The sequence below is a fragment of the Panthera onca genome, chromosome B3, assembly GCF_046562875.1.
Source record: "Panthera onca isolate mPanOnc1 chromosome B3, mPanOnc1 haplotype 2, whole genome shotgun sequence".
NCBI classification, from domain to species: Eukaryota; Metazoa; Chordata; class Mammalia; order Carnivora; family Felidae; genus Panthera; species Panthera onca.
Genome location: NC_138344.1, coordinates 74648030 through 74718716, shown reverse-complemented (window position 1 = coordinate 74718716; position 70687 = coordinate 74648030). Strand labels below are relative to the sequence as shown.

The window sequence follows — 70687 nt, the reverse complement described above, 5'->3', positions numbered from 1 at the left end:
CCATGTCATTACTCGTTAGGAAAATGCAAATCAAAACCACAACCTCACACCCACTAGGCTGGCTACAATTTTTTTAAAGTGTGGGGGTGGGGGTGGGCAAGGATATGAAGAAATTAGAACTTTGTATGTTGCCGTGGGAATGCAAAGAGTAAGACGTAAATGTCAAATGGTGTGGCCCATGCAGAAAAGAGTTTGCCGGTTGCTCAACAAGTCATACAGAACTACCCTATGACCCAGCAATTCCACTGCCAGGTATATATCAAGAAATTGAAAACTAGAACTCACATAAATGCTTGTACATGAATGTTCATAGCAGCACTATGCACAATAGCCACAAAGTGGAAACAACCCAAATGTCCAGCAGCTGATGAATGGATAAACAAAATGTGGTCCATCCATATAATGGAATATTATTTGGCCACGAAAAAGGACTAAAGCACTGATGCTACAACATGGGTGAAACTTGAAAACGTTCTGCTGACATAAAGAAGCCAGACACAAAACATCACATATTGCATGACTCCGTTTACATTAAACATATGGAATAGGCAAGTCCATAGAGATAAAATGTAGACTAGTGTTTTCCAGGGCCTGAGGGGAGGGGAAACGGAGAGTGACTGCTTAATGGGTGTATGTCTTTTGGGGGTGATGCAAACGTCTTGAAACTAGATAGAAGTGATGATCACACAACACTGTGAATGCACTAAATGTCATTAAATTGTACAATTTAAAATGGTTCATGGTTGGGGCACCTGGGTGGCTCAGTCGATTAAGCATCTGACTTTAGCTCAGGTTGTAATCTCACCGCTCATGAGTTCCAGCCCCACATCGGGCTGTGCTGACAGCTCGGAGCCTGCTTCAGATTCTGTGTCTCCAAGTCTCTCTGCCCCTCCCCTACTTGTTCTCTCTCTCTCTCTCTCTCTCTCTCTCTCTCCCCTCAAAATTAAATAAACATTTAAAAAAATTGATAAAAAATAAAATAAAATGGCTCATGGTTAATTTTATGTTAAGTGACTTTTGCCCCAATTAAAAAAATGGGGGGAGGGCAAGTTTCAGGGTCATTTAGGAATCATTTGTGAAAGTTAAATCTGAGAATGCTGGGGCTTTCAAAAAGATTCTGGAGAGGAAGTGGAAATAATTAGTCCAGTTTGGGACCCCTGAGTCTGATAGGTCCATGGGGCATTTAGGTGAAGGTACTAGAAATCAGTTTGGATTACCAGTCTCAGCTGGGGAGAGAAGACCGGGCTGGAGCTCTAGATTTGAGGGTCATCAGGCTGGAGGTAGAAATTGATATATGTGAATTCTCCTTGGAACCCCTAGTAGAAATGGAGTGGAAAATAGGCCCCAGTGGAAGAAATTCCTTCATTGTCTCTGATTGACTCCCCTTTGAAAGGTTTCCTCATCAGTGTGGGCTTTGTATTCATTCGTTGTTTTTAATGAAGGAAGAAGGTTGTATGCAAACTTTCTCCATGCAGAAAAGCCTTGGCACGGGGCACTTGGGTGGCGCAGTTGGTTAAGAGTGCGACTCTTGATCTCAGCTCAGGTCTTGATCTCAGCTTCATGAGTTCAGTCCCTGCATTGGGCTCCATGCAGGGTATGGAACCTACTTTAAAAAAAATAATAATAAAAGCCTTGGCTCTGATGGGAGTGGAAATCTCTAACATGGCAAAATGGTAAAAAATGTGACTTATGTTTGACACATTATCAGAACAAGTCACCACAGGCCCCTCCTCCTTATCTTCCTTCTCTCTGTACCAAGCAAAGTGTGAGAGGCCTCCCTTGCCCTTTCCAGCGTGTGGTCCCACGTGTTTGCGGTAGGCTTGTTGGAGACTTGCGGTAGGCTTGGTGTGTCACAAGAAGAGATATGGTGCTGTGACTGACAAAGCCAGGTCATACTTTCTTCCAAGTCTTTTCTGATTTGGAACAAATTTCAGGGCACAAATGACTTTTTAAATGGCATTTTAAAAAGCAAATATGGGGGCGCCTGGGTGGCTCCGTCGGTTGAGCCTCCGACTTCGGCTCAGGTCACGATCTCGTGGTCTGTGAGTTCGAGCCCCGCGTCGGGCTCTGGGCTGATGGCTCAGAGCCTGGAGCCGGCTTCCGATTCTGTGTCTCCCTCTCTCTCTGACCCTCCCCCGTTCATGCTCTGTCTCTCTCTGTCTCAAAAATAAATAAACTTTAAAAAAAAAATTAACAAAAAAGCAAATATGGTCAGGGGGAATGGAGGGATGGGTGAAAGAGGTAATAGGGATTAAGAAGTGTGCTTGCTGTGATGAGCACCAGGTGTTGTATGGAACTGTTGAATCACTATATTGTACACCTGAAACCAATATAACACTGTGTTGGCCAACTGGAATTGAAATAAAAACTTAAATAGGGGCACCTGGATGGCTCAGTCGGTTAAGCGTCTGACTTTGGCTCGGGTCATGATCTCACAGTCCATGAGTTCCAGCCCTGCGTCGGGCTCTGGGCCGACACCCCAGAGCCTAGAGCCCGCTTCAGATTCCATGTCCCTCTTTCGCTCTGCCCTTCCCCCGCTCATGCTCTGTCTCTCTCTCTCTCAAGAATAAATAAGCATTAAAAAAAATTTTAAATAAAAACTTAAATAAAAAGAACGGATAAAAATGCAAAAAAAAAAAATTTTTAAACCACAAAAAAGAAAATATGGCAAATTTGTTAACTGTTCAACCTAGATAAGGGATGTATAGACATTTATTGTACCATTTTCTCCATTATTATATGTTGAAAATATTTATAGCAATTTCAAACAGAATCTTTAACATTACAGTGATGTGGATTTCACACAAGTTTATTAAGCATAAGATGTGTTCCAGGCACTAAGCTAGGAAGTCTCACAAGTAACTAGTGCCTGCATCATGGACCATTTTGATGACATTTTCTATTCCAGATAAATGCCCTAAGCTGTAGGTTGCAATAAATAATGTTATGGTGCAGGAAGGTGGTTAACAATGATCCCTTGGGTCAATAAGAGGTCAAGATGAAATTTGACTTGTATAAGGTTTGAAATAGAAGGCATTCCCTAACCCCAAAGTTATAAACTTAACTTCTCTGTATCTCCCAGAATAATACTTTGGAAAATTCAATCACATAGCTTATTTTCTCATACAGAGGAACCGATTCCCCCACCTATAAGTAGAACTGTTCTGCTTGTCTAGGCTCTGCCATGTGTTCCCAGGGCAGCCCCATCTGTCAGATGCTGGTTCTTAGGCAGGTCCTACTGACAGCACAATGCACGTGGACTTCCTGACAGTGCCTTTGAAGTGGTGGGAAAAAGCCACATTACTGTGGGCTGTTGTAGCATGAGTCTGGGTAGACCACTCCTCCTCTTAAACGAAACACAAACTCTAGATTGAGAAGAAAATCCAAAAGAGATAGAAGGCTCACAGCTTTCCCTCATCTAGTCTTAGGTGTAAGACCAAACCTCTTGGACACAGATAATGAAATTATTATTCTGAAATTCCTATATCAGGTTGAAGCTCTGATCCCAAATAGTCATGAGGTATCATTGTCACTCCTACTTCCCCTATAAGAAAAAGGAGGCCAAGAAAAGCTAAACGTCAGGATTTAATGGTATGCCAAGTTAAGCCTCCAACTCTAATTTCTGCATAGAATTTGAATTTTGATCTTAATTTCAATCTTAGTATTATGGAAGGAAAACTTTGATGAGTTTCTTTTTCATTGAAATATAATTGATATATAATTAGTTTCACTTGTATCACATAATGATTCGCTGTATGTATATGCTGTGAAATGATCACCACAATAAGGCTAGTTAATATCCATCGCCACACATAGTTACAAATTTTTGTCTTGTAATGAGAACTTGTAAGATCTGCTCTCTTAGCAACTTTCAAATACGTAATACAACATTATTAACTATAGCTACCGTGCTATGTATTATATCCCAGGATGTACTTAGAACTGGAAATTTGTTTTTTGACCATCTTCACCCATTTCACCGCCCCCCCCCCCCACTCCCAACCCTGCCTCTGGCAAACATCAATCGGTTCTCTATGAGTTCAAGGTTTGGGTGAGGGTTTGGGGGGTGGGGGGTAGGGAGTGCAAATTCCACCTGTAAGTGAGATCATATGGTATTTGTCTTTCTGTGAAGTATTTCATTTAGAATAATGGTCTCAAAGTCCATCCATGATGTCACAAATGGCAAGTTTTCTTCTTATTTTTTCTGTCTGAATAACATTCCATTATATATATTTTTTATCCAATTATCCATCCATCCATATATGTATGTATGTATTTTCTTTATCCAATCATCCATCAATGGGCACTTAGGTTGCTTCCATGTCTTGGGTATTGTAAACAATTAACATGGATGTGCATTTATCTTTTCTAGTTAGTGCTTTTATTTCCTTCAGATAAATACCCAGAAGTGAAATTACCAAATTGTATGATAGTTCTATTTTTAATTTTTTGAGAGGACTCCATAGTGTTTTCTGCAGTGGCTGCACCAATTTACATTCCCACCAACAGTGCACAAAGGTTCCCTTTTCTCCACGTTCTTACCAACACTTGTTACTTCTTATGTTTAATAATAGCTATGCTAGCAGGTGTGAGGTGATATCTCATTGTGGTTTTGATTTGCATTTCCTTGATGACTAGTGATATTAAGCACCTTTTCATTGAAGATAAATAGCTGCCCCCCCAAAAGGATTAAGGGAGGAAATAAGAATTATCCAAAAATTTCTGAAGGGCTGGCATATAGATGGGGACGTCATAGGTTTGGCAGGTGTAAAATAGCGCAACACTACTTTTTGACTTACAGTGAAGTTATCAAGTTCACCAGCATCTTCCCAGGTAGGACTGCATCACTACATTTTTCCTGGTTGGTACCACAAAATTGTCTGGAAAAAGTACCCACCATGTGCCAAGCTCTGGGCATGGTGTTTTACATACCTTATCTCATTTAATCATTTTAGGAGTCCTGCGTACTGACATTTTTAACACATAAGAAACAGTTCAAAGAGTTTAAATAACGTGGCTTAAGTCACAAAATTAGTAAATGATCAAACCAATAATCAAACTTGGATCAAAACGTATCTCTTGTCAAAACAGCATGTTGTTTCGGGGGTTAGATTGCTATGGAATTCAGGAATTCATGTCTTTTAACTTTGTTTATGGTTTCTTTTGGTGTGCAGATTTTTTTTTCACTTAAACAGATATATTAGTATTTTTCTTTATGGTCTGTGCTTTTTGTGTCTTGTTAAGTCAATTTGTCTACTTTAAGGTTATAAATGTATTCTGTATTTTCTTTTAGACTTATAAAAATCTGTTTCTTACATTCATATCTCTATCTTTAATTTCCAGTTTAATTTCTATTTTTTTCTAATTTTCTCTAATTTGATGATGGTATGAATTAGTGATGTCATTTAACTTTTCCCCATGAGTAACCAATTGTCCAGCACCATTGATGAGAATCCATCTTTACTCCAGTAATTTATCATGCCTCTGTCACGTATTGAGTCTAAATGTGAGGAGGTCTCTTTCTTTTATTTTTCCATGTTTATTTATTTATTTTGAGAGAGAGAGAGCACATACACACACACACACATAAGCAGGTGAGAGGCAGAGAGGGATGGAGAGAGAGAATCCCAAGTAGGCTCCATGCTGTCAGCTCAGAGCCCAAGGCGAGGCTCAACACAAACCATGAGATCATGACCTAAGCCAAGATCAAGAGTCAGATGCTTAACCGACTGAGCCACCCAGGTGCCCCAACGTGGTCTCTTTCTGAACATTCCACTCTCTTCCATTGGTCTTCTCTTCTTTTAATCTCTGTGTAAACACTGCATTGTATTAATAATTATAGCCTTGTAATAAATATTAATATTTGCTTCATTAAGCCCCCATCTCATTCTTCTCCAATTTTTTTCTTGGTTATTTGAACTTTTAAAGACAACTTATTATGTTGCTTGAAAAACTCTACTGGGCTTTTGATGAAAACAATATTGCAACAGTGAATTTTTGGGAGAAGTGACACCTTTAGGAATAGTAAGTCTTCTTACCTAAGGACATAGTATGATTCACCATTTTTTTTAAAATAATCTTCTCCAAGGATGTGGAGAAACGGGAACCCTCTTGCACTGTTGGTGGGAATGCAAATTGGTGCAGCCACTCTGGAAAACAGTGTGGAGGTTCCTCAGAAAATTAAAAATAGACCTACCCTATGACCCAGAAATAGCACTGCTAGGAATTTACCCAAGGGATACAGGAGTACTGATGCATAGGGGCACTTGTACCCCAATGTTTATAGCAGCACTCTTAACAATAGGCAAATTATGGAAAGAGCCTAAATGTCCATCAACTGATGAATGGATAAAGAAATTGTAGTTTATATACACAATGGAGTACTACAGGGCAATGAGAAAGAACGAAATATGGCCCTTTGTAGCAACGTGGATGGAACTGGAGAGTGTGATGCTAAGTGAAATAAGCCATACAGAGAAAGACAGATACCATATGGTTTCACTCTTATGTGGATCCTGAGAAACTTAACAGAAACCCATGGGGGAGGGGAAGGAAAAAAAAAAAGAGGTTAGAGTGGGAGAGAGCCAAAGCATAAGAGACTGTTAAAAACTAAGAACAAACTGAGGGTTGATGGGGGGTGGGAGGGAGGGGAGGGTGGGTGATGGGTATTGAGGAGGGCACCTTTTGGGATGAGCACTGGGTGTTGTATGGAAACAAATTTGACAATAAATTTCATATATTGAAAAAATAAAGAAATAAAATAAAATAAAATAAAATAATCTTCTCCATAAAAGCCTCACCCCACCCCCCTATTATTACCTCTCTATACCTTAGTGACTTTTTTCCTATTGCAAATAAATTTCTTTTTAAAAAATTGTCTGGAACTCAATTGGTTTTTCTATATTTATCTTGCACCCAGAAACACTGCTGAACTCTCTTATTAGTTTGTAGATCCTATTAGATTGTTCAATGATTTTTTTCCCTAAGAAGTATTACATTGATTTAAGCATGTTTAATCACTCAAAATTATCAATGTACAGGTATAAAATTTAAAAACTCCATGGGGCACCTGGGTGGCTCCACTGGTTAAGCATCCAACTCTGGGCTTTGGCTCAGGTCATGATCTCGTGGTTCGTGACTTCGAGCCCTGCATCAGGCTCACTGCTGTCAGCACAGAACCCACTTCGAATCCTCTGTGCTCACTCTCTGCCCCTGCTCTGCTCTCTCAAAAATAAATAAACATTTTTTAAATTTTTTTAAAAAAATAAAACAAAAATAAAAACTCCAGAATTTGAAATATATCACCTCTTATCTTCTATAAACTGATGTAATTTTGGTTTGAGCTGGGGTCACACACAGGTCATGTCATAGTCCATGGTCTGAAACATGTCCATGGCCTGGGGGCTAGAGAGTACCCTCTCTCATCATGGGCCATTAGTGTAGTCAGTTTTCTGCTGCCGAATCTGTTTTCTCTGCACATCTCCCATCCTGTGGCTCTCTACCACATCTGTGCTTGTGAGGTGACTCCCTCTGAAAAGTGTAATGAGAAGGTAAATCCAACCGAGTGCTTCATGAAAGCATCAGCAGCTGTTGCACAGGTAGAAAATGCACACTGGAAACAAGCTACTGTCCTGGAGAGAAAAGGAGAGAGCAGACCAGTAAAAAGGAGGGAGTAGAGAGGGGAAAGAAGTTTTCACTCGCACCATCTCACAGCCGTATGCCATAAGTGATACTCCCTCTCCAAACATGAAAGGAAGGGACAAAGAATAAAGAGAAGATGCCCTTTTAAAACCTCTCCTAGAAACCCTGCTCAGTGACTTCCTTGGGCTAGAATTGTATCACACTTAAATTCCTATGTGCAAAGGAGTCTGGGATGGTGGGTATATTTAACCGGGTGCCATTGCCACTCTGAGTAAAATGGGAGTTGGTTAGTGAGGAAGAAGGGGAGATGGCTACTGGACAGGCAACCAGCAACATCAGCCTCCATTTTAAAAATGAGGACACAAAGCCTTAGAGCCTTCTTCACAAATGTTAGCCAGGAAATGTTGGGGCTGTCTGAAGAGATCTTTTTTTTTTTTTTAAGTTCATTTATTTATTTTGAGAGAGAGAAAGAGAGAGAGCACGAGCAGGGGAGGGGCAAACAGAGAGGGAGAGAGAGAGAATCCCAACCAGACTCCAAGCTGCACAGAGCCAGACATGAGGCTCAGACTCACAAACCATAAGATCATGACCAGAGTTGGATGTTTAACCAACTGAGCCACCCAGGGGCCCCCGAAGAGATCTTAAAATCCCTGAAGAGAATACAGACTTAATGAATAAAATTCATCTGCTAAGGGGGAGGCAGAAGCGGCTTTGGAGGCCAAGGTGGTGGCAGAGGAGGCTGAGATGGATGTGGTGGCAGAGGCCAGGGAGGCTTTGGAGGGCCAGGAGGCTTCCAAGAAGGAGGAGCAGGAGCCCACAAGCCACAAGGAAAGATGAAGTTTGAATAGTTTCTCCCATCCTTCTATCTTTTCCCCCTTCCGCTTGAAAGAAAAGGACTCTGTAAAAACAGAGTTTTTACTCTGTTAGCTGATCAATGATGGAACCTTCTGAGGACCTTCCAAAACAGTCCTGTGGTCTACTTGGAAATTCGTATAGATAACATTTCAAGGGAGATACCGTGTTGGTTTTGATTGGATATCTATATACACTTTTTAAAGAGGTCAGTGATACAGCTAATCCTTGTCTGTCACTTTTGAATTTATATTGTTTCTTCCCATGTACAAAACTATTTTTTTCCTACAAAAAAAAAAAAATTCGTCTGCTAAGGCAGACTCTGTAGTGGCCTCTGTAGTGATACTGCGTGCCTGAGATTTCCAACCTCTATATAATGGGACACTGCTAGAGCTTAGAGCCAAAAGGGACATTTTGATGGGGTTGCTTTGTCACTAGGACGAGACTCATGCAACTAGACCTGAGCTTTACGGAAGAAATCTACCCACCCCACCCCACCCAGTCCTCAGGTGGTGGCAGCTGAAGAGTTAGCACGAAAAGCCACAAACCTGTCATTTTACTGTTCTATAAACATCTATGGTCTTACAGGGTCTCCCCAGCCAATGACAGGGAGCCTGCTCTGGGGCCACCAAGAAGTTTTTGTCTTCAGTTAGAGGTGAGATCTTGGGACTGCTTGCCAAGTGTCCGTATGCACTTGGAACGCATGCAGCAGGGAGATTGTCTCTGAGAATCTTGAGATGTAGACCCGAGCAGTGGCAGGTTTCCATGACCCCATCACGTCAGCTCTTTTCTCCTTTATTCCTTCACTTGATGCTTCTCTGTCCTAGGCTAGCCTGGCCACCTGTGGGGGTCCAGGTGCAGTATACACCTTTCTTTCTGAGACTTTTCTCTCCCAATTTAACTCAGAAAGTTGTTAAGGATACTACTAATGCCACACAGTCACTTAAGACTACTCCCCCTCACCACCACCCATAGGAGGTACAAGATGTAAATTTTGAAACTTTCTATTACTTGAGCTGACATGGGGAAGCCAAATCTCAGAACACGTGAGAAACCGTCCCTCAGGGAAGGGCTTTTATACGATACAGAAGGAGGTGGAATGTCCAGGTCTGGGCAATTTTTTTTTTTTTTTTTTGGAAGTGAGAGAGCAAGCAAGAGCATGAGCAGGGGAGGGGCAGAGGAAGACGGGGAGAGAGAGAGAGAGAGAGAGAAAATCCCAAGCAGGCTCCACACCCTGCATGGAGCCCAATGAGGGGCGTGATCTCATAACTGTGAGATAGTGACCTGAGCTGAAATCAAGAGTCGGACACTTAACTGACCGAGTCACCCAAGCACTCCTGGACAATTCTTTCATTCAAAAAGAATGTATTAAGTACTTTCTCTGTGTGTGGCATTGTACAAAGCACTGGGAATCAGTGCAAAGAAGAGGGACTTAATGAGAGAAGAGGCTGGGCTAGTGATCCAAGACCTTGTCAACTAGGCATTAAACTTAGGCCTCATCCTCCAGTTGGAGGGGCCCAAGAGAAGGGTCAGTTCTCCCTCATAAGAGAGCTGAACTCGGATACACCAGGACTTAGAAATCTGAGTAGGGAGATATCAGTCTACACTGTAGATATCAATGTGTACAACAGATTTCAGCAAAGCGCCTTGTTGTAACCCAGCCTGCACATCATGATAAGTTTAAGAAGGAAGCAAACAATCTTAAGAAAGGAAGAAGAGCTGAAAAGATCATCCAGAGAAGCCAGGCTTTCCAGAAAGACTACCCAGGGCAGGGGCTGCTCTGCACACCAGGTGCCTGCCCTCAGAGGTAGGAGGAAAATGAGAACTCAGCCTCTCCCTTGTGTAGGTTCCAATGTTTCACTGGTCCCTGATATACTTTTCTTCCCCCTGGTGTCTCCATTGTCAGAAGCAAATAATGGAAGAAAATCAAGAGCTTTGGTTCCCAGCCAATGCCATGGGTGGTTCAGGTTTAGAAACAACGGGGCAAGTCTGGACTCATCTGAGTTAAATTGTGAGCAGTGTGAATTGCTGAAACAATATGGGGAGCAGAAGAGAGCTGGCTGTTCTTCCTTAAAACTTTTTAAAAATGGTTGATCCTATACCAGCCTCTGCAACCTTGCAATTATTCAACATTTTTTAAATTAATTGTATTTTTTTAAAGAAATATGTTTACCGGGTGCAAATTTTAAGTTCCAAAAGTATGAAAAAGTAAAAATCCTCCTCTCACCTCTGACTGCTAGGCATCCTGTTTCCTCTCTAAAAGAAACAGATCAGTGATGTATTTTTGAGATTTATCTGTGTTGGTACATGTAAGTATAGCCTATTCACAGTAATCGATGCACAATAACACACTCTATGTATCCATTCCTAGAAAATTTAGGTTGTTTCCGATCTTTGCTTTAAAAATAAGGTCACAGTGAACACTCTTTACTGTCCCTCTATGTTCATACGTGCAATAATTTCTCCAGAGTAGATCCTTAAAGTGGAATGGCTGGGTCATAGAGTATATGTACCTTCACTCGTCTTTGGTCTTGCCCAATTGCTTCACAAAGTTATTGTTCCAGTGTTTTAGTGTTGTAAAGCTTAATCCTTTTTGTCAGTCTATTCAAGGTGAAATGGAAAATCATGAGGGTTTTTATTACCACTTCCCTGACCACTGGTGAGGCTCATTATTTTTCAAATATTTACTGGCCATTTCAGTTTGCTCTTCTATGAGTTGTCTGTCACATCCTTTGCACATTTACATTTGAGTTGTTTTCTTTAAGAATCTTAAAGATTGCTTTATATATTCTAGATGGCTTTTTCTTTTTTTTTTAATGTTTTTGTTTGTTTGTTTGAGAGAGAGAGAGACAGAGAGACAGAATGCTAGTGAATTAGGGGCAGAGAGAAAGGGAGACACCGAATCCGAAGCAGGCCCCAGGCTCCGAGCTCTCAGCACAGAGCCCAACACGGAGCTCGAACTCACCAGCAGTGAGATCATGACCTGAGCCGAAGTCGGACACTTAACCAACTGAGCCACCCAGGTGCCCCTTCTAGATGCCTTTTTCAACAGATAACTGTAAATATTGTCTCCCAGCCCAGAGTTGTTTTCTATACTATGATCATGCCTTGGTTAAAACAGAAGATTTAAATTTTCAAAGACTCCAGTTAATTTCTGCCTATTGTCTTTGAATTCTACATATCTTCTGGAAAATAGAAGACATTAGTTTCTGGCAAAACTCTTCATTATATGTCATAATGTTCAGATACTCCAGAACCTCCAGGTATGTGATCACCTCAAGATAATTACTTAAATGTAATGGAGAACACTTTCCATCCTCAACTGTGTGTTTTCATGGCTGGCAAATATCACCTCCTCAGGAAGGTCTTTCCTGACCCCTATAAAGGTCAGGGTAACCTGTCCTATTCTCTTAATTTTTTTTTTCCTTCAGAGTAACTGCCACCATTCATGATCACACACATGTATGTTTATTTGGCTAATGTATGTCTCGCTCCTCAAAGTTAGAAACTAAATTGGTATTGCTGACCATCTGATTCCCAGTGCTTTGTATAATGCCACACAGAGAGAAAGTACTTAATACATTCTTTTTGAATTTAAGAATTGCCCAGACCTGAACCTTCCACCTCCATCGGTATTATATAAAAACCCTTCCCTTAGGGACTGTTTGTCAAATGTTCTGAGATTTGGCTTCCCCATGTCAGCTCAAGTAGTGGAAAGACTCAGAATCTGCAGGAAACACCATCTCTATCTTTGTTCTAAAGCCCACAGTGAACTATTCATGAGGTTCCCGCTGTGGCTACAATGACTGTAAAGAGTCAACGGCTCTTGCAACACAGTAAACCCTAGAAGAATGATCTGTGGTAACAGCAGTTAATTGCAAGTTTGTGGTTATTGACTAATCAAAATGAGTCCCCAGCCTTAGCTCAGGTCCCAGGCATTTTGCACTTTTTCTATGACATGTTTTCAAGGGATTATTTTATTTTCATTAAGCCTGGGGCAATGAAAGGGGTATCGAGGTTATATTATGACTGATTAGGCAATTGGAATGTCTACTTTCCATCTGGATGTCGTAGCACAGGGTTATCACATATAGACCCCATTATATAGCACAATATAATGCTCCCATTGTCTGCCTGTCACAGATTTCCTAAGTATAGCAAGGTGCCCTCCTCTCCTCAGCCTGGCTAGAGTTTGGGTTGGAGGCAAGATGTCAAATAAAAACACTGATGTTGAGTATCAGGTATGTGTTGTACAGTCATTTCATATAATGAAAGGAAAAAGAGCGTGGAAATCAAATAGGAAACAGAGAGTCCAGTGACATAGGAATGAAAATGAAAAGCTGAAAATCTATTCTTCAGTGACACAAATAGAAAGACATTCCATATTCATGGATTTCAAAAACAAATGTGGTTAAAATATCAATACTACCCAAAGCAACCTACACATGTAATGCAATCCCTATCAAAATACCACCAGCATTTTTTCACAGAGCTAGAACAAACAATCCTAAAATTGGTATGGAACCACAAAAGACCCCAAATAGCCAAAGCAATCTTAAAGAAGAAAAGTAAAGCTGGAGGCATCACAATTCCAGACTTCAGGTTATCTTATAAAGCTGTCGTAATCAAACCAGTATGGTACTGGCACAAAAAAATGGGACACATAGATCGACAGAACAGAATAGAAAATCCAGAAATGAACCCACAATTATGTGGTCACTTAAACTTTGACAAAGCAGGAAAGAACATCTGATAGGAAAAAGACTGTCTCTTCAACAAATTATGTCAGGAAAATTGAACAGCTATAGGCAAAAGAATGAAACTAGACCACTTTCTTACACCATACACAAAAATAAATTCAAAATGGATGAAAGACCTAAATGTGAGACATGAAACCACAAAAATCCTAGAAGAAAACACAGGCAATAATTACTTTGACATCAGCCATAGCAACTTCGTTCTAGACATGTCTCCCGAGGCAAGGGAAACGAAAGCAAAAATAAACTATTGGGACTACATCAAAATAAAAAGCTTCTGCACAACGAAGGAAACAATTAACAAAACTAAAAGGCAACCTGCAGAATGGGAGAAGATATTTGCAAATGACATATCTGATAACGGGTTAGTATCCAAAATCTATAAAGAACTTATAAAACTCAACACACAAAAAACAAATAATATAATTAAAAAATGGGTAGAAGATATGAATAGACATTTTTCCAAAGAAGACATCCATAGGGCCAACAGACACATGAAATGATGCTCAACATCACTGATCATCAGGGAAATGCAAATCGAAACTACCATGAGAGGTGCCTGACTGTCTCAGTTGGTTAAGCATCTGATCCTTGATTTCAGCTCAGGTCATGATATCATGGTTCATGAGTTCAAGCCTCAGGCTTCAGGATCTTCACTGACAGCACAGAGCCTGCTTGGACTTCCCTGTCTCCTTTTCCCTCTGCTCCTCCCCCAATCATGCTATCCCTCTCTCTCTCAAAATAAATACACTTTTTTTAAAAGAAAGAAACAAAACAAAAAAACAAAACAAGCACAGGGGGAAAAAAGAGAGAAACAAACCAAGAAAGAGACTCTTAACTATAAGGAACAAACTGATGGTTACCAGAGGGCAAGTTGTTGGGGCGATGGGTTAAATAGGTGATAGGGATTAAGGAGGGCATTGCTGTGATGAGCACCAGATGATTTATGGAAGTGTTGAATCTAATAACGTACTATATTGTACACCTGAAACTAATATTACACTGTACATTACCTGGAATTTAGATAAAAAATTTGAAACATTTTTATTTATTCTTCCTACAAAAAAGCAACACTGAAGTTACACAATTGGTCTCCACTTTTAGAATGTCACGTTCCTAGAAAGGACACTGCATAGTGGAAAGGTAATGACATGCAGGAAGAAGGCTACATGTCACGCCATGTGAAAGTAATCCACGAAAGGCAAAGAGGACCAGGTCAAATGCCAGAAATGAAAAAACCTATAGAGACACCGAGAAAGTAAGAGATGAAGTCTTTGTCGCATGGATTAAGAAAAACGCCAAAATGCAATTGAAGACAACTAATCCATTCTAAAAGATTCCTCCACGCCCGATTTCCTGGAAATCTCAACAAGCTCCTGGAAAGTCATTCTCTTTTCTATCACTGATTCTTCAGCAATCTTTTGAGTATCTACCAAGTAATTTATGAACTATCACTTTATTTCTCATTACCCTTTTCCTTATGACTCCACATTCATCCCATGCCTTAAAGCCCACATCTCTGTGTTTCGCATCATTTCTTATCATCCCCACCATTCCTGACTGCATTAAATAAAGCTCTACGGGTGCATTGTGTTCATAGTGCACATTCGGTTACTCTTTGGCTGTTTTTTTGTCATCCTGCCAATCACACAACTGTAAAACAGGAAGAATGAAGTACTAGAAGAGTAAGGGAAGACACAACCAATTTTGAGGCCAGCAGCGTTTTTTGGTGACTTTGTAGGACTGAGCCCCAACTCTTCCTCGATTACTAAAGTATTTACCAGTATAAACATCTCATTTTCCCTATGAGATGTTCTGCCTTCAGTAGGCACAGGATAAGCTTCCTTCCTTTGGTGGGGCTGAGAATCTCGGGCTGCTCTTTTTAAGGCTACAACGCTGGCTTTATGCTACCAATAGAAAGTATGTGGGTGACATTCCTGGTCCCCAGAAACTCATTGTGAAAGGGGATAAGAAAAGACCTTCCATCCCAAAACTTGGTTATAAAGAGGGGAGAAAGATCCAGAGACTGCCAGGAGGGGATGCCATAAGGAGGAAAGATTTTAATGGAAGGCTATCCCGGGAGATTATCTGGTTTGTAATTTATGAAAAGACTCCTTTTGAGTTTCAACTTCCAATCTGAGATACAAGGAAGAAATGCTAAAAATTGTGCTTTCCCACTTTGTCCTATTCTGACTCCTATAGGAAATAGAGCCTGAAGCAAGGATTATGGTAGGAACAACTTATTTGGGAGGTCCAAACCCAGGTCGATCACACTGAGAAAAACACAAGGAGTCAAGGAAAGATACAATGCCACGTGATACGTGGTGTTACCACAGCCAGCCATACATCACAAGTTGCTAAGGCAAGTTGCTCAGCAAGCTCCGTCACCCAGGGGCTTCTCCACAACAATCGCTTACTGGCCCTGGACAGTAAGAACTAAGGCACAAAATTTCCTGGAGACAGGCCCAAGAAGGAGTTATCCACAGGGAATAATATCCCAGAATAAGTGGGAATATCGGTTCTTCCTTCTCAGTTTTTCTTCAAAAATAAATAGATTCCTTGAGCCCAAACTACTACCCCCATGCTATCTCCATACATTTTTTATTCTGGTTGTCCAACACATGGAGAAGCCAAAACTTTTCCTCTGACCAGCCCCATAAGGGATTCTCATTCATTCACTGTCTCTGTGTGTGTGTGTGTGTGTGTGTGTGTGTGTGTGTGTGTGTCTCCGTCTCTCTCTCTCCCTCTCTCTCAAAATAAATAAAAATAAAGATAAATATATAAATAAATAAATAAATAAATAAATAATTAAATAATTAAACTAACTTACCACGCCTGGACCCACTACCTAGTAGTAATTTTCACTTGCAAATTACTTTTAGGCAGGCGTGGACCTTGGTCTCTGTGCCCTGATGATCTTCCCTGAACAAGTGAACCCCAGGGCCCCAAACACAGGAGCATACACCAGGTCCAGAGAACTTGGATGAGAGGTTAGAAACAGAATCTGTAGGGCTACAAACCTTGCCCTCCTCTGGTCCAATCCTGCTTTCTCTCTCAGATGTACTCGCACATTCTCCCCCTTCGGTCTCCATAGACTTCAATCTCTACAGACTTCCCGCTTGAGATCTTTTCCAAATTCAGGCCTCCCAAGGAAAATAGCCGGGAGGAGAATACCAGTATCACACAGTCTGTATGCTACGAAGCCTAGAGAGAAGGACTTTCCTGCATTCTTGTGGGAAAGGCGGAAGCAGCAATTTTCTTACTAGATGAGGAGCTGAGTAAAGGGTTTCTGAGGATTTATGAACACTGTTCATTAGATTAAGGAAATTTCTTTCCATTTTGGTCTGGTAAAAGGATATCTTTGTCATCATGAGTGGATGTTGAATTACATTAACTGCTCTTCTGTTTATTGAAATAACTCTATGACTTTTCTCTTAGATCTGTTTTGTGGCAAATTACATTCATTGATCTTTCTTAAGGTTCAATGAGATCTGTATTCTTTGTGTAAACCTAACCTGTTTGTGGTATATTGACCTTTTTATATATTGTTGGACGAATTTCAAGAGCTCATACTTGGGGCAGAGTTTTTGTGTCTATGAATCATGAATGAGATTGACCTGTAAATTTCCTTTCTTATTCTGTTATTTGTATCGAGGCTGTGCCAGCCTTATAAAGTGAGATGGGTAATGTTCCTTCTTTACCTCTTTTCTGGAAGAGTTTGTATATATTAAAAGTTTTCCTTCCTTGAATTTTAGTAAAAATTAATAATAAAGCCATCTAGATCAGTTCTCTATGTGGAAAATTGCTGCTTGCTAATGCAATTTCTTTACCAGTTCCAGGATTACCTAAATTTGCAATTTCTTCGTGAATAGGGGCTAGGCAGTGATATTTCTATTTTGTCTGAAATTTAAATTTGTTAGCACAAAGATTTTTTATAATATTCTTGGCTTATCTTTTAATGGCCTGCAGCATTGGTAAAAATATTCCCTTTTTAGTTCATAATATTAAATATTTGCTCCGTCTCTCTTTTATCCTTGATTAGTTTCTCCCAAGGTTTGTCAATTTTATTAACCTTTTCAAATAATTAATCTTTGCTTTATTAAACCTCTCTATTGTATGTTTGCCTGTGATTTCATTAACTTCTGCTTTCTTCCTCATGCTTCATTGATTTTTTTCACTTATTAATTTCTAACTTCTTCAGATATACAATTTCAGTTTTTTTGTAATACGTGAGTTTTAAGACTATAAACTTTTCCTCCACTTGCTGTAGCTGCATTCCACAACTTTTATTAGGAACTGCTATTGTTAAACTGAGGGTTGATGGGGGGTGGGAGGGAAGGGAGGGTGGGTGATGGGTATTGAGGAGGGCACCTTTTGGGATGAGCACTGGGTGTTGTATGGAAACCAATTTGACTATTAAATTTCATATATTGGGGAAAAAAAGAACTGCTATTGTTATTATTCAATTCAACACAATTTTTAATTTCTTTTTGAATTTTGATTTGTGGGTTATTTAAGAGTATGAGGTTTTTTTCTAATATTATAAGGATTTTTCTAGCTGCCATTTTATTGATTTCTAGCTTAATTATGTTGTGGCCAGAAAAAAAGTCCCAAGATTTATGTTTTTGGAATTTTTCAAGATTTGCTTTATGGTCAATATATGACCAATTTTGGAAAATGTTTTCTGCATACTTATAAAGACAATATATTCTGCACTGGGGTGGGTGCAATGTTCCAAATATGTATATTAGGTCCAATTTGTTCTTTGTTTTGTTTAAATCATTCTTACTGATTTTGGGGGGTGGGGGGGGGATGTCTACTTATGTTATCAATTCCCGAGACTATTTATCTCCCCTGAAGTTCTTTGTGTTTTTGTTTTATGTATTTTCTAGCCATAAAATTAGGCACATTAAAATTTTAAATCATTATGTCTTCCTGATGAACTTAACCTATTTATTGATGAACCTGTTGGTGAAACAGCCTTATTTATTTTTACAGATGCTTTTGATTTAAAGTCGATTTTGTCTGGTATGAATACACCTATAATGGTTTTCTATGGTTACTATCAATGGTGTATTCATTTCCTTTCTTTTCCTTTCAATTTTTTAAACCTGTTTATTGCACAGAAAACATATTTATGTTTTGTTTTCATAGTTGATCTGACATTCTTTGACTTTTGACTGGAGCATTCTGTATGTTTACCTTTAATATAGTCATTGGTGTACTCTTTTAATATGCTCTTTATTTGTCCCCAACTACTCTATGTTTTTTCCCCTCTTCTTTTTTACCTTTTCTAGGATAGATTACTGTTTACCTTTCCTTTTTTCTCTTCTACTAATTTGAAAGAGATACATATTTCAAAATATGTATACATATTTATTCAAAATATACATATTTATATTATTTTAGTGATTACATAAAAGTACATTATGTTTCCTTAACTTATCAAAGACTAAATTTAATCAGGCTTACCCTCCTCCCTGAAAATAAAAGAAATTAGGAACTTTAATCTCAATTACCCTCTCCCAACATTTTTGCATTTTAATTCCAGCCTATTTTTTAAGCACTATTAGAAATTGTGATCATTTTATATAGACAATGTTCATTTTCTTTTAATAGTTCCTGGTAACTAGATTAGTTTAGTTTTTTTTTTTTTCCGTATTGTACTCTAATAACTTCTTCTGATATTTCTTCCAGCTAGTAATGCTCTTTTCTATTGTCTTCTGTCTGTAAGCCAAACCATCCATTTAATTTTTAATTTTGTTATTGCATTTATTATTTTTGCAAGTCCTATTTATCAACCTGTTATGACACTTCATATTTTCCTATTCTCTACAATTATTTTTAAGTTTGCACATGATATGTGCCAGATAATTCCAACATCTCGAGTACTTGCTGACTTGTTCCTGCTAAGTGTTAATTCTGTTGACTCTTCTTCATGGTGTCATGTTTTTCTTGTGTTCTTTGGCATTTTGATTATGTGCAGCTCGCCACTTTTAAAAAGATATTGAGGGAGAGTAGAGGATGGAAGGATTTCCAAGGCCTAGAATAAAAATGTCTCCTTCAGCGCCTGGGTGGCTCAGTCAGTTAAGCATCTGACTTCAGCTCAGTTCATGATCTCACCCTTCATGGGTTCAAGCCCCTCATCGGGCTCTGTGCTGACAGCTCAGAGACTGGATCCTGCTTCGGATTGTGTGTCTCCTTCTCTCTCTTCCTCTCCCCAGCTCACATTCTGTCTCTCTCTCTCTCTCAAAACTAAACATTAAAAAAAAAAAAAAAAGTCTCCTTCAGAGAGGATTCGCGATTGCTTCTGCATGGTACCTGGGGGCATTTCCCTTCAAAACCACCAGAAAATCAAGACCACTGCTTTAGACACTGTCTGTCCAGTCAATGAGAACCTAGGCTGTAAATCTTCAGGAAGGTTGGCCCTTGGTCACAACTTCTTCTCAGGGTTTGGTTGTTTTTCCCTTTTAGCTGTTTCTCTACTTTATTCAGTACCAAGGCTGTCTTCTCTGGTGGGGATAGATTTCATTCCACTTTACCTTTATGCTAAAGGAGAGCCCATGGGACATCAGACTCGGGTGAGGGAGTTTTCTACTTGATTCTCCATATTGCTTAAACCCAGGTCTTTGACTTTTATCCTTCTTGCCACAAGAAATCACCAAAACTAGGGCCAAATTGTTCAGATGGCAAATACCTTCAGGGCAAAAAATGCTCTGTGTTGCTTTGACTTCTGCTTGCCTTTCTGGGTTTCAGAATTAAATCCAAAATTTAACCTGACAGTTCCCCGCTGTCTCGTCAGTTTCACCAGTGCTTTAAAAAATTTTTCTCCCCTCTTTTTCATTCAGAGGGTTAGACTAACTAACCTGGCCCACTAAAGCTAAAGATAGAAGTTGGCATATTACTTTTGTATTTATTCAAGTAACCTGATTCATTTTCTCCTGTGAGGGCCATAATTATAATTATTTTCCCAAGCCATTGACCTATCTTTTTGGCAGTTATTCTTTACCTGAAAAAATCACAGAAAATCATTCAATGACTACATTTTAGTGGACTCCTCTCCTGGTAACATGTAGAAAAACCATTTAATCTCAGTGAGAAATACCCAAATTTGTCATAGGTTGGTTTTCTTCGTGCGATGACTCCTATAAGCAGTTAATCCAATCTGGTGTGTAAACTCTTTCCTAATAGCCTCTTCCTGAATTTTAAAAATCCCCTTTGCTATATTTAGGGGAATCCTGTACCACTTAGAGGAAACTATAAATATCCAATGGGGCTTCTCCACTTCAAATTATTATTTGATAGGCTAGAGAATAATGGAAAAAGAAAGGGAAAGACCTGAAAAACCAGCTAAGGGAGATGTTCTGACCCAGCAGATAAGGGACTGAGGCTGGAGCAAGGGAAGGGATGAAAGTCCCCCCAACCATCCCCTGATCCTCACAAGGCGGGTTTACCCTCATGTTCATCCTCCTAAATTGCTAGCACCTGGTGGGAACCCTGGCCCTGTCTAATGGTGTAAAGGCAAGATCCTAGGGATGAGAGGCACAAGGATGAAACAGTACCACACTGTGGTAATGACCATGGCCAGGCAAGAACCAGAGAGTGCTTGATGAACCAGGATCCTAGGTGTCTTTGTCTTTCTTCGTAGGTTTCCCAACAAAAAAGAGAAACAGTTCAGTGTTCCAATATCATTTTTTAGAATGTTTATATGATATGACACAACCATTCTACCACTGGGAGTAAAAAGCAAAACCCAAAGCACACACACACACACACAAACACACACACACACACACACACACACACACACACACACAGAGGCTACAATAAACAATAAACTTTGAGCATAAAGATATTACTCTCAATTTTATTTAATATTGTCAAAAATTAGAAATGGCCTAAATAACAAAGTAGGAAATCATTAACTATGGTATATCCACATAATGGAGTATGGTATAAACATAAATAGGATTTTTAGGAACCCTATAGAAAACCAGGCTAAAAACATTAACTGGTTATTTGCAGGCTCTCACTCCCAAAAAAGAAAAGCATTAATGGACATCTGGGTGGCTCGGTCGGTTGAGCTCCTAACTCTTGTTTTCAGTGCAGGTCATGATTTTCTCATGGTTTGTGAGATCTAGCCTCTCAACGGGCTCTGTGCTAGTTGTGCAGATCCTGCTTGGAATTCTCTCTCTCCCTCTCTCTCTCTGTTCCTCCCCTGCTTATGCTCTCCACAAGAAGAATAATCAATAACTATTCATGACAAGACACCACTGAGAAAATCCTAGAACATGAAGTACCCCCCTGTACCATGAAGCACCCCCCTGTGAAGACAGAACACATCTCCTTTGGATGAAAAATGGAACACCTCCAGGTCTTCAAGATCCTGAGCCTCCTAGCCTGGAAAAAGAGATCAATAAAACCAGGGACCCAGCAAAGTGCCCTCTGTGACTGACCATTGTCTCTGGGGAAGAGTCCAGATCTCCCTGCATGGAGGCTGCCACAGCCTTAGTAAATATCCATTTCTAGAATGAAATGATTGATTTCTCCTTTATTTATTCAATAATCACTGGGTAGCACCTATAGCCCAAGTCTGCCTCTGTTCCCTCTGCTCACATTACTCCTCTGCCTTCTGCTTCTTTCTCTCTTCTACCTCTCACCACCTCCTCATAACTCCTTGCCATGTTATGACCCAGCCTGACTCTTTTCCACACCTCCTGTGTGGCTGAGCCCCTCACACCCAGTCCCACATCCTCCATAGGCTCAGAGCTCACTCATAGACCATTCACTCACAGCTTTGGCCCCTTTAGGCCAGTCTTTTGATCACCCATGGTAACATGGCTTCTGGTCTAAGATCCATCTAAGATGGCTATAGCCATCTGTTGAGCAAGGGAAAGCAACTTTGCACTGGAACTTAACAGCATTACTTTTGCTATCAATCAGCAAACAAGAGATACTGAGCACCTATTATGTGCTCATAATAAATGAGAGGCTCAGAAGTGAGCATGGCAGGCACTTTCCATGCCCTCATGAAACTTAAGGCCAAAGGACAATCATCAGAATTTCCCTAAATCTCCTTCCTTGATCAGGTTGGTTGGATTAGACTGAATCTGTGTAGGAAATCCACACAAATGAAAGTCATCTTATTCAAGGTTAATATTTGTCTTACAACGTCCAGTTTTCATGTATGTTATCACATTTGACCCTAGGATTAGAGTTAATAATTCTGGTGTCAGTGGAGACCTACTTCTGGATGCAGGAGAGATGCAGGAAGGAAAATATATAACCGGGGCAGCCATTTCTTTATGGTTTACACTTAGGGTATCCTATGGGGTATAAAGTTCAATATAAACTCTGACATGGAGGAGATACCACATTTCCTTATCTTCCTTAAATCATGCCAGAGTAGGGAGGCTTCCATGGTGACAGAAAAATGGAGAACAACTTCTAAACTTCAGAGCATCATGGTTACTGCAACACACTGAGTTTTCAAGCCCATGATGACCCTTAAAATTCATTCAGCTCTTAGCTTAGAGACCACACATGTGGTATGAGACTCTTTTTTGACTCTGTGCCTGGCGCAGTCTAGCCAGGCATGCCCAGCAGTCACCCCCTCCCAGGTCTTGATTCCAATCTGGGGTGCTACTTTGGATTTAAATTTAGTCACAATTGTGGATGAATATTCCCCAACCAAATAACACACACCACTAACATGATACTCATCTTCACACAAAGAAAATATCTCCCTCTGGGTTCCCATCACCCTTGAAGTCATGTCTTCTCACATGTGGTTACCCACAAAGACCTCTGTAGCAGAATATCTTAAAGATTTTGACTACTTCATAATGAGGGGAAAATAGTTGACTTCACACAGTTTCTGTTTGAACACTAAAAATCCTCCTGAAACAACAATGTACCAAAATCATGGTCAGAAAGAAAAACTGAAGGGATCAAAACAAATAAAAACATACAACTATACACACAGCACATGTAAGTATATCCTAGCCACTAGACCATGAAAGAACTGTAAGCACACATAAATATATATGTCTATATATATACATATATGATGACATTTATAGAGCCGTGGATAAGATCACAGATTTGGAACCAGATCCCAGCTATATTAATGTGTACACATGTATAAAAGTGTAATTTCTGACAATAAGAACATGGGAGGTACCTGAATACAAGTTAGTAAAATGAATTAAACAAATTGCAGGTAAAATATAAGATCAGTTGTTTCTATACACCAGCAATGAACAATCAATAAGGAAATTTTAAAAACAGTTCCACTTACAATACCATCCAAAAGAATAAAATACCTAGGACTAAATTTAATTTAGCCAAGGAGGTGAACAAATTGTACACTGAAAATTACAACATTGCTGAAAGTAATTAAAGAAGAACTAATTAAATGTAATGGCATCCCATGTTCATGGATTGGAAGGCATATATTGTTAAGATGGTAATACTCCCCAAAGTGATCTACAGAGTCAAAGCAATCTTTGTCAAAATTCCAATGATCTTTTCTGCTGAAATGGGAGAGCCAATTCTAAAACTCAAATGGAATTGCAAGGAGCCCCAAATATTTAAAATATTTAAAGCTAAAATATTTAAAAAGAAAAACTAAGCTGGAGGACTCACACTTCTTGGTTTCAAAACATATTACAAAGCTATAGCAATCAAAAATAGTGTGGTAGCAGCATTAGGATAGACATATAGATGACTGGACTAGAACTGAGGGTCCAGAAATAAACTCAAACATCTATGGCCAATTGATTTTTGACAACGGTGCCAAGACTATTCGGTGGAGGAAGAATAGTACCTTCAATGAATGTTGCTGAGACAAACAGATAACTACATGGAAAGAATGTAGTTGAACCCCTACCTCACTCCATACACAATAATCAATTCAAAATGGGTCAACAGCCTAAATATAAGAGTCAAACCATAAACCTCTTAGAAGAAAACATAGGGTAAATCTTCATGACCTCTGACTTGATACTGGATTCTTAGATTTGACAACAAAAGCACAAACAACAAAAGATAAAATAGATAAATTGGATTTCATTAAAAAATTTTAAATTTTTCACACAAAAGAATAGTATCAAGAAAGTGAAAATAAAAAAATGAAAATACAGTCTACAGAATGGAAGGAAATATTTGCAAATTACATCTGATAGAAGTTTAGTATCTAGAATATATAAAGAACTCTTATAACTCAACAACAAAAGGACAAACAACTCCATTGAGAAATGGGCAAAGGACTTGAACTGACATTCCTCCAAGGAAGATGTACAAATGACCAGCAAGCATAGGTAAAGATGCTAAACATAATTAGTCATAAGGAAATGTAAATCAAAAACACAAGCTACCACCCCATTCACACTAGGATAGCTATAATAAAAAAATGAAAAATAACAAGTATTGATGAAGATGTGGAGAAATAGTAATGTTTACAAAAAAGCCAGACATTGGGGCACCTGGGTGGCTCAGTCAGTTAAGCATCTGACTTCAGCTCAGGTCATGATCTCATGACTCATGGTCCTGAGCCCCATTTCAGGCTCTCTGCTGTCAGGGCAGAGCCCACTTTAGATCTTCTGTCCCCCTCTCTTTCTGCCCCTCCCCTGCTCATGCTGTTTCTCTCTCTCTCTCTCTCTCTCAAAAATAAATAAACATTAAAAAAAATAAGCCAGGTCATACATTACATGATAATTTTTATATGAAATATCCAGAATATACAAATCCATGGAAACAGAAAGATTAGTGGCCGCTAGTAGAACAGGCAGGGGTGGAGAAGGGAGAATGGAAAGTGATTAAGTACCCATTAAGTTATGAATGGGATGGATGGATGTTCTGGGGTGATGAAAAATTTTGAAACTAGAAACGGTGGTAGTCACACGACATTTTGAATGCACTAAATCCCACTGAATTGTACACTTTAATGAATTATGTTATGTGAATTTCACATAACACCTCAATTTTTAATTGAGTCATAGCCTCATGTTTAGCATAATCCTTTTTTTTTTTTTTAATTTTAAAAAATGCAGGTGGGTGCCTGGGTGGCTCAGTCAGTGAAGAGTCCAACTCTTGATCTCAGCTCAGGTCATGATCTCACAGTTCATGAGAGAGATCAAGCCCCATACTGGGCTCTGCACTAACAGTGTGGAGCCTGCTTGAGATTCTGTCTCTCCTCTCTCTCTCTCTCTCTCTCAAAATAAATGAATAAAACTGAAAAAATCTAAAAAAAATAAAAATAAAAAATTTAAATGTAGATATACATGAGAGAAAAATATATTAGATCATACTTCAAGACATTAAAGATGATTATCAATGAATGATGAGAAATCATATAATTTTAATTGTTTTCTCTTTGCTTAAGTTATTTTTCAAATTTTCCAACAATTTTAGAAAATAATTGCGTGCTAAATTTTTTAACAACTAGGAAAGAGAGACTATAGTGATATTGCTAATAGATTCTTAAGAGCATAAAGAAAATACCTAAGCTATAGGGTTAAGTGAGGACAAAAGAAAACTACATTGTATATGTACTTTGATTCCAGGTATTTAAAATGCACTGCTTATGGTAACAGTCTATCAGTAAGAGACAGACAAATGAGTGACATTTTTTCTTTCTACTTTCCAAATTTTCTTAATGAACATATATTACCACTATAATCAGAAAGATACTTTTATTTTTTAAATGTCCACTACTGGGCAAGCTAAGTTCAAAAAAAGTAGCTTTGAAAAATATACTTGATTTGATAAGGAGGATATTAACACTGGAATTATATATTTTTATACATAATATTCCTCATAGAAAAATCGTAAAATACAGAAAATGTAGAGATGGAAACTTAAATCACCAGATTCTAACCACTCAGAGATATTTAGTTGTTCTTTTTTTTTTTTTTAAGAAAGAGAGAGAGAGAGTGCTGTGAGAGTGCACATGTAGGGGGGATGGGCAGAGGGAGAGAGAATCCCAAGTAGGTTCCACGCTCAGCATAGTGCCTAACGTGGGGCTTTATCCAACAACCCTGGGATCATGACCTGAACCAAAATCAAGAGTCAGACACTCAACTTACTGAGCCACCCAGAAGCCCCTACTTAGTTGTTCTTTAAACAGAATTGGGCTTGGCTGTTTACAAAAAATTGGTCCCTTCCATCCATTATAGTGAGATTAGCAACAGAGTTTGGTTAGCAAATGTGAATCTATTATGTGCCAAGCCTGCTGTATCAGGAGTGTGGCTCTCTGGACGGAGGACAGAGAATACTGAAAGGACAACTATTGGTCTTTGATTGCCCAGCACACTTTCCCACTTCATATGGTATTGGCAATCTAGTAACCTGGACTTCTTTGAACCAACCTGGACTTCTTATGATTTGGGTGGGACTGACCCCAGTCCACCCAAAGTAGGAATTACCTAGGCTTAATCAGTCATTCAACATCTAGGTCACAGTGGTTCATTAATTTAAACCAATACGTATTAGGTGCAGGACTTTTGTTAAAAACATTGACAGGAGAGGGGCGCCTTGGTGGCTCAGTCGTTTGGGCAACCAACTTCGGCTCAGGTCATGATCTTGCAGTTTGTGAGTTTGAGCCCCACATCGGGCTCTGTGCTGACAGCTCAGAGCCTGAGGCCTGTTTCGGATTCTGTGTCTCCCCCCGCTCTAACCCTCCCCTGCTCACGCTCTGTGTCTCTGTCTCTCAATAATAAATAAACATTAAAAAATAATTAAAAAAAAAAAACATTGACAGGAGAGATGAGCTTTATCACACTGAGCATTTTTGTAATTTAAAAACAGATGCTAAAAATCCCTAAGAAAGAAGGTGTGATGATGAATGGGTTACCGTATGGATTTAGTAGGTAGTAGTCATGCTCTCTTACCATCTTGTGTATCCCTCTACCATGGCACTTACCAGACTGGATCCTGATCACTGCTGTTTCTGTCTCCTCCACCAGACCATCAGCCCTCTGAGGGAAGGAGACACATCTCTAATACGTTTGAGCATACAGACAAGGGTCTACATACACTTCTACTAAAGAAATTATCCTCATGAACTTAGCAGCAAAATGGAAATGAGGCATTGGTGGTCTTATCACTGGGGATTCAGGTTTCTGGACTCTAGTACCTTTACAGGTTGATACCACAACCTTCAGCCCCAACCTGGTACCTTTGGTTTCCTATTCTGGGAGGAACAAGTGGTCAGGTCTGAGTCAACTGGTGTGGGTTCTGATGTGGTCACAGCACGATTCTCACACAACCACCCAGGGAACACCATCAGACAGAGGGAGTGGGGGCAGGGAAGCTTTCGTAGAAAGCCATCGAAGATGAAGCACCACAAAACCAAAGGGGAGTTCAAGGTCAATGAGCCCATCTCCACCCGCTTCCTCTGGTGGGAGCTAAAAGAGAGCACAGAGAAAGCACCAGCATCTCCGACCTGAGCAGCCTTCTTGGGAAGATGCAGCCTCTCCTGCTCCTGCTGGCCTTTTTCCTGCCTTCTAGGGCAAAGGCAGGTAAGTGACCACCACAACCCTCAGAGGCCCGACCCCATCCCACCGTGGGTAGAGCTCTCCTGCCCCTTCTGCACACCCCTGATCCATCTATCCACCAGGAACATTCGGAACCCCAGGCTTCATCCTGCCTCACACTCTCAAGTATGATGCTGAATTAGCTACCAGCAGGAATGGCCAGGGCAGAAGGCTGGTCTCCAGAAGAGCCAGGGGATACTGTCCCCTCCCCAGGCTCTACCTTTGCCATCTGGAAATGGAACTTTCCTAGCAGAGGATGAGAACTGGAAGAGAACATAATAAATCCCCCTGCAAAGGGAAGAGTAGGCCTGGCTTCTGAGTGAGATGAGCCAGGTGCTTCCTGAAGCATCTGCTTGGGAGAGAAGCCCGGGGCTCAGCTGCAACCAGAGTTCGTGGGATCACTGTCCCCACAAGATTGCTGTGGCCTTTGCTCTGTCCCAAGTCTCCTCATCCCTTTCTCCAACTCTGCTTTTCTTCCCAACGTGTTAGTGGCTCTCCTCTTTCATTTATTTGGGTCCTTTCCTTTTCCTTTTTTATCAAACTGGCTAGTGGTTTATCAATTTTGTTAATTCCTTGAAAGAACGAGCTTCTGGTTTCATTGATCAGTTCTACTGGGGTTTTTTTTTTGTTTCAATAGCATTGATTTCTGTTCTGATCTTTATTATTTCCTGTCTTCTGCTGATTTGGGGTTTTATTTGTTGTTCTTTTTCCAGCTCTTTAAGGCATAAGGTTAGGTTGTGTATCTGAGATCTTTCTTCCTTCTTTAAGAAGGCCTGGGTTGCTATATACTTTCCTCTTATGACCGCCTTTGCTGCGTCCCAGAGGTTTTGGGTTGTGTTATCATTTTAATTGGCTTCCATGAGCTTTTTAATTTCCTCTTTAACTTCTTGGTTAATGCATTCATTCTTTAGTAGGATGTTCTTCAGTCTCCAAGTATTTGTTACCTTTCCAAATTTTTTCTTGTGGTTGATTTCGAGTTTCATAGCATTGTGGTCTGAAAATATGCACGGTATGATCTCAATCTTTTTGTACTTGTTGAAGGCTGTGGCTCTCCTTTTTCAAAGATGAGCTTGGAAGACCTAAACTTCCCTGCTTTCCAGAATCCTACCAGCAGTAGCCCTACCGACCATCCTCCAAGAGGCTCACTGGGGAGCCACGCCTTCAGGCAGCCAACCAACACTTACTAGGCACCTGCTCCATGTCATGCCCTAGGAAATAGACTATGTCAGACAACATCTAGATCCCTAAACTTAAGTCCTAGCCACTGGAAAAGCAGCAACATCCTAGACTTCACAGGATGACAGGGGCCTTAGAAACTCAGTTGAAACAAAGCAAAGTCAGGAAAGGAGTTTTCAGGAGCCTCTAGAACTTGGCTATCCCAAAGACAGGTATGCTCACCTCCAATTATATGTAGAAGATAGATTCACAGACCAAGACTACTACCCATCCCTTTCCCAGAGGAGGAAGTTGAGGCCCCCTCCATGGCCCTCCCAGATCCAGGCCACGCCTGCTCTGTGGATTCAGTGGGTGCACAGGAGCAGAACAGATTTTTCCTTCAGGGGAGATCATCGGGGGACATGAGGCCAAGCCCCACTCCCGGCCCTACATGGCATATCTGTGGATCCAGAATAGGGAGGTGTGCAGTAAGTGTGGTGGGTTCCTGATACAAGAGAAGTTCGTGCTGACAGCCGCTCACTGCTGGGGAAGGTGAGGAGCAGCAGCCAGCACAGCCCTGAAAAGCCCAGCAGGGAGCCCTGCCTTCTGCAATGGGAGCTCCCAGGGCTCCAAGGAAGACAGGAGTCAGGAGGGCTCCTGAAAGGGAGTGAGGGAGGGCCATACATTGTGGGGAGAGGGGAGGCCGGAGCTAGGGGCATTGCTGAAGAGCCGGGGCCTGCATTGACCTCTGAATGCAAAGTCATGCAATTTCACATGTTTCTCTGGGGAACTGTCCCCTGAGAACCACCGGCATGGTCAGCAACGGCTCCAGAATCCTACCTCAGCTACTGAGAAGCAGAAGGCACAGACAGCTCAAACCTGGGCCCTTCTGTTGCCTCAGTTTCCCCTCGGCTCCAATCCTGCCCACCCCAGCTGCCACCTGCCCTCATGGATCCTGGGCTAGGTCCTGTGACCCCACACCCCCACACCCCACTCTGCTCTCGTGCAGCTCCATCAACGTCACCCTGGGGGCCCACAACATCAAGAAGCAGGAGAAGACCCAGCAGATCATCCCCGTGAGAAGAGCCATCCCCCACCCAGGCTATAATCCAAAGAACTACTCCAACGACATCATGTTACTGCAGGTAAGGAGACCTCCCCACTGCCCTCACTCTCCTGGGTCCACATTGTCTCCTCTCCCACTGGGACCTGTCCCTTCCTTCATACCTGGCCTGGCCACCTGACCAGTCTCAGTGGCTCAGGGGAGAAGGAAGACAGGGCAGCCGCATAGAGACCACTGACTGAGCTGGCCCCTCTTGCTTCTTTCCATCAGCTGGTGAAAAAGGCCAAGCTGACTGCAGCTGTGAGGCCCCTGGGCCTGCCCAAAGGCAAGGACCGGGTGAGGCCGGGACAGGTGTGCAGTGTGGCCGGCTGGGGACAGATGGCCACGGGAAGATACCCAGACACACTGCAGGAGGTAGAGCTGATCATGCAGGAGGATCAGGAGTGCAAATCCCGCTTCCCCAATTATTACAACCACAAAACTCAGCTCTGTGTGGGAGACCCAAAGGAAAAGAAGTCTTCCTTTCAGGTGAGCAATGGATCCAAACGCAGTGCTCCTCCAGAAGGAGGGATTGGCAGCACTCTGCCCCATGCCGGGGCACCGATGTTAGAAAATTGTGCGCCCTGGGCGTGCAGTGGTGAGAAAAACAGGGGGCTCCTCATAGCTGGCACCCACCTGGGGTACTGGGCTCCTCCTCCATGCTGAGGAGCAGCCCCGCCCACCTGCTTTGGGGGAGGGGGGTCTAAAGAGGAGAGTGAAGCCAGCAGTCCCCAGCAGAGGATCTGGGACCAGGGGAGGAGAGGGAGCTGCCACCTGGGGTGAAGTGAAGCAGGGACCATGTCCAGGCCTGCCCTGCCCTCAGACTTCCTGACTTCCCGTGAAGGCCATGCAAAGCACCCTTCTCAAAGGGGCTGGGGAGGGTGGTGTGGGGGCTGAGGTTGGGGAGTGGGCACAGGGAGGGCAGGGACAGCAGGAGAGCTGGCTCACTCCTTCCCCATCTCCGTCCACAGGGGGACTCTGGGGGCCCTCTCCTGTGTAACAATGTGGCTCAGGGCATCGTCTCCTATGGACCAAAAGATGGGGCACCTCCACGGGCCTACACTAAAGTCACAAGTTTCCTGCCCTGGATAAAGAAAACGATGAGAGGCCTCTTCCTGCAGGAACCAGACTATTTGCTCTGAAGCTGATCTAGAATCACACTGGGGAGGGTGGGAGGGAAGGTGCCAGCTGTCAAATAAATGTCTCTCAACTGAGTGTGAAGGGCTGGTTTCTTGTGTGTGTTTACTGACCCTCTTTCCCTGGCATCCACTCTGTGCTTAGAAGGCCAGTGACACAATTCTGCTGTTTTCTGCTTCCTCTTCTTCCTCCTCCCCCCGCCCCTCAACCCCATGAAAAGTTCCTTCCAGCTCCCTCTCACCCACACCTGTCTCCCCAGAGCCTGCCCTTCTGCCAGGGCTGAAGCTGGGCACCATCAGGAGAAAGCATGAACCTTTCTGGTCCTGGAGCTCAGGGTGAAGTTCTTACCTCTTTCCCCTGTGTTCTCTGGCAGGGAGGAAAGATAACAACATGGGTCCTAGAAACCACGCTTGCCCAGTCTCAGGCTGTGGCTCAAGGACATAGTCCCCCACTGGGAAGTGGAAGGACATTTCTCTCCCACAAACAAGGATGCTGGCACAGAGTGGGGCTGGGTCTCTTGAGTAGCTCTTGATCCTCATCTCGACTGAGTTCCCTTCCCTGACCTCTTCTGAGCTCAGGGGCCAGCTCAGCCTCTAGTCTCCTGGCTGCTCCTTCTTCTCCATACCTCAGAGTATTCCAAACCCCTGGGAGTGTTCAGTGGCCACAACTCCTGTCCCCTCCAGACAACACTGATCTGAGCCAGCCCCTTCCTCATATCCCTTCCACCTAGAACACCCAGAGTTCCAACAGGGCCTCGCCACTGAGATGTCAGCCCAGTCCACGCCCTCACAGAGAGGGGCATCAGAGGCACCTGCCCTGTGAGGGCACCAGACAGGGTCCATGGAGGACAGGGCTGGCGGGTGGCTCTCCAGAACCCTTGGCCCCATCGATCACCTGGGAAGGGCCAGCTCAACTCCTCACATCCAGCCCAATGTCACCCCCTGTGCTCAGGGTCCACTGGCTGTCTAGTCACTCCATAGCCTAAGTCCCTCTCCACCTGTCCCTCTCGTCACTGCCAGCCTCTAGGCTGAGACTCCCTGCTGGCCACCCTGGGCTATATCAGCCTTTTGAGTTTGAAAGGGCTCTTCTCTGCAGTAGGACTGGAAAGCACAATGTTTTCCATCAACCAATAAACAAATGCTGATTGAGCACTTACTACATGTCAGGCATTGATTGGGGACATGCAGGAAACATAATGCAGGCTCTATCATTTGAGCCCAGGTGAATCCGACACTGTTGAATTTCACCCGAATCATCTAACCCCTTCTCCCTCCTTCACACCTGTCCACACGGCCTACATCTCTATGGTAAGTCCACCTGAATCAAGAATTTGTACTTTTTTATTATTGCTGGTCACAGTCTGTATACATATTATCACATGTGACTCTAGAACAGCAGTACATAGATTTGGAAATGACTTTAGTCATTCAGCATCTAGACATGAAGTTACCAAACTCTGTTTACTGTAACACCCTCTATACCTAGGGGACATTTGCTTCAAAAGCAGCCGGTATGAATGTCATTGCATAGATTCAAATGGTAGAAAAAAACCACATTATATATTGGCCCAAAGGCAATTTAAGCTTAAGTTAAACACCCATCCAGTTGGACGGGCCAGTAACAATCCCAGTCATGACTGCAAGACCCTTCCTGTGCAGACTCAAACTAGAATCAGGGAGGCTCACGTGGTCTGGAAAAATGGGAGAACCACCACTGCCCTTTAGGCCCGGGCTACGTAGTTGCATCCACAGACCCCAAGACTGCCTAGACTTTTCCACATTTGGTAGTTTGTGGCTTGGAGGCCACGATATAGAGGTTTAGATGTGATTTTTTGCTGAACGAGGATCTCCCTATGCTGGGCTTACCTCACCAGACACCCACAAGAGCCATACCACCAAGGTCTTACCACTAGCGTGGGCACTGCCTGGGAGCTGGGCCTAAGGTCCCAGCTCTGGGCTGATGGTTTAGCCTGCACCAAAAAACCTGCACCAAAAATACACAACACCATCCTCTTTTGTGACACGGGGTAAACACTCTGGGATCATGTAACCCTCAAAGGCATGCCCTTTCACATCTTATGCACAAAGCCTGAAGCAACACAATCTTTTAACGACCTCGAGTACTTTTGCAAGGGAAGAGCGATGAGATCCCACAGCTTCTGATTTGGAGCTGAAAAAAAATCCCTGCATCGAACGCATACTAAGGACCTGGTTCCTTGATTAACAGAGACAAAAGGAGGGGTGCCTGGGTGGCACTATCAGTTAAGTGTCTGACTTTTGATCTCCGCGCAGGTCATGACCTCACGATTCGTGGGTTCATGAGTTTGAGCCCCACATCGTGCTCTGCATGGATGGTACAGAGCGAGCTCGGGATTCTGTTTCTCCTTCTCTATGCCCCTCCCCCACTTGTTCTCTCTCTCTCTCTCTCTCTCAAAATAAATCAAGTTAAAGAAAAAAAAGGAAAAAACAAAAAGGAAAATGCAGAAAGCAAAATTAAAAATAGTATTCTTTAAAGTTTCCCAGCCACCTGCATATTCAGTTCACATAGTACGTCTGCTTTGAGGAAATGGTTCTGTGGTTTAAAACAAGCTTGAGAACACTTGTTGTAGTCTCTCATCCTCCCTCAAGAGATGAGGGAGAGACAAAGTACCAGAAACAGATCATAACTGACTAAAGGGACCAGAGTTAGGACAGCACCTGGACTGAACCCAGGCCTCCTGACAGCCAGGCCAGGAAGAAGCCTTATATGATGGGGGTGCCTGGGTGGCTCAGTTGGTTAAGAGTCCAGTTCTTGATTCTGGCTCGGGTCATGACTTGAGGTTCATGAGATCGAGCCCCAAGTTGGGCTCTGCACTGACAGCATGGAGTCTGCTTGGGATTCTCTCTCTCTATCTCTCTCTCTCTCTCAAAATAAATAAACATCTTTTTTAATTTTTCTATAAAGAAGCCTGACATGTTTTCTAATGCCCAGTCTGTGATGAATTATCAGCAACCCTGAACAAAAGATGAGCTTCTGCTCAGACACCTCCCTGGAGAAAAAGCCTGTAGGCTCCTGTGGCAGCCATTCCTTGACAAGTATTCAAAACATCTGCCTTGGTAAAGCTGCAGTCTATTCATGGGCACATTCGGATGCAAGTAGGTGAGCACCTTAATGTGCCAATTCCTTCAAATCTCCTTTGTCTGGGGAAATATCCCTCAACCCCCAACTCAGAGGAAACAATTCTTCCCTTGCTTAAAAATCTCTGTGATGAAAATTAAGAAATAAAACAAAATAAATTAACTCTGTAAAGACCTCAAGGAAGTGCCCCTCGTCCCCAAGATCTCCTTTCACTGTCCTTCTTTCCCCACACACCCACCAGAAGAGTCAGGCCCCAGTGTGACTGGAGAGAGAAATGCAAAGCCAGTTTCTGGTGGGGGATAGGCCTGAGGAATGCCAAATCTTGCTCATTTGTTTCAGGGACGGGCATTGGGATGGCTTGGCCTTCCATTACCACACTTTGTGGACTTAGAGAACTTATAGCTTTATTACCAATCTGTATCGCACACGACACTGCTTTTGACCAACCAACATATTTCACCACGAGAGAAGGGCAGCCATGGGTTCCTTTTCATCACAGGCCTATTGCTGGATGGCATTTCTCATCCCCAGAGTCAGGAACTTCAGTGAGTCTCAGGTAGGACAAGGAAAGCCACATCTAAGCACCTAATAGTCAAATTGGTATCTGATAAAGATCAAAAAATGAAAGTAGAGGGGAAAAGAAGATACATTACTTTACAGGAAACAAGAAGCATAACAATGAGCTTCTTCCAGATAATAATAGAAGTCAGAAGACAGTCAAATAACATTTTTTAAACAGTTGAAGGGGAAAAAAAGAAATAGGCAATGTATTTCTAGAATTCAACCTGGAATTCTAGATCCAGTGAAAATATTGTTAAAAGTACAGGCAAAATGACTGTTATTCAACATACTATTGGAAGGCTTAGCCTCAGCAATCAGACAACACAAAGAAATAAAAGGCACCCAAATCGGCCAGGAGGAGGTCAAACTTTCACTCTTTGAAGATGACATGGTACTCTATATGGAAAACCCTAAAGATTCCACCAAAAAACTGCTAGAACTGATCCATGAGTTCAGCAAAGTCGCAGGAAATAAAACCAATGCACAGAAATCGCTTGCATTCTTATACACCAACAATGAAGCAACAGAAAGAGAAATCAAGGAATCCATCCCAATTACAACTGCACCAAAAACCATGAAGTACCTAGGAATAAATCTAACCAAAGAGGTGAAAAATCTATACACTGAAAACTACAGAAAGCTTATGAAAGAAATTGAAGAAGACACAAAGAAATGGAAAAAGATTCCATGCTCCTGGATAGGAAGAACAAATATTGTTAAAATGTCGATACTACCCAAAGCAATCTACATATTCAATGCAATCCCTATCAAAATAACACCAGGATTCTTTACAGAGCTAGAACAAACAATCCTAAACTTTGTATGGAACCAGAAAAGACCCCGAATACCCAAAGCAATCTTGAAAAAGAAAACCAAAGTGGGAGGCTTCACAGTCCTGGGCTTCAAGCTGTATTCCGAAGCTGTAATCATCAAGACAGTATGGTACTGGCACAAGAACCGACATTCAGATCGATGGAACAGAATAGAGATCCCAGAAATGGACCCACAAACGTATGGCCAACTCATCTTTGACAAGGCAGGAAAGAATACCCAATGGAATAAAGACAGTCTCTTCAGCAAGTGGTGCTGGGAAAACTGGACAGCGACATGCAGAAGAATGAACCTGGACCACTTTCTTACACCAGACACAAAAATGAACTCAAAGTGGATGAAAGACCTCAATGTAAGACAGGAAGCCATCAAAATCCTCGAGGAGAATGCAGGCAAAAACCTCTCTGACCTTGGCCACAGCAACTTCTTACTCAACATGTCTCCGGGGGCAAGAGAAACAAAAGCAAAAATGAACTACTGGGACCTCATCAAAATAAAAAGCTTCTGCACAGTGAAGGAAACAATCAGCAAAATTAAAAGGCAACCGACAGAATGGGAGAAGATATTTGCAAATGACATATCAGATAAAGGGTCAGTATCCAATACCTATGAAGAACTTACCAAACTCAACACCAATCCAGTGAAACAAACAATCAATGAAACAAAAACAAACAATCCAGTGAAGAAATGGGCAAAAGACATGAACAGACACTTCTCCAAAGAAGACATCCAGACGGCCAACCGACACATGAAAAAAATGCTCAACATCACTCATCATCAGGGAAATACAAATCAAAACCACAATGAGATATCACCTCACACCTGTCAGAATGACTAACATTAACAACTCGGGCAACGACAGACGTTGGCGAGGATGTGGAGAAAGAGGATCTCTTTTGCACTGCTGGTGGGAATGCAAGCTGGTGCGGCCACTCTGGAAAACAGTATGGAGATTGCTCAAAAAGTTAAATATAGAACCACCCTACAACCCAGCAATTGCACTACTAGGTATTTATCCAAGGGATACAGGTATGTTGTTTCAAAGAGGCACATGCATCCCAATGTTTATAGCAGCACTATCAACAATAGCCAAGGTGTGGAAGGAGCCGAAATGTCCACCAACAGAGGAATGGATAAAGAAGATGTGGTACATATACACAACGGAGTGTTACTCGGCAATCAAAAAGAATGAAATCTTGCCATTTGCAACTACACGGATGGAACTAGAGGGTATTATGCTAAGCGAAAGTAGTCAGTCAGAGAAAGACGAACATCATATGACTTCACTCATATGAGGACTTTAAGACACAAAACAGATGAACATAAAGGAAGGGAAGCAAAAATAATATAAAAACAGGGAGTGAGAAAAAACATGAGTCCTAAATATGGAAAACAAACAGAGAGTTGCTAGAGGGGTTGTGGGAGGGGGGAGGGACTAAATGGGTAATGTGCATTAAAGAGTCTACTCCCGAAATCATTGTTGCACTACACGCCAACTAACTTGGATGTAAATTAAAAAAATAGATTAAATTTTAAGAATTTTAAAAAAATAAAGTAAAGGCCAAATGAAGACATTTTCAGGAAAACAATGATAAGAGAACTGTTGCCATCAGAACTGCTTTGCAAAGAGCACTAAAAGAAGTTCTTTAGGCTAAAGGGAAATGATCCCATTGAAAGCAGGAAGGGAAAAAGAGAAATAAAAGTGTGAAATGTGACTTAATATAAAAGCTTTTATGTAAATTTCTTTTAAAGATTATTGATTACTTTAGGCAAGAATGCTTTAGGAATTATGGCATATTGTAAAATGTATGACAAAAATAACTCAAATGGTGGGAGGGCAGTTAAACGGAGAGACATCATTACAAGGTTCTTATGTGCAGTGGCATAACATCAATTCAAAGTAGAGACTGTGATACGTGAGGAGTCGTATTGTAATCCTAGAGTAAATAAGATAAAATATACAGGTATAAATAAAAGCCAACAAAGAGGACAAAATGGGACACAACAAAAGAGGGCAGAAAAAGAAGGACAAAAAAACAAAGACTAAGTCACACCAATACAAATCACTATCAATAAGATATTCTTCAACCAACCCTATCAGCAGCTCCATTAAACATAAAGAGAGATTGAATACTCTAATTAAAGGGCAGAGATTGTTAGTCTAGCTAAGAAATGCCAGACCGAATTTTGTACTATTTACAAGAGATACATTTTAAATATACAGGCATAGATAAGATGAAAGTAAAATTATAGACAAAAAAATATACATCTTGCTACACAAATTTAAAAAAAAAAAAAAAAAAAAAAAAGCCTTGCCCTTGGCGTACGCTATTTCCCTTTTAAAGGCAGCCCCTTCGTGCCAATGCAAACCTCACTATACCCAACTGCTCTGATGAATTGCACCAGACTGCCCCCTCAGTGGAGGCCCCTGTCTGCCTCCTTGAGCTCTGATACCACCTATTAGGCCAGTCCCTGATGTGAATATCCCCCTCACCGCACTTAGGCGTCTACTTCCCGAGCTGGGCTGCCCTCCTCACCTCACGTTTATTCTGCCATCCCAAGCTGGACTGCCCAGTGCAGGGCGTCCAAGCCCATGTGGGATAAGGGGGAGGGTGTCCGCATAGGAAGCCTGGTGTGGCCACCTTCCCCACCTCGCAGGGGCTTGAAAGCCGTCTTTTGGTTCACTCTGGCTCCCCACCAGCCAGAGTCACTGTTGACTTTATTGCTTCTCAAGAGAACTGGGATCAACATGTTTAGAAGCAACAATATTTTCAATTCCATTACTCCCTTCTTGTTATCCATTATGGGGAGACCATCAGAAGAACTCATTGAGCAAATACTACAAGGATATGAGAATATAGCTCTCCAGACAGTGGTGTGAGGATCCTGTTCTAGCTCCCTGGCACTCATTGCCACTTCACACACTATCAGGAATTCGTTTCAGAGACCCAACCCTCTTCCATCCTCAATACACTTGGTTTCGACAGAGCAGGCCCCAATCTGTCCAAAGGCTATAACCTCGACTTATAACCTGAAACCAATCAGTGGTTTCAAGTCCTCTGATCAACTCCACCTGCCCCTAAAGTCATGTGGCAGATTGTCCTTTACTATGACTGACATTGTATGTCTCCCATCCCGCAGGCTCTTCTGACATGACTGAAACACTCCTCCCCCTCAGAAGTGGGTTCTATATGCCTCTTCCTTTTTAATATGGGTGGAGGCTTTTGATTGCCCCCAAGAAGCTGAATTTGGTAGAACGGATGCCGTATGACTTCGAAGTCTGGTAAAGAAAGAACACAGCTTCTGCCTGGCTTGATCTGGGGGACATCCTCCCTCTGGGAAAGCCAACCACCACGTTGCAAGGAAGACTAAACAAGCCCATGCAAAGACTACATGAGAGGACCTCATGGAGAGGAGCTGACATGCCAGTAGATAACCAGTACCAACCACTGGGCACTGGTGACTGAGCCTTCAGGTGATCCCAGCCTCCAACCTTCAAGCCTCTCCTGACACCAAGGGGAGCAAAGGGGAGCTCTCCACGCTAAACCCTGAGCAACTTGCAGATTCATGGGAAAAATAAATGGTGGTGGTGGTTGTGGTCGTGGTGGTGGTGTCACTGCTGTTGTTTTAAACCACTCAGTTCTTTAGTAACTGGACCAAGCCCTCTTCAACATGACTCCCACACCATTCATTCTGTCCATCTCTCTAGCCATGACCTTCACCATCCTTATCAGATCACCGATGATTTTGTCTCCTCCACCAGAAGCAAGGAATCTCACCCCCAATACCCCTGAGTCTCACTCGAAAGGGGCCTCCGTAAAAGATCGTCCTGACGGGCTAAAGAGAGCCAAGGAAGACGAAACATCTTGGATCTATCATCATGAAGCTCAGATTTCTGCAGCTCAGGGACTTGCTGCTCTCTGATGGGACATTTTTAACCACCCCATCTCTAGCCTGTGGTTCCTGTTTTCAGCTGGTGTGGTCAAGAGCTACGGATACCAATATGGTGACTGATAAGTTATTTCACTCAGTCCAGGACTTGATCAGACAGCAGTAGGAGGCACTCAGAGGGAGGAGCCTTATGTGATAAATACCACAACACCAGAGAAGAACACCAGGGAGAGGACACTAGGACGAGGCACCAGCAGCTCCGACCTGGGCAGCCTTCTTGAGAAGATGCAGCCGCTCCTGCTCTTGCTGACCTTTCTTCTGGCCTCCAAGGCTGAAGCGGGTGAGTGACTGTCCCCACCAGCAGAGGCCCAGCCCCATCCCACCATGGCTCAGCCCTGCCTACATGCTACACTCAGGCACATCCAAGCCCTCCTGAGTGTTCATCCCGCATCAGATCTGCCCACCTCACTCAGAGATGGGCAGATCTGAAGCGGGATGAACCCTCAGCAGGAATGGCAGGGCAGGAGGCTGATCCCCAGGAGGGCCCGTGGGTACCATCCCCTTCCCAGGTCCTAACCTAGTCATCTGGAAATTGGGTTCTTTTACAAAGGCATCTGAAAGAAGGTTGGAAGGTAGGAATGAGAAATGACTAATGTCTCAGGAAAGGGCAGCTTGGAGAAGGGGACTGGCTTCTGTAGTCAAAGTAACGCCTACTAACTTTCTAACCCAAGGTGTTAAAATATACCCTCAACCTTCACTCATTTCTCCAAGATTTGGCATTCTTATGCTGTCCACGAAAGAAGTCGAGGACCCAGTTGATCTCACAGTTGGTGGCGTCCTGGTCCCCATAACACTTACGTTGGACCATTTTTGTTTCAAGTTCCCTCTGGTAATCTGTCAGTCACAATGGGCACAACGGCTTTGGCAGGCCCCGTATTCCCTGCTACTTAGAACCATGACCAGCCCTCATCGAGAGGCTCATCAAGAACCATTGTTTCAGGCGGCCAAGACATTTATTGAGCACCTACTACGTGCAGGGCTCTGGCAAAGATCAAACGCAACCCACAATACAACATGAGCATTTTGAGCTCAAGTTCCGAACATGACAAACGTGGAGCAGTTCATTAAGGTCTGGGAAACAAAAGGGGAGAGAGGACCTAGGTACATTCAGGGAAAGGATTTTCCAGGATCCATGGGGATTTCACTGCTTGCTCCAAATGCAAATTCTGTCTGCCACCCTATGTGTCTGCAGCAGGAAATAAGGAACAAGGGCTCCTCTGCTCTTTGTCAGAGGGAAGATGTGAGTCTCACGGCTCATGTAGCAAGCCAGGAAGGCTGCCTGAGGAAGCCTTCTGGGTTGCTGCTGGCTACTAGGGACTGTGCTCTCCACCACCCCGACTCCCACCTGCCGCAGTTTCTCTGCATCCAGCCTTCGGCTTCATGAGCACAGCAGGCAGGGTAGAATTTTTCTTTCAGGGAAAATAATCGGGGGCCATGAAGCCAACCCTCATTCTCGTCCCTACATGGCATTTCTCCGGATCTACAAACCAGACAACACCTGCAAACAGTGCGGGGGTTTCCTTGTACGTGAGGATTTTGTGCTAACAGCAGCTCACTGCTGGGGAAGGTAAGAAGGGACGCCTGGAACCCCGCCCTTCTGTGACACCTCTCAGGTGTTAACTGTGAGGTTAACTCCTGCCCAGCCTGGGCTGCCAAGAAGCAGAGGGCACAGAGATGCTCAGCCCCAGGGCCCCATTGCCTATAATTCCTCTCCAATTCCAGTCCTGCCCTGCCCCGAGCTGTCCTGTTCCCTCCACGGCTTTGAGACTGTACCTCCTGTCACCCCACCCCCCACCCTGCTCTGTGTGCAGCCTCATGACTGTGACACTGGGGGCCCACAACATCAAGAGGAAGGAGAGGACCCAGCAGATCATCCCCGTGAGAGAAATCATCCGCCCCTCAGGCTACGCTTCTGAAACCTTCCTCAATGACATCATGTTACTGCAGGTAGGGCCCTCGCTCCACTGGTTCTTGTGCACTTTATTCCTGGGGGCTTTGCATTCCCTGGGACCTCATTCTTCTCCCTCCTTCCCACTATGACCTTCCACTTGACCCGGGGCTGTGAAGATGGCAATGCCATGACTGTCCCCGGGCTCTTTGTGACTATCGGTAGATTACAATACCTTTCCTCCGGCACTCAGCTGTCAAGAAAGGCCCGCCTGGATGCCAACGTGAGGCCCATCAGGCTGCCCAAAAGGAATGTGTGGGTGAGGCCAGGGATGGTGTGCAGTGTGGCCGGCTGGGGACAATTCAGAATGGACAGCTCCTCTGGGGCAGAGAAACTGCATGAGGTAGAGCTTGAAATCCAGAAGGATGAGCAATGCATGTCACACTACAATCACCTGTATAACCCCGCCACCCAGATGTGTGTGGGGAACCCAAGAAGGAAGAAGTCTGCTCTTCAGGTGAGATCCCCAGTACTGTCCATGCCCAGCCCTGGGACAGCCACACTTTGAGAAGAGGCAGTGAGAACTAGCCATATCCCTGTCTTCAGCCTTTCCATCCAAACCCATCTCTGGCCCTGTGTCTGTAGCAGGGGTGAGAGACTGTCCCACAGCTCCTTATGGGCAGAGGTTTTCTGAGGGAGAAGAGGGAAGGGAGTGTAAGGACCAGGCTGGAACCCCAGGACCAGGTGAGGCCACAGGCCTACCCTGGCCCTGATCTCACCCACAGCCCCCTAACAGAGACCACCTATCCCCAGGGACAGCAGGGAGGTAGGACCAAAGAAGGGTTGGCTCAGCCTTTCCTCCCTCTGCCCACAGGGAGACTCCGGAGGCCCCCTTGTGTGCAACAACGTGGCCCAGGGCATTGTCTCCTGTGTAAAACACTGTGGGACACCTCCACTTGTCTACACCAGGATTTCAGGCTATATGCACTGGATAGAAAAAATAATGAGACACTTCAGCCCACCAGGACCAGACTCAGACGCCTCCAGGATCAATCCATCCACCTTCTCTGGGGCAGAGGCCAGAACTGCACTGAGCAAAGGGGGTGGAGAGGAGGCCGCCAGGGACCTAATAAACTTCCATCTCTAGTGGAAATTAGATTCCTCCCTTATTCACCAAAACAACATTCATTCGTTACGGCGACCATTGGTTCACATTCTCTAGAATAAAAAGTTTTGCTGCACTGAGACCCAGCTCCTTCCAAATACACCTCCCAGCGCCACAGCCCCCTGCCAGGCTGACTGTTAGCTCCATCGGGAAAAGGGAGACACTGTCCCAGGAAAAATGACCCTCTTCTAGAGCACCCTTCTGTCTCATCCATATTGCCCTCTACCTCCTCCCACACCTACACTCCCACCCCATCCTACCTCAATATGGCAACATAAAGGAATCCATTTGGAAGGAGGACCACCTCAGAAGCTCTGAGATAGGGGCCACTTCTCCACCCTAAGAGAAATGGGCGAGAAGATTCTGGAGAGCTGTAGCTCTCCCCATGCAGCGCTCCCTCCCCAAATCAGGGTGGCAGCTTGGAGTCTGAGAAGTTTCAAGAGGACCCTTCGGTACTCCCAGCCTAGCCCGAGTGCCTGTCACAGCCTTGCCATGGTCGCACCCTCTGGTGTGCTGCAACCCATCTTCCATGGGCTTGAATGACCTTCGGGTGCTCTTCCATCTTGGTCTAATCCAGCCTCTTCCCACCTCCCACAGATTCGCGTGTGTGTGCATGCGTGCGTGTGTGTGTGTGTGTGTACGTGTGAGTGTGCCTCCAAAGGAAACTTATTATAATAAAAAGTTGTGTTTCAAAGGTATCCTATTATTTCAAAGGTGTCCTACAGCTTACAGCTTATCGAGTAAATTTTTTCTCCCATTTTTCAACCATCACTAAGTCTCTTATATAAGAATGTATTCAGAAAAGTAATCTCATTTTAAAAACACCCACCTTAGGGGCTCCTGGGTGGCTCAGTCAGTTAAGTGGGTGACTTGGGCTCAGGTCACGATAACATTGCTCATGAGTTTGAGCCCCACATCAGGCTCTGTGCTGACAGCCTGCTGTGGAGATTGTGTCTCCCTCCCTCTCTATCTGCCCCTTCCTCACTCAGGCTCTGTCTCTCTCCATCAAAAATAAATAAACATAAAAAAAAATTAAAACCACCCACCTCAGGGGCACCTGGGTGGCTCAGGTGGTTAAGCATCTGACCCTTGATTTCGGCTCAGGTCAGGATCTCATAGTCCTGATCCTTGCTGACAGCCCAGAGCCTGCCTGGATCTTTCTCTCTCATTCTCTCTCTCTCTCTCTCTCTCTCTCTCTCCCTCTCTTTCTCTCTCCCCTTTACTCTCTGCCCCTCCTCCACTCATTCTCTCTCCCTCTCAAAAGAAATAAACATTTAAGCAAACAATAACTAAAAAAATAAAAGAAAACCCCCACCTAAGTGAAGGCAGCCTGAAAAGAAGCGGTTTGCTGAATGTCTGCAATTGATGAGTGTGCTTAGACTGAGGGGAAAGGTACACTCAGCACAGATTCTTGGTCTGCCCCTGGTGACCATCAGCATCTCAAGCTCAGGAGCCACGCCTCTCATGTCCCCGCACCCAGCTAGCTCAGTAATTATTCACGGTTTCCTCAGAAAGGAAAAAGAGCCAAGAGCCGAGAAATAAAGACATTCTTGTCTCGATTCAGTCACCGAGTGGCTTCTGAGGTACCAGCCCTTCTGCGGGCTGCAGTCCCAGCCGTCACTTTCTTGTTCTTTCTTCTCACGTTCACCTCGTGACTCAACAGTGGGAGTGCAAGTGTGGAGGCAGTACCGTTGTCACCCAGCCCAAGAAAACCACTTTGTATGACGACGCCCAGCTCTACAGGAACACAAGTCGAGGAGGCCTAGACGGTTAGTGAGCCACCTGTCCTTCATTCCCCTCGGGGCTTCGCCTCTGGAAGGAAGAAAGACAGGCTGCTCTGACCTGGGCAGAACTTCAGGGAAGATGCAACCACTTCTGCTTTTGCTGGCCCTTCTGCTGCCCCTTGAGACCAGGACAGGTGAGTGACCAGCCCCATTCCAGAGGCCTGAGCCCATCCCACAAAGCCCCCTGTAAGTCCTGACCCTTCTGCCCAGTGCGGCCCTGGATTGTCCTCCTTTGAGCCCAGGAATTTTCTGAGCCCCGGCTCCTATCTCAAACCAAGACTGACAGGTCTGATGCTCGACAGACACACTCAACAAGGATGGCCAGCAGGAAGGGTACTCCTTAGAAGGTTTGGTAGGGGTTAGCCTCTCTCTTATGGCTTGGAAAGTGGGTTGTTTGTAGAAAGACATTTGGTAGGAGATATGAAACTACAAAAGACAGGCATTGAAATTGCTTGCTCCAACCCAGGAAAGGTAAGCTCAGACCAACCAGCTGCAGTAGAGGGTGTTGTCGCTGGACTCAGCTTTAAAAGCCAATTAAATTTCTCAGTGCTCTCCACCTGCTCCATCCTGCCCACGGAGGGTGATCTCAGCAGCAGCTAGATGACTGTACCCCAACCTCAGTCCCAGGCCCGTGTAACCCATTGTCAGCACCACCCACCCCTGCCTTCCTAGGCCCTCGGCTGCTCCACTGTCTTTGCCGATGCCCTCCCTGATTCCTGCGGCCTTGAATCCCACCAGCCCTATCTCTCCATCCAACCTCAGCCAAATGCTAATTGAAAGCCGTTCGTTCATGCAACTTAAAAACGTCTACTGACACCTTAGGATGTGCGAGGCCCTGGAACATGAGGATATCAGAGAATCCAACTCCATAAGGCCATAGGTAGCTTATTAGAAAATGGCACCCATCAGGATGTTAGCAGAGGCTCAGACGGGCCCGGGGGGACTCACTGAGAAAGAAGGCATCAGGGGAGTCCTGTCCACGATCCTCTGAGATTCTACCATCTTGAAGGTAGATCTTACCTCCCCCACACACTTGTCTGAAATAGGATGTGGAGAACAAGCACTGTCCCTTCTCAGGGGGGTTCTGAGGCATGAGGTTCAGGAAAGGTCCTCCAGCTACAAGGAGAACCTGAGAAGACCATCAGTCACCGCCTTCTTACTCTTTCCCTCCTGACCACAGCTGCCCCCAGTCACCCCATCCACCAGCCTTTTCTTTCAGAGGAGATCATCGGGGGCCATGAGGCCAAGCCCCACTCTCGGCCCTACATGGTATTTGTTCAGTTTCTCGTCGGGAACAGCAAGAAGAGGTGCGGCGGTGCCCTTGTGAACGAGGACTTTGTTCTGACGGCTGCTCACTGCTTGGGAAGGTGAGGGGCAAAGACCCCTAGGGGGACCCCTGCCCTTCCCCGCCAGGGCTGCAGCCCAGGGGGCCATCCGAGGCTCCTGGTCACTCAAGCCTATGAGAGCTCATCAAAGGAGCCAGCTGAGAGTGTGGCTGGGGCAGAGAAAGGCTGACACATAGGACAGGTGAGCTTTGGAGTCGGTGGATCAGATGTGAGAGTAAGTGGCACAGTGGAGAAGAGATGGACCACACCAGGCAAATAAAGCAGCAGTGGAGGACGGAAGCATGCCCTAGCACCAAAATGCAAACTCACAGCAATTTCATGATATTGCTTGAGAGCAAAAGAGAGCTCCCAGAGCTCCTACCCTCAGTGTCATTGAAAAAAAGAGAATCCAGGACCCATCTGTCACCTCTATGTGCCCCTCGGCTCCAGTTCTGCCCACCCCGGTTGTCACCTGACCCTTCTGGTTCCTGGGCAGAGCTGTGTCCTGTGACCCCACACTCCCTTGCCCACTCTGCTCTCGTGCAGCTCCATCAACGTCACCCTGGGGGCCCACAACATCAAGAAGCAGGAGAAGACCCAGCAGATCATCCCCGTGAGAAGAGCCATCCCCCACCCAGACTATAATCCAAAGAACTACTCCAACGACATCATGTTACTGCAGGTAAGGAGACCTCCCCACTGCCCTCGCTCTCCTGGGTCCACATTGTCTCCTCTCCCACTGGGACCTGTCCCCTCCTTCATACCTGGCCTGGCCACCTGACCAGTCTCAGTGGCTCAGGGGAGAAGGAAGACAGGGCAGCCGCATAGAGTACCTGGGCCCAGAGACCACTGACTGAGCTGGCCCCTCTTGCTTCTTTCCATCAGCTGGTGAAAAAGGCCAAGCTGACTGCAGCTGTGAGGCCCCTGGGCCTGCCCAAAGGCAAGGACCGGGTGAGGCCGGGACAGGTGTGCAGTGTGGCCGGCTGGGGACGCGTGGCCATGGGCACTCTAGCAACCACTCTGCAGGAGGTAGAGCTGATCGTGCAGGAGGATCGGGAGTGCAGATCCCGCTTCCGTGGCTATTACATGGGGGCCACCCAGATCTGTGTAGGAGACCCGAAGAAGATGAAGACCAGCTACAAGGTCAGGCTTCCAGCATCTACCTAGACAGGCCCCAGGGCTGAGGAACCTAGGGAGGTCCAGGGTATGGGAGTGGCTGTGCCTTCATGCCTCAGCCTGAGAGCCTGGGCAGCTGGGTCTACAAATCCAGTCTTCAGTTCCCCACCCCTTCCAGTGGTCCCCTGTTGGGGGAAGAAGGCTTAGTCTCCTCACAGCAGCCTTGTCACCCGTGTTTCCCTGAGGTTTGGAGAGAAATGTTTGGCCTGGGTGGTGCTGGAAAGAACAGTCAGTGCCTGGATGGAGTGCAGGGACTGAGAGAGGGGACAAGGTCTGCCCAGGGCCCAATCTCCCATGCAGCCCCCTGACACAGACCCCCAGCCTCAGGGCAGTGGGGAGGGCAGGACCACCAGGAGTGCAGTCACCAGCCCAGTCCTTCCTCTCTCTGCCCACAGGGGGACTCTGGGGGACCCCTCGTGTGTAACAACGTGGCCCAAGGGACTTTCTCTTATGGAAACGGGAATGGGACACCTCCAGGGGTCTTCGACAAGGTCTCACACTTCCTGCCCTGGATAAAGAGAATAATGAAGCACTTCTCTCAGCAGGCGTGAGGCTAACTGTCCTCTGTGCTTGGCCACCTTTTCTGAGGCAGAGGCAAGAACTCCTTGGGGCTCGGGGGATGGGGAGTGGGCACTGCAGGGTCATAATAAATAGATCTCTAGAGCGAGTATGGCTGCGGTCTTATTTATTCACTGAACCACTTTCAATATGCAGCAACACTGCCCCAGGAAGTTTTCTGCTGTCACTTACAGGTTTTGCTTTCTCCTTTCTCCCCCAGCCCTCGGTCCTCCCTAAACCCTTTGCTGCATAGTTTCTCATCAGTTTCTCAATAACACCTCTTTGGGGCTTAGCCCTCTGCAAGGGTTCAGCCTAAACTCTGTTATAAAAGGACAATCCTCTCTCCCCAAAAATTATCTTTCCTGGGCCATAAAAATGCCATAACTTCTCTAAGCCAACCACCATCACCAACCCCACAATTTGGTCAGTAGAAAGGGAATAACTCCAGGGGACCATGCCACAAGCATTCCATTTCCTGTTTCCGGGGGGGGGGGGGGGGGTCTTTCTGGGGCAATGGGGGCAGGTTTCTCCTACAGCCAAGACTTTCTGCAGCTTAGGAGGCTGAGATGAGGCCCCAGACCCACCCAGGTTTCACTTTTCTGCACTGCTCAGGGCCCAGGACTAAATTCAGTTAACCTTCCTCCCTGGCTGACCATCCCACAACAGCCTCTGTTTTCCATCCTGCCACACCTGGAGCTGCCAACCCACCCAATGCCTGTCAGAGGAGCCAGTACCCACCTCCCAAGGAGTAGGACCTGCTGAGTCCCTCAGTCCAAACCAGCATCCCCCAGGAACTTAGCTACTATAGCCTATGGAGTCACTCACTCAGTAGCTTCAGCCCCTTTAAGCCTGGCCTAGTCTCAGGACCCAGACTCCCCCTGCTGGTACCCTGGGTTATGGCAGCTTTGTGAGGCAGAGGGCTCCAGGCTGCTGGACCGTAAAGTACCACATTGCCATCCATCAGATCAAATTTGATCTCTCTCTTTGTGCCAAGCATATAAGGGGCTCTGTTCCTGCCATTGGGAAACATACAGTGATGAGACATTTCTCCTAAATTCCCCTGGTTTCTCTCCTTCCACCAAGCAGTTCAGTCTGGCATAAATGGATCTGTTTTTAGAATCCACAAGAAAGCTTGTCTCTCTCTTTTTTTTTTAATGTTTATTTTACTTTTGAGAGACAGAGATGAGCTGGTGAGGAGCAGAGATAGGGGGACAGAGGATCCATAGCAGGCTCTGTGCCATCAGCCCAGAGCCCGATGTGGGGCTTGAACTCAGGAACCATGAGATCATGACCTGAGCTGAAGCCTGACATTCAACCGACTGAGCCACCTAGGTGCCCCAAGAAAACTTGTCTTGAAAATAATTGAAATCCCTAAACTTTATCTGTATCGCACATCACAGTTGCACAGGCATGACTTTGTTTGGTTCCAGAAGGGCAATGTGAAGTTGGAAGAAAGTGGGAGACTCACGGGTCGTCAGGTTTGTAATCTATGCACGATAGAGGCCATGCCCAGAAGTGAGGGAGGGAGAGAGAGAGAAGAGGCAGGCTTATTTTTATTTCACACGTAGAAGACATGAACTTTAGTCCACAGACCCATGAAATGCCACATTTCAGGTGGAAGATAGTTCATTGTGACCAGATAACCTTATTTTAGGGTCCCATATCCTTCAAACACCACAACTAGTGAGTTGAATGTGACAGAACAAATTCACGATAGCTGAACAACTAGACAAACACTGAATCAAGTAGGACCCATATCAAAAGGAGAAAGAACTGGGGCACCTGGGTGGCTCAGTCAGTTAAGTGTCCAACTCTTGATTTGGGCTCAAGTCACGATCTCTCGGTGGTGAGATCAGGCCCTGGGTTGGGTTCAGCACTGGGCATGGAGTCTGCTTAAGATTCTCTCTCTCTCTCTCTCTCTCTCTCTCTCTCTCTCTCGGGGCACCTGGGTGGCTCAGTCAGTTAAGCGTCCGACTTCAGCTCAGGTCATGATCTCGCACTCCGTGAGTTCAAGCCCCGTGTTGGGCTCTGTGCTGACTGCTCAGAGCCTGGAGCCTGTTTCAGATTCTGTGTCTCCCTCTCTCTCTGACCCTCCCCCATTCATGCTCTGTCTCTCTCTGTCTCAAAAATAAATAAACGTTAAAAAAAATTTTTTTAATAAAAATAAAGATTCTCTCTCTCTCTCTCTCTCTCTCTCTCATCTGTCCCTCTCCCCCACACATGCACTCTCTCTTTCTCTCAAAAAAAGAGAGAGAGAGAAAGAAAGAACTTCACTAAAAAGGAAACAAACCACATAGATGTGAAAAACAAAATCCAGTACACTGAAAAAAAAGTGAAAAGCAAATAAAAGCCAATATTTCACACAAGACTGTCCCTATGTCCATCTGCCAAGTCTTCCCTGGAGCTCACAGCACAATGCAATAGCACAGGTGAGATTCAAGATGAATGCATGTATGGAGGTAAGCAAGAGAACAGTAGAAGGTGATGACCAGTGGACAGCTCTGGGCACAGCAGTAAAGAACAACACTCTGAGGAGAAGCCATCACACCTAAGAAATGTAGAGTCCTCAGAAAGTCAGCCATGAAGAGCTCCATGGAGCCCCAGGATGCAAGGTTGAGCCAAGGGCAGAGTAACCAAGGACATCCACCACCAGGGGCAGAGGTGTGTGACCTTGAAAGACAGAGCCTGATGGGTCAGTTTTTCCCTTACACCTGATAGAAGCACTTGACACAGTATGACATATGTTAGGAAGAAAAACTATTACCTTACAATGACGGTAGCATCATGAAGACTGGGCTGCTGTTGACGTTCCCTTAACATTTTGAAGTCAGTTCACACCTATTTCTCTCTCTTGCTTTTGTGATTTTTATTTCTAGAACTTAATCCTATATAAGGTTTAAAGTGTGTGTGTGTGTGTGTGTGTGTGTGTGTGTGCGCGCACGCATGTGTGTAGGGAAGTTATTCAAAAGGTGTTCATTAATCACACCATTATTTAATAATGGACCTTAGATTGGAATCAGTATTAATGTCCAAAATGGAGAAATGGTAAAATATGGCACATTTATATTATGTATTATGCAGCCATTGACATCTACATTGTCCACCGCTCTAGAAAACTAGGCTAAGGAAACAAAAGAAAGAAAACTAAGCCAAAAACATTAATAGGCAAGTTATTAAAAAAAAAAAAAAAAGTTGGTACATGTGTTAGTTAAGACAACCCTAACTACTCTACCAGATAAACTTTAGCATTTCAGTGACTCACACAATGGAAACCTGTTTCTCACTCACCCACAGTCCACAATGAGTGTTCCTGCTGAGTAATGCCCCTTTTTACTCTCAAGTATCCCAGCTGGGACAAAAGTTACATGTGTGCCCATGATTAAGGAAACCAGGCTCAAGTTCCTAACGATGTCTTCCAAGTCCCTCTTGTTCATCCAAGTGGAACCCAGGTAGAGGTTCGTTATAGGCCCATCTGAAAGGTACAACATCATCTCCATTCACACCCCATTTGCTACAGTAATCACACAGTCACACCTCACCTCAAGTGAGGCTGGATGACTGGGTTCACCCAGGTCCTCTGCAAGAAAAGGAAATTGTTTTGCTAAACTGCTAGCTCGCCTCTACCACAATTCGTTATAGTGTTTGCTGTTTATAAGGATCATGGGCCCTAAATTTTGTTCTGCCTATGAAACTAATACACACTGATGACAGAAAAAAATGGATAATATAAAGGTGAAAAAAAAGAGTCATAAAATGATTATTCTGGCTGTTGCTCTTTCTAAACAGAATTAGTATCAAATTGCATACACCACATCATATTCTACTTTTTCCACTTACTATTAGGTGATGCAAAGTGTTCCATGCCACTAAGCAGTCTTCCAAAACATGCTATTTAACGGCCAGATAGTATTTCATTCCATGAATATATCAGAATTAATATTACTGAGCTCCTATTGTTGAATAGTTGGATGGCCTGAGCAATTGGGAAGAGAGTCTCAAGGTATATGTCCACCTCCAGCTCTTTCTCACATTTACCCGAGGCCCCAGGGCCAGTCACTCCATCTCAGTAGTGTGCTTTTCTTCCAGGAGACACTGAGGTCCTTGAGCCTCTTTTCAAGTCTTCCTCTGCCACATCCAGGGTTTCTGGGTCCTTCTTTCCCTCAAACTACGCTGATGGGGAGATTGTATGCAGTTCCCATTGACTTTCCTTTGTCACCTGCTCTTTCCTACCAGACCAAAACAAGGGCCAGTTCTTTGCAAGAAAGTGCCTCGCTCCCAGCAGACATGTGTGGTGGGAAGACAATAGTGAAGAAACAGACTTCTCCCGGTGCTGGCGCTCCATAAAACAATCACCAGCTCATCAGTAGAAACTTCCCAAGGAGCTTCTAGTCTGTCCTTCTAACTGTGATATTAGGGCAGCCCTAAGAATGTCCAGAACTTCTCAGTAGTACACTGGTCTCCTACAATGCCAAGGGCAACCAGATTGGTTTCTGACCAGAGCAGCATCAAAGGGAGGGAGAGGAAGTGTCCCAGCCTCAGCAGGCAACTGCCTGCCCAGAGCTTTGCATTTTGGCGGTATATGGGGCCCAGGGAGGAGGTGGGAGACATCCTACTTTAATGTCCCAATATCCCAGAGGAGAAAAAAATTGTAACTGACGGAAATGTAATAAAACAGTCAAACGTAGATGTAACCAGCTAGGAATATTGTGAAATGTACCAGAGACATGTTTGTTCAAATATCACAATTTTTATTAAAAGGGAAAATCAAAACATTAAAAAAAATATGTGCCCACATTTATTCTCTGACATTCCATTCTCTGTCCAAATGGTCTCTCTAATCCCCAACTGCTGGCAAACCAACTTTTAAGAAATTTTTATTGCAGGGGTGCCTGGGTGGCTCAGTCGGTTGAGCATCCAACTTCGGCTCAGGTCATGATCTCACAGCTGGTGAGTTCGAGCCCCGCGTCGGGCTCTGTGCTGACAGCTCAGAGCCTGGAGCCTGCTTCAGATTCTGTGTCTCCCTCTCTCTCTGCCTGTAACCCACTCGCATTCTGTCTCTGTCTCTCTCAAAAATAAATAAACGTTAAAAAAAATTTTTTTAATAAAAAAAAGAAATTTTTATTGCAAAATATACACACATGAAATATATATACACTTAAGAATGCTGGCCAAATTTCAGAAAGCCCCCATATGTCTCTTCCTGCTAAAAATGCCCTCTCTGCCCTCCAACCCCAGAATTAACTTACTGTTGTGACTTTTGTGATAACCACTTCCCTGCTTTGCATCATGCCCTTACCCCCTATGGACGCATTTCTATCCAAAATAGTTTCATTTTCACAGTGAATGTAATCCTTCAGGGACTTTTCTCTCAACATTAAGTCTGTAAGATTTATTTGTGGGACTGCATGTGGTTATTAGTTATTTATTTTCATTGATATGCAATATTCCATTATGTAAGTATACCACGATTTGATGTTTGTGCTGCTGTTGATGAGTCTTACTACTGTTTCCAGTCTGGGGCTTTCATGAATAACGCTGCTATGACCTTCTTGGACATGTATCTGGTGGAAATGTTCGCATGCTTCTCTAGAATATATACTTAGGAAAAGAGTCAACCTGATGACTGTAACCGGTATTTCCCTGTGATTTAAACTGGTTGGTTCTCTGGTATCTACTGAGAGTAACATCTTTTCCTATGTGTGTTGGCCACTTGGATGTTTTCTTTTTCGAGATGAAGCTGTTCAAGTCTTTTGCCCATTATTCTATTGAATTGTCTTTTTCTTATTGATTTATAGAAGTTCTTTACATAATTGGAATGTAAGTGCTATGTGTGTTATAAGCATCTTTGACCCCCTCTACCTATTGTCTTTGTTTCCTCTTGATTTTAATGTATCAGTTCATCAATCCTTTTCTTTATGATTAGTGTTTTTATGCATATGATTTAAAAATTTTACCTATCGTGAAGACATTGTTACATTATATTTTCAAATCTTTATTTATGCTCGGATCCATAATCCACTGAAAATGGATTTTTGGATATGGTATGTGACAAAGGTCATGTTTTATTTTGGGGGTGTCTATAGGACACCATAAAGAATCTATTGTCCTGGTTGTGTTTATCAGGGAGAAAAAAGAAAATAGTCTTTTCCCCACTGCTTTGCCATTCAAACTCCATTATCAATCAAGTGTCCATATATCATATGTGTCCATATGTGTATGTCAGTGCCCAAATGTGTATGGGATCTCTATTCCCAGACCATCAGTCTATGTTCCTGTGCCCATATCACTACCACACCATCTTCCTTACTATGGCTTTATTTGCTAAAAGCATGACCTCCCATCTTATTCTTCAAGAGCGTCTTGGCTATTAGCCATTTGTTTTTCCACACATCTTTAGAACTGATTAAGTTGTATGAAATACTTCTTGAGTACAATGAATCTACAGATCACTTTTAGAGAATTGATATTTTTATAATATTTAGTCTTCCAATCCACAAACATAGAATCTCTCTGTGTTTGGGTTTTGTCAAGTGTCTCTTAATGCAATTTTATAATTTTCACCAAAGACATCTTGCACATCTTGTCTTAGATTTGTGTTTAGTTATTTGATCATTTTCATGCCATTGAAATATTACCTTTTCCAAAATTTCATTTCCTAACAGTATTGCTATCCATATTGAAATGTGATTAATTTTTAATATTTATTTATTTATTTTGAGAGAGAGAGTGAGGGAGAGGCAGAGAGAGGTAGGCAGACAGAGCAAGAGCCAGATGCAGGGCTCGAACTCACAAACCGTGAGACCATGACCTGAATGGAAATCAAGAGTCAGACACTTAACCAACTGAGCCACCCAGGCACCCCAGAAATGTGATTAATTTTTAAATTGATTTTGTGACTAACAAATCTGTTAAACTATCTTATTAATTATGATAATCTATCTGTCCATTCTGTGGCATTCTCTATGTACACTATCATTCTTCAAACAATGACAGTTTTGTTTCCTTCTTTCCTGTTCCCCATAACTTTCACTTCTATTTCCTGCCTAACTGTACTCGCTAAAATCTCCAGTCTGATGTTGAAGAGAAATGATAATTATGGGTACTCAGGTGTCCTTGTATTGTTTTGCTCTTGAACAAAAAGAATTCAACATTTCACCCTTAAGTATAAGGACTGCTGTGAGATTTTTGTGGATAATTTTTACCGGATTAAAGCCATCATTTCTATTCATAGATTACCAAAATTTTTTTTTTAATAATGAGGGTGAATTTTAGCAAATGTTTTCCCTGGTTTGCTTCAAGTGAAGAATCATATGTTTCTTGTTCCATCAATCAATGTGACGTGTTTCAGCAACTGAGTTTTGAATGAAACCCCTCCCCATTCCTAGGAAGGTCATGGTATCTTTTTGCTAATTGATTGATTTGGTTTGCATCAATATTCTGAACTGATACGGCCTGTAATGTTTCTTTCCCATATTGTCTTCATTGGGCTTGGCCTCAACATTTTGCTAGTCTCATAAAGGAGATAGGTACCATCTACTCTCTAGAAGAAATTGTGTAGTATTCTTTGAATATTTTGTAGAGATTTCCAGTGAAGCCATATGAGTCTATAGCTGACCTTAATGGAATATTTTTGATAACTGAATGATTTATTTAGTGTTTATAAGAAAATGCAAATTTCTTGAATATGTTTCATTAAATTTTCTGAGGATTTGTCAATTTCATGTAGATTTTCAAAATTACATAATGGTTTTCCAATGGCTTATATAGAAATATGACTTTTATATACAAATATGCACACATGTATCTCCCAAATACAAACCCTTTCTCAGTTATTGATAATATCTTCTTCCATTCTGTAGCTTTACTTTTCACTATGCTGATAGTGGCTTTAGCGGTCAGAATTTCTGAAATTTTTATATAGATCAATTTATCTATTTTTTTCCTTTGTAATTATAATTTATATTAGGGCTTTTTACGTCCTATTTCAAGATTTTTTTCCCTACCTTAAGTTTGTAAAAAAATTAATTCTTCTATCTTATCTTCTAAAAGTTTTGGTTTTTAGGGGCACCTGGGTAGCTCAGTCAGTTAAGCCTCCGACTTCAGCTCAGGTCATGATCTCATGGTGTGTGAGTTCAAGCCCCACATTGTGCTCTGTGCAGACAGCTCAGAGCCTGGAGACGGCTTTAGATTCTGTCTCCCTCTCTGTCTGCCCCTCCCCTGCTCACACTCTGTCTCTCTCTCTCTCTCTCAAAAGTAAAATAAAACCTTTAAAAACAATTTTTTTAAAGAAAAGATGTGTTTTTAAAATCTTCCCAAATGACTATGAAGTTGTTTCTTCCTGGAGAGTATTCACTCATTGCTGCTGCTAAGGAGTCAGCCTCAAATCCAGTATTAATTTGAAAGTAATCTTTCTTTCTCCAATTGTTCTTAAGATTTCTGCCATTTCTTGGGGCGCCTGGCTGGCTCAGTCAATGGAGTATGCAACACTTGATCTCAGGGTTGAGAGTTCAAGCCCCACATTGGGCATGGAGCTGACTTAATAAATTAATAAAAAAAAATTTTTAAAGATTTCTGCCATTTCTTTAAGACAATGATTTCTAGGTATGAATTTCTTTGTATTATTCTGCTTGAAGTTTTTTTTTAACCTCTAGTTGGATATTTTTCATCAACTTTTTAAAAATTTCAGCCACTATTCTATTTTATATGACCTCTTGTTTTTTCTTCTTCCTCTAGAATTCCAAGTAAATATATGTCCAATCTTCTAATTCTATTATTTTCTATATTTTTATCTTTAGGTCTGTCTATGTTCCATTCTTAACACTTTTTTCTGAGCCATTTCAGGTTAGTAATTCTCTTTAGCTTTGTCTAATCTGGTATTAAGTTTTTCCACTGTGACTTTAATTTTGGTTATTACATTTTTCACTTTTTCAAATGTTTTGTCACTTTTTTTAAGGTTCGTGTTCCCCGCAGCTTTTTTAAAGCTTGTTTTTATTTCAGCATAATTGTCTTATTATCTATATTTTATTATTCTAATACACTTATCCCAATAATTAAATTTGTTCTCTGTTCTTATTGTCTATCATTTCCTACTTCTGTTGTCTTATCTCTTTGCTTATCCTCTTGTTTATATTTGACTATATGCTTGTCATTCTACTTGAAAAATAATTTTTAGGTATAAATCAAACCCTGGAATTAAGTGAATTTCCTCTAGATTTCCATTTGATTCCATCAGGCACTTTGGGACACAGTCCATAACCACATCAATGCAAGTTGAAGGTCTGAGATTCCATGAAAGGTCCAAGTAATTCCAATCTTTCATGAAATCACTTGCAGGGATGAGCTCATTATCTCTTCTTTGTTACTTTGAGGGTATAGACTTTTAATGTCCCAGCTCATTGTGAGGAGTGTCTCTGGTTGGACCTGGTTGTGTGGGTTTTGGTCTTTGATTTCTACACCCTTCACCTTATGTGGCCATCAAAGCAGAGCTTTGAATTTTGTAGGTTCAGTAAATTCCCTCAGAACAGTAGTAGCCACCTAACGCCCATTATTCCTTCCTTTTTAGCGTGATAAACACTCCTGCATTGGCAGTTCTTTGAGGTTTGTAAGGTTTGGGATATTTTGAACAGGTTTGCTTGGGATTGTTTCTCGTGGGAAGGTTGGCATGAAATCCTAGGTCGCTGTTCATGAACTCTTCTGTCCACATTTCTATGTAGATCATTGGGAGCATACATTTTACTCCCCTTTTTCCCTCAGGCTGGTCTTTATCCTTTTCCCTTTTTAAAAGAGTTAGACTAATGTTTGTTTGTTTTTAACTTTATTTTTTTATTTTTTAAAATTTACATCCAAATTAGTTAGCATCTAGCGAAGCAATGATTTCAGGAGTAGATTCCTTAATGCCCTTTACCCATTTAGCCCATCCCTCCCTCCCACAAGCCCTCCAGTAACCCTCTGTTTGTTCTCCATATTTAAGAGTCTCTTATGTTTTGTCCCCCTCCCTGTTTTTATATTATTTTTGTTTCCCTTCCCTTATGTCCATCTGTTTTGTCTCTTAAAGTCCTCATATGAGTGAAGTCATATGATTTTTGTCTTTCTCTGACTGATTTCACTTAGCATAATACCCTCCAGTTCCATCCATGTAGTTGCAAATGGCAAGATTTCATTCTTTTTGATTGCTGAGTAATACTCCATTGAATATATATACCACATCTTCTTTATCCATTCATCCATCGGTGGACAGTTGAGCTCTTTCCATACTTTGACTATTGTTGATAGTGCTGCTTTAAACATGGGGGTGCATGTGTCCCTTCGAAACAGCACACCTCTATCCCCTGGATAAATGCCTAGTAGTGCAATTGCTGGGTCATAAGAAACTGAGTCATAGTCATAAAAAAAAAAACTATTTTTAGTTTTTTGAGGAACCTCCATACTGTTTTCCAGAGTGGATGCACGAGCTTGCATTCCCATAAACTAATGCTTTTAAAGTGTTGAAAACATTTAAGTAGCAATAAATTAAAATTGTCCCAAATGCTAAGGCACTAATAAAGCCGTTATAATAGTTTCTCTTTTTTCTACACAGTTCTTTCTAGATGCAGAAAGAAATTTCACAAGGTTGCCATCATTAAGCATGTATCAGAGAAGGATGAAGTTCTTTGCAGCTGTGAAAATCATGTATATTTGTATATAAGGAGAGGATTCTTAATTTTCATAAGATATTCAAATGGGGCCATCATATCCATAAAAGTTTGAGAATTGTATTAGTTTTTAATTCTGACATTTTCGCAAAAATTATGCTATATTACAATGTTTTTCTGTGCACCCACAGAATCTTCTAAGTATTTTTAAGTGTGTCTGTGTTACTCTGTACTGCCTTCTTCTCAACGTGGACTGCATGTTCTTTATGTATTGTAGGTGGTGCTTTATGTGTTACAGGGAGAACAGCAAGCATGCGTTCCCTTGTTAGAATCCCCTGGGGGCAAAGAACGGGGATTAAGTTAATTGGACTCATATCATGGATGAAAAGGATCTTCGCTGTTTTTCAGCCAGGGTCTGACAGCTCTCAACAAAACTAAGCCTCTAGGTCTTTTCTGTGTGCAGGGAGCATTCTGGGATAAAAAGGTCCTCACCTTAAGTAGGAAGCAGGAAAACAGAAATTCTCAACTGTGTGATAATTTTCACGGAGAGTTTGTTGGGGCTCAAGTGCCCTGAGAAAGTAATTATCAGTGGCAGAGCCTTGTTCTGCCCTTTTCCTTCCCTGGCAGTGCACTCTACCCACTCAGGAGAGGGAGCTATTTGATCTGCCTCCACAACCTCTAGAAAGAAGTGGGAGCAGCAAAGGTGCCAGCAGGGGGTCCAGGGACCAAAGGGTAAAGATAGGCAGGCTTCCTCTTCACTCTTTGGCCTCCTCTTCTGACTTATTCCTAGTGTCCTCACCACATACCACCACCACCCCACACCTGTCTTTCATTCACCCATGGCCCCACCTTACTAAATATGACTTAAAGAAGAAATCTAGAGGGTGCCCGGATGGCTCAGTTGGCTGAGCATCCAACTCTTGATTTTGGCTCAGGTCATGATCCCGGGGTCATGGGATCTAGCCCCACATCAGGCTCCACACACAGCCCCTCTCTCTGCCCCTCTCTCCCACTCTCATGCACTCTCTTTCTCCCTAAAAAAAAGTAAAATAAATAAATAAGCAATCTAGGAAATGTGCATTCATTTAAAGAACTCAAGTGCCAAAGGACTGAGGCTCTCATCCTGGAAAGGCAGGAAACAGAGGAGATAGGCAGCTACCAGTTTTCCTGCCTTGTTGGGATATTACTGAATTTGGTGGGTTTAGGGTTCTGGGACACAGGGCCCCAAGCCCCCTTCCCTGTCACCCCAGGTGCCCATTTCTGCTGCCAGCACTGACTCAGCAGCTGTGCAGGACAGCGTTGGCTTGGACTATTCTCTTCCCCCCACATCACCGGCAGTTGGTGGGCAAGCTTCCTGGGCAGCCACAGGTGACGAAACCTGTCACACCAGCAGGAGTACGGGACTGCTCTTGAGCCCCCACCCCCAGACTTCCTTCCTCTCTTGGGGGGTACAAGTCTGGCAAGTGAGAGAGGCAGCGGCATCTGACTGGGGCAGTCTTCCCAAGAAGATGCAGCTGCTCCTGTTCCTGATGGCCTTTCTCCTACCCCCCGGGGCTGGGGCAGGTAAGTGACCACCCCCAACCTCAGGCCCGACCCCTCTCACAGACCCTGGAGCCAGACTGCCTAGACGCTTCCTAACTCTGTACCGTTGGGCAAGTTATTTGAATTCACAGTTCCTCAGATTCCTCATCTATAAACTAGGAAGAATACCAGTGTGTACCTCCTAGAGTTCAATGAGAGTTAAGTTAGTTGGTGTACATGAAACCTTTGGACTTGCTGCCAGCACAAAGGACATGTGATATACATGTGCTCTCTAGATTCATTCTGCAGTCCGTGTGTCCGAGCCTAGGAAATAAGGATGCAGCAATAACAATACCATCAGCTCATGTCTAGAATCTGAAAAACCAGTCCCCTGCTGCTCATGCGCTGACCTTGAGGAGGCCTCAGAGGGACCTGGGAAGCTCCCTGAGGAAGAAAGTACCAGGGAACTTCGGAAGAGGCCACCCCAGAGGGCTCCAGATTTGCCACCCAGCAGCAGACCACCTCTCCTCATGGTGGGAGCCTGAATCTGACCCTGCCTGGAACCAGAGCTATCCTCCGGGGAGCTGGGAGGGAGCTCAGGTCTGGGATGGGGAGCCAGCAGTGGTTCCTGCCAAACCCGGGAGTCCTCCCCCAACGTGTGGTGCCCTGCAAACCCAATTCTCACCCGCAACTCCTCCACTCCCTCATGTCTCCCGCCTCCTCACCTGCCAGCCTTTGTGGAGCAACCACCCTGATGCCCACACCACAGGGTCAGCAAGCACAGAGATAAGTGCGCAATGCTTCCTTCCAGGGGAGATCATCGGAGGCCAAGAGGCCAGGCCTCATTCCCGCCCCTACATGGCTTTTCTTATAATCCAGACTCCAGTGGGGTACAGCACCTGCGGGGGTTTCCTGGTGAGAGAAGACTTTGTGCTGACGGCAGCTCACTGCTGGGGAAGGTGAGCAGCTCGTGTGCCAGTACCGCAGGCCCAGGAGAGCCCCTGACCAGCCATGTGAAAGCAAGCTTCCAGCAACGAAGGGGAAAAAGAGACGAGTGGGATTTGGGGGTGGAGAACGGGCCAGGGTGAATGAAGAGAAAAGGAGGACATGATCAAAAAGAGCAGGAGGAGGCAATGAAAGCACACAGTAGGGCTCAAAATAGGAGTTCAAGCTATTTCTCAACTTATTCCAGGGGAAGCAAGGCTCAGTCACTGCGTCCCCCACCACCCTCAGCTCAGGGCTGAGGAGAAGCACAGAGGACTCGGCCCCTGAAACCCTCCTGTCCCCTCAGTTCCCTTGGCTGCAGTCTTGCCGCCCTGGGCTGTCCACCTGGCCTGCAGAGCCTGCGGGCTGAGCTCCTGAGGCTCACGCCTACCCCTAGGCCACCTCTCCTTTGCAGTCCTATCACTGTCATCCTGGGGGCCCACAACATCAGGAGGGAGGAAAGAACCCAGCAGCGCAGGTCTGTGCTCAGAGCCATCCGCCACCCTGATTACAATCAACAGAGCAACGTGAATGACATCATGTTACTGCAGGTACGGCCCGCCCGACCCTCCAGTTCTCCTGCTGAGCCAGTCCACTCCCAGTGCAGGGGTCCTGGCCATCCTGGGAGGCCAAGGAGGAGGCAGGGGCAGAGCCGCAGGGCAGGGACGGTGGGCTGCACACACCGCCCCTGAGTGCCCCCTCCCCTTCTCCTGCCAGCTGGAAAACAGAATCCAACAGAGTGAAGCTGTGAGGACAGTGTCTCTGCCTCAGGCACAGGCCAGACTGAGACCTGGGGCCGTGTGCACCGTGGCAGGCTGGGGCCTGGTGAGCCTGAGCAGGAGTACAAACAGACTCCATGAGGTGCAGCTAACTGTGCAGAGGGATAGCAGGTGCCGCGATCGCTTCAATTTCTACACCGACCAAACACAAATTTGTGTGGGGAACCCAAGTTCGAGGAAGTCCGCCTTCCTGGTAAGGCCATGGGCATCTGCCAATACTGCCTGACAGGCTGGGCAGTCGAAACAGGCTATTCCCCGCGGCGTCAGTCTGGAGGGGTCAGAGCAGAGGGAGGTAGGGTCTTTTCCCATCAATCTGGTCTCTAGGGTAACGGGAGGAGCACTGGGCACACAACATATACGTGTGCAGTGTTTTCCTGGAGAAGGCAAAGGCACCTTGACTTGGGTTGAGCTAGAGACAGTAACTCTAGCCAGGCCTGAAGCCCAACCATGGAAAGACCGGAAGGTTGACTTCCATACTTCCACCGCCCTTCCATCCTCCCCCCACTCGCCCCTGCTTTCTCTGAGAGCCAGGCCTTAGGGCAGCAGGAGCCCAGAGGCCTGGTTTAAGGTCTTTTCCTCTCCTTGTCCACAGGGGGACTCCGGAGGCCCCCTGATATGTAACAATGTGGCCGAGGGGATTGTCTCCTATGGAGACAGGAGGGGGATTCCTCCCGCAGTCTTCACCAGGGTGTCCAGCTTCGTGAACTGGATAAACAGAACAATGGAACGCTTCAAGCAGCAGAACCAGACCTGGACGCCGCTGTGACTGATTCTGCTCTGGGGCGGCTCCAGAGGGGGTGGCCAGAGCCTTAATAAATGTCCATGTCTAGAGTGGAATTAACTAACTTTTCATGGGTTCATTAAACATCATTCGGTACACAACAAGCACATGCCAGGACAGAGTCTGGGCTCCTCCAGGAAAATGGGGTTCTTCCCCAGGACAAATTAACCCCTCCCACACCACTCTGGAGATCAGGATGAGCTACTTCCTTCCTCCTGGCCATCCATTCCCTCATTTCTCCTCCCCCCACCACCTGGGAGAAGGGTGGAAAGACATATCTCTTCTCAGGACAAAGCTCTCTACTCTTCACCCTACCAGAGATTCCCCTACTAGGTATTAAAGTAGACTCTAAAACTGTATGCCAGTGCTATGTGTAGGGCAGGGAGACCAAAGGGACAGAGTTGAAATTCAATACAAAGCTTGATTTAATATATGATAAAGGTGGCATCTCAAATCACCGAGAAACAATGAATTTTCAATAGATGGTATTGGAACAACGAGATAGTCATTTGGGGGGAAAAAGATAAAATTGGACCTACTCCTTGCACTGTAAGCCACAATAAACCTCAAATGAATCAGATATCTAAAAGCAAAAAAATGAAACCATACAAGTACTTGAAGGAAGAAAAAAATAAAGATTTGCTTGCTTAAAAATAGTGACCAAACACTCACGTTCACAGCACCGTTATTCACGATGGCCAAGAAAGGGAAGCAATCCAAGGGCCTATGGACAGCCAACATTCTTCTCTTAAACCCTTAGGCTACAACCAAACCCCACTGAATTACAGACCACTGTTCTCATCTTTTTTTTTTTTTTTTTAATATCTTTCTTTTCTTGGGGCGCCTGGGTGGCTCAGTCGGTTGAGCGTCCGACTTCAGCTCAGGTCACGATCTCACGGACCGTGAGTTCGAGCCCCGCGTCGGGCTCTGGGCTGATGGCTCAGAGCCTGGAGCCTGCTTCCAGTTCTGTGTCTCCCTCTCTCTCTGCCCCTCCCCCGTTCATGCTCTGTCTCTCTCTGTCTCAAAAATAAATAAACGTTAAAAAAAAAATTTTTTTTTTTAAATATCTTTCTTTTCTTAATGTTTATTTCGAGAGAGAGAGAGTGCGCTCATGCATGCATGCAAGTCGGGGAGGGCCAGAGAGAGAGGGAGAAAGAGAATCCTAAGCAAGCTATGCACTGTCAGCACAGAGCCCCACTCGGGGCTCCATCCCATGAACCAAATCGTGAGATCATGACCTGAGCCAAAATCAAGAGTCACTTAAGTGACTGAGCCACCTAGGCACTCTCATTTTCTTATGTTGATACTCCAACGTTACACAAAACTCCACACAAAATGTTGACTAAAATAAGGACATGTACCCTAAAAATTAGCCCATAGCTGTGTATACCAATATTATATTCAAATAAAAGATTACTAAAAATTGCATAATTTAAACCATACTTTAAACACCTTCTTAAGATAACTGTACAGAATCAGCTGGAAGGTTTTGGGTTTTTTTTACATCCATCAAAATGCTAATTACTCCTTGCAGTGTGACATTTACCATCTGACTTTTTGCAGTTTCCATCATCTTAAATGGAATAGTCACTGAACTCATATTTTATCAAGTCTAACTGGCTATATACAAAAATACTTTGAAGTAAATTTAATCATTATCGTATGACTATTTTTTATCAGAAAGTCATTTGCCTATAATATTCAGTGTAAGCCATTCATCAACCAAATTGTAATCAACATCACATCTTTGACAATACACAGGCACTCTCTATATTTGTTATCATCTATCCATAGGAATTATCTATTATTTGCATGTTCTGGGGGATAACAGTCTCATTATTAAGTGTTTGCATTGGCAAACAGAAAGAGTACTTGCTGGTGGGGAAAAGGGAAGGGAGAGCGACGAATGAGTCCATTTAGCCCTGCCTCTCTGTGACATTTACTCAGAGCCCAAGAGCACCACTCTGGACTCAGTGCCCAGGAAACACCAGGGCCGACCCATCTCACCTCCATGTCTTTCTCTGCCAGTCAGCACTTCCAAGGCATCTCTCTCCCTCCCGCTGCCCTGCTGGGAAGATTGCCACAGACCTCACAGTGTTCACCTCCAGAGGACAATTCTGATCATGAGCATCTCAGAAGCCAAGCCTATCCCCACCCCTCCACAGGTCTGCACTCTTCCCTATTAAGTAAACCGCAGCAGCAAAACTTTGGGAAGAAAGTCTTTTGCACACTGAAAACTAGTGCAAAAGGACTCGGTTTCTCCCACTTTCTTTCTCCAGGTGCAAACTCTGTATTACATGCCCTCCTGACTTGACTGAAAAGCCATAAAACAACCATGACAAGCTCGTACGCGAAAACCCAACTGGGAACTTCTCCCAAACCAATAGCTATAGCAGACTTCCTATCTACAGAGACTTGGTGCCTCCACTCACCACCCCCACCTTCCCCCCAACCCCCAAGGCAGAGCATCAGAGTCAGGAGAAACTAGACACTGGCAGTTCATCATAGCTATAGCAGAGCTACAGAGGTGAGGGGTGGTGACCTTGATAATGGTGTCTGAGGAAAAGCGGGGAAAGGTGGGTGCTCCAAGAGTAAGTTGGACAGGTACGGAAAGTTAGACATTGGATAGGGATATTGAGGACTGGGGTTCTTCAAGGAGCGTGGCGTCTGTCACCTGCACAGGAGACTACAGGACAGCCCTGACCTTGAGTCAACAGCGACAGAAGAAATGGGACCGGAATGCAAAGGACCTGGGAACCCAGCCTTGACAGAAAGTGAAGTTTGCCTCCAGACTGTTGCTCCAAAAAAACAGGTGTGCTGAGAGGTAGGGGACACTGAAGACGTGGGCACTAGGGTCACCCCATCTCTGCCAACCCAAACCACGCCATTTGCATTTGCACTTCTGCCATCCCAGGACAATGTGTTCTGCACCCTTCACTGTCAACATGGTCTTAGGAGAAACATGTTGCCCCCTGCAAAAAGGCACAGAAAGTCAAAATTCACCCCAGTATATTTCTCCCAGTACTAGGGAGACTAATTTTTAGAGTGCTACCTGGGGAGTTAGCCAAAATAGACAACAAAAAGTAAAACATAATAATATAATATGTAATAAATAATTATACACATCTAAGTTATTTAAGATTGAGTGTTTCCATAGGTGTTTCAAAAATTTATTTCATTCTTATTTAATTATCTCTTATGTGATATTTTTAAACTAATCAACAATAGATTATTGACTATGGCCACTAGTAACTAACTGTAAGACGAATGAAACATTAATATGTATGGTAAAGTATGCTATTTTGTGTTTCTGTCACTTGAACAGCATTTTTTTTTCATCTTTTCTTAGAGTTACACTTCGTTGTATCTTATTGTGTTGTTTTAATATACAAAAAAAAAAGCATATCATTATGTATATCAATATTCTAAAGGAAAAAATAAATACATGAGGATTAGGTAGACAATGCCTACATATGCTTAAAATAGCAGCGCTGTGTTATCTCTGTCTTATGATAGAGTAGAATCTCACCATTTTTCTTGTTTCCTTTTACAATGATACTAGATGATCTAACTGCCTGCCTCTTGAGAACATCCTTCCTTCTTTTGGTAAAAACAGAGTGAATTATATTCAAAAATCATATACTTTGACCTGCAGTTCTGGCTGGTTCCTGGTCTCCTCAAGCTAAACAGCCTCTCAGCAGAAACTCTTGAGTGTGCAATACTGAGGATTTTACTTCTCACCAGCAACAGGCAATTTGATTTGCAGGAGTTAGTTCCCAGCTCTCCAAAACTGTGTCTCCACTGGGCCTGCAGGACTGTTCTGGTGGACAAGCCATTAGTCAGAATCCATCCTGTCACATGGTTTTCAAATTGGGGCACCGCCTGAAAGGGGAGGAGAACGAAGGGACCAGCCCTCACCCCACACCACCCCATCAGAACAGCTCATCAATTTTAAATACTTAGCACAGGTCCAAATTTTACTTAAGGAAAATATTCATGGCTTAAGAAAGTCACAATTCTGAAGGACACTGATAGACACTAACCAGCTCCATAAAAAGAGAAGGCCCAGAAAGGAAAGCGACCAGCACGGCCCTGGGGTGAGTTCTTCTCAGGCACAACACTGGACCCTGGTCTCCCAACTCCCAGCCAGTTCTGCCAATGAAAAGATGTTGTTCCTCACACTTTCTCCTCTCCCAGGCCCTTGGCCACATGGCCGTGGGCCTGCCACTCTCATGTCTGTATTTTGAGGCCAAGTGGACCCATCCTGTCTCTCCCTTCTCCGAAATGAAACCTGCCTCCCTGTGGCTTCCCACAATCCGTACAGCTCTGTCAAGTGACGGTGTTTGACTAACCTGAGTATCTTCTGGAATCCCTGTATTAGTGTGACTTATCAAGCTACTTAACCCTCTGTGAGAGTTAGGGGCCAAGAATGAAAACAAGAAGTTACCTTATATGTTCCACCTTCCAAGTGATGACCTATCCAACAGATACAAAAGCAGCATCAACATTATGTCCAATCTGAGATAAGATTTCAGAGGTCTTCTCTTATCTGTATGAAGTTATAAATGAACAAAGAAGTCATTGGAAGTATCAGGTTGATTGTATTCTATCCAAAAGCTGACAGCCCTCTGGGAATGCAAGCTGGTGCAACCACTCTGGAAAACAGTATGGAGGTTCCTCAAAAAACTAAAAATAGAACTACCCTATGACCCAGCAATTACACTACTAAGTATTTATCCAAGGAACAGGTGTGCTGTTTCAAAGGGACACATGCACCCCAATGTTTATTGCAGCACTATCAACAATAGCCAAAGTATGGAAACAGCCCAAATGTCCATCGATGGAGGAATGACTAAAGAAGATGCGGTATATATATACAATGGAGTATTACTTGGCAATCAAAAAGAATGAAATCTTGCCATTTACAACTACGTGGATGGAACTGGAGGGTATTATGCTAAGTGAAATTAGTCAGGGAAAGACAAATATCATATGACTTCACTCCTATGAGGACTTTAAGAGACAAAGTAGATGAACATAAGGTAAGGGAAACAAAAGTAATACAAAAACAGGGAGGGGGACAAAGCATAAGAGACTCATAAATATGGAGAACAAACAGAGGGTTACTGGAGGGGTTGTGGGAGGGGGGGTGGGCTAAATGGGTAAGGGGCATTAAGGAATCTACTCCCGAAATCATTGTTGCACTATATGCTAACTAACTTGGATGTAAATTTAAAAAAATAAAATTAAAAAAAAAAAAAGCTGATAGATCTCAAGCCCCTGTGTACAGAGAACTGCAGAGCAATGATACTATCATTGTTGATAACACTATCAACAGCCTAGAAATGTGGTTCCTGCAACAACCTCACCACAGAAAAGATCTTTCTGTGTGAGGGGAAGGGCGATATGGTGAAAGCTCATAGCCTGAGAATCAGAACCAGGAGAAAATTGGTGGTCACTGAGCCAGCCCCTTTTTCTACTTCACCTCAAGGACTGAAAAGCCTGGAAAAAGAAAACCTCTTAACAGACCCATTCAGCCTTTCAAGAAGTTACTGCTACTCCTGTTTTTCTTGGCTGATCTCCTACCCTCCAGGAGGTAAGGGACCATTCTGTTAAAAAGAAAACCACAGGCCCCAAATGGCTTCACTTAGATCCAGTCCCCAAACCAGGGCTTGATACCTAATCTAATTGCAGTTTCAACCTCCCTCAGAAATGTTGTCTAAACCTGTCAGTCAGGAATTTTTCCATTGAGTCTGCCTTGTGGGCCCTCTCCAGGCCCCTAAGGAAGATGAGGTAATCTGTTTTTTCCCTAAGGAAAAGCCACCTTGCCTGAAACAAATCGTTTCCTTCTGCTTTCTTGCCCCATCCTCCTTCTATAAAAACCCTCCATTTTGTGCATCTCTTCGGAGCGACCCTCTGTTTTCTAGATGCGATGCTGCCTGACTCATAAATCATTTAATAAAGCCAATTAGATCCTTAAAATTTCCTCAGCTGAATGTTTGTTATGTAACAATCCCTAGACTCAGAGGCCTGGCTTATGCCAGCAGTGACACTTCCCCAGCATCCCAGTGAGGTTATTACTATGATTCTTTCTTGCCTCACTCCCATAAATTTTCTGAGCCCCAGGTCTGTCATTGGATATACAACATACAGAAATTACAGAACAGAAAACTGCTTCCAAAGAGACATAGTGGGTCCTCTCCCCTAGATGGGTCATATCCTGTCACCCAAAAAGTGACATTACTAGCATGCCACAGGATCCTGGCAGCAGAGGAAAGCTGAAAATGAGGGCTGGAACTTCTCATTCCCCAAAGCTGAAAGTGGTTATCTATCCCAGGAGCTATTGTCAGAAAGTCCCCAAATTACACACACACCCCAATGTTTATAGCAGTACTATTGACAATAGTCAAAGTATGGAAATAACCCAAATGTCCATCAACTGATGAATAGATAAAGAAGATGTGGTATATATATACAATGGAATATTGGTGATCAAAAAGAATGGAATCTTGCCATTTGCCACTACGTGGATGGAATTAGAGAGTATGATACTAAGCAAAATAAGTCAGTTGGAGAAAGACAAATATCATATGATTTCAGTCCTTTGTGGAATTTAAGAATAAAATAGATGAACATAGGGGAAGGGAAAGAAAAATAAGATAAAAACAGAGAGGGAGACAAATCATAAGAGACTCTTAAATACAGAGAGCAAACTGAGAGTTGCTGGGGGGGTGTTGGGTACGGGGATGGCTAAAATGGGCAATGGGCATGAAGGAGGGCACTTATTGGGATGAGCGCTAGGTGTTATATGTAAGTGATGAATCACTAAATTCGATTCCTGAAATCATTATTACACTCTATGTTAACTAATTTGGATTTAAATTTTATAAATAAATAAATAAATAGCAACACAAAAAGAAAAAGAAAAGTAAGTCCCCAAATTAAAAACAAGTAACCTGAAAAAGCATCATAAAATCTTAGAAAACACAAAACTGTTTTTGATAATATGAAAGTGATCAAATTAGACATGATTTCAATATGAGGCCACAAAACCCCAGGTCTAAAGGCACTTATCTGGCAACATCCAATCCAACTTGACACAATCAGCTAGCGCCTAAAGTTAAGAATGTAAGGAGCTTGGAAGTTGACAGACCATCCAAACAACAAGTAAAAAGCTGACAGACTAAACAATCAGCAAACCCTTCTTGGGGTCATAAGAGGTGGGGGGGAGAGGGCAAACCACTACCCCTATGATTTGGAAAAACTGACAGGCAAATACAGGGAGCCACAGCTCAATGGAGTCGAGATTCCCGGAGCAAGAACCACTGTGGGAACCAGTGCTGGTGCAGAAAAACCTGAGCTGTAATTGACAGACTGCTGGAGGCTCAGTGTGGACAAGCCTGAGAGTTAAAAAACTGTAGGACGACCTGGCCACAGAGGGACCCCACACTTTGGTGAGATTTACCTCCTAGTGCTCAATCAGATTTTCACAGTAAATACTGGAGGAAAATCCCCTCGTGCTCCTGGCAGGGAAAGAAGGAAAATGAGCCATTCTGAAAGAAAACAGAAGACTCTGTTCTTCTTAAAAAGCCTTGCCCTCAGGAGAAACCAGTTTCTCCTAAGCCTAACCTGCTGGGGTACTGTCAGACCTAACTGACCCGGGAGAAAGGAAATACCCAACTCCAGCCCCCCTAGCTATCCTGTCTCCCCCAGGGAGACATGTGAAATTCACAGTCCAGAGGCACAGTCTCACTAAAAGACTGAGACGGAATCACAGGACTACAGAATGCTTCCCCTCTCCCCACATCTTACTGCCACATAATTAAAGGCCTGTTTATAGCAGTTCCTTTTACCATCATGTCTAGTTATCAAGAGAAAAATGACAAGGCACACCAAAAAGCAAAAAATAAAATTTTAAGAGAGAGAGCAAGCATCAAAGCCATATATGGCAGGGATATTGGAATTATCAGAGCAAGAATTTAAACAACTATGGTTAATATGCCAAGAGCTCTATGGAGAAGAAGGCAGGGCACAAGAACAGATGGGCAATGTAAGCAGAGAGGTGAAAATGCCAAGAAAGAACCAAAAAGAAAGGCTAGAGATCAAAAACGCTTTTCAGAAATGAAGAATGTCTTTGATGAGCTTATTTGTAAATTGAATGAGTTTTATTCGTAGATTGAAACTGGGGAAAGAATCTTAGTGCTTAAGCGTATCTCAACAGAAACATCCAGAACTGAAAAACAAAGAGAACAAAGACTGAAAAAAAAACAAACAAACAGAACATCCAAGGACTGTGAGACAACTACAAGATATGTAACATGCATAATGAGAATGCCAGAAAAAGAAAAAAGAGAAAGGAATAGAAGACATATTTGAAATAATAATGACTGAGAATTTCCCACAAATTTCATGTCACCAAACCAAAGGTCCAGGAAGCTCAGAGAACACGGAGCA

The 70687-nt window shown here is 43.6% G+C and overlaps 4 protein-coding genes across 6 annotated transcripts; all 4 read left to right on the top strand.

Moving 5' to 3' along the window:
* Positions 1 to 27598: 27598 nt before the first annotated feature.
* Positions 27599 to 31224, top strand: LOC132669495 (granzyme B-like). Its single transcript, XM_060619398.3, has 5 exons — positions 27599 to 27772; positions 29347 to 29494; positions 29952 to 30087; positions 30276 to 30533; positions 31016 to 31224. Exons 1-5 carry the CDS (start codon positions 27718 to 27720, stop codon positions 31184 to 31186), a joined length of 768 nt encoding a protein of 255 aa, XP_060475381.1. The 5' UTR covers positions 27599 to 27717; the 3' UTR covers positions 31187 to 31224.
* An 8531-nt stretch (positions 31225 to 39755) lies between these two features.
* Positions 39756 to 43291, top strand: LOC132669493 (mast cell protease 1A-like). The gene is made up of 5 exons (XM_060619397.3): positions 39756 to 39921; positions 41058 to 41208; positions 41453 to 41588; positions 41783 to 42046; positions 42404 to 43291. Exons 1-5 carry the CDS (start codon positions 39867 to 39869, stop codon positions 42674 to 42676), a joined length of 879 nt encoding a protein of 292 aa, XP_060475380.1. The 5' UTR covers positions 39756 to 39866; the 3' UTR covers positions 42677 to 43291.
* A 1004-nt stretch (positions 43292 to 44295) lies between these two features.
* On the top strand, positions 44296 to 47647 carry LOC132669492 (granzyme H-like). 3 transcript variants are annotated; one of them, XM_060619393.3, is made up of 5 exons: positions 44296 to 44612; positions 45659 to 45845; positions 46350 to 46485; positions 46689 to 46946; positions 47375 to 47647. In XM_060619393.3, the coding sequence occupies exons 1-5, from the start codon at positions 44558 to 44560 to the stop codon at positions 47528 to 47530; spliced, it is 792 nt and encodes a 263-aa protein (XP_060475376.3). In that variant the 5' UTR covers positions 44296 to 44557; the 3' UTR covers positions 47531 to 47647. The 3 variants fall into 3 exon arrangements, with proteins under 3 accessions (XP_060475376.3, XP_060475377.3, XP_060475378.3); XM_060619394.3 differs by having other exon boundaries at positions 44315 to 44612; positions 45698 to 45845; XM_060619395.3 differs by having other exon boundaries at positions 44316 to 44612; positions 45685 to 45845.
* An 11934-nt stretch (positions 47648 to 59581) lies between these two features.
* LOC132668433 (cathepsin G) lies at positions 59582 to 62602 on the top strand. Its single transcript, XM_060617403.3, has 5 exons — positions 59582 to 59731; positions 60501 to 60648; positions 61089 to 61224; positions 61391 to 61645; positions 62045 to 62602. Exons 1-5 carry the CDS (start codon positions 59677 to 59679, stop codon positions 62216 to 62218), a joined length of 768 nt encoding a protein of 255 aa, XP_060473386.1. The 5' UTR covers positions 59582 to 59676; the 3' UTR covers positions 62219 to 62602.
* Positions 62603 to 70687: the final 8085 nt, after the last annotated feature.

Excerpts from the sequence above, each read along its gene's own strand:
- LOC132669495 (XM_060619398.3), top strand. The coding sequence starts at position 27,718 with ATGCAGCCTCTCCTGCTCCTGCTGGCCTTTTTCCTGCCTTCTAGGGCA. Across the intron at positions 30,088-30,275 it reads ACGACATCATGTTACTGCAG|CTGGTGAAAAAGGCCAAGCT; the intron begins GTAAGGAGACCT and ends TCTTTCCATCAG. Across the intron at positions 30,534-31,015 it reads AAAAGAAGTCTTCCTTTCAG|GGGGACTCTGGGGGCCCTCT; the intron begins GTGAGCAATGGA and ends CTCCGTCCACAG.
- LOC132669493 (XM_060619397.3), top strand. The coding sequence starts at position 39,867 with ATGCAGCCGCTCCTGCTCTTGCTGACCTTTCTTCTGGCCTCCAAGGCT. Across the intron at positions 41,589-41,782 it reads ATGACATCATGTTACTGCAG|CTGTCAAGAAAGGCCCGCCT; the intron begins GTAGGGCCCTCG and ends TCCGGCACTCAG. Across the intron at positions 42,047-42,403 it reads GGAAGAAGTCTGCTCTTCAG|GGAGACTCCGGAGGCCCCCT; the intron begins GTGAGATCCCCA and ends CTCTGCCCACAG.
- LOC132669492 (XM_060619393.3), top strand. The coding sequence starts at position 44,558 with ATGCAACCACTTCTGCTTTTGCTGGCCCTTCTGCTGCCCCTTGAGACC. Across the intron at positions 45,846-46,349 it reads GCTGCTCACTGCTTGGGAAG|CTCCATCAACGTCACCCTGG; the intron begins GTGAGGGGCAAA and ends GCTCTCGTGCAG. Across the intron at positions 46,486-46,688 it reads ACGACATCATGTTACTGCAG|CTGGTGAAAAAGGCCAAGCT; the intron begins GTAAGGAGACCT and ends TCTTTCCATCAG.
- LOC132668433 (XM_060617403.3), top strand. The coding sequence starts at position 59,677 with ATGCAGCTGCTCCTGTTCCTGATGGCCTTTCTCCTACCCCCCGGGGCT. Across the intron at positions 60,649-61,088 it reads GCAGCTCACTGCTGGGGAAG|TCCTATCACTGTCATCCTGG; the intron begins GTGAGCAGCTCG and ends TCTCCTTTGCAG. Across the intron at positions 61,225-61,390 it reads ATGACATCATGTTACTGCAG|CTGGAAAACAGAATCCAACA; the intron begins GTACGGCCCGCC and ends TTCTCCTGCCAG.